At 34.2% G+C, this 71784-nt stretch overlaps 6 protein-coding genes across 6 annotated transcripts in view; 1 reads left to right on the top strand and 5 right to left on the bottom strand.

Annotated features, from left to right (window-relative positions):
- Positions 1 to 9799: 9799 nt before the first annotated feature.
- Positions 9800 to 13062, bottom strand: LOC142628677 (uncharacterized). The gene is made up of 2 exons (XM_075802724.1): positions 12852 to 13062; positions 9800 to 10191 (listed from the first exon to the last, which is right to left on the bottom strand). Exons 1-2 carry the CDS (start codon positions 13060 to 13062, stop codon positions 9800 to 9802), a joined length of 603 nt encoding a protein of 200 aa, XP_075658839.1.
- A 6321-nt stretch (positions 13063 to 19383) lies between these two features.
- LOC142629596 (myosin-binding protein 2) lies at positions 19384 to 23568 on the bottom strand. The gene is made up of 4 exons (XM_075803605.1): positions 21886 to 23568; positions 21612 to 21794; positions 20125 to 21531; positions 19384 to 20035 (listed from the first exon to the last, which is right to left on the bottom strand). The coding sequence occupies exons 1-3, from the start codon at positions 23264 to 23266 to the stop codon at positions 20159 to 20161; spliced, it is 2937 nt and encodes a 978-aa protein (XP_075659720.1). The 5' UTR covers positions 23267 to 23568; the 3' UTR covers positions 19384 to 20035; positions 20125 to 20158.
- A 12469-nt stretch (positions 23569 to 36037) lies between these two features.
- LOC142627817 (putative clathrin assembly protein At2g01600) lies at positions 36038 to 46724 on the bottom strand. Its single transcript, XM_075801714.1, has 15 exons — positions 46396 to 46724; positions 46195 to 46264; positions 46016 to 46113; positions 41790 to 41928; positions 41508 to 41635; positions 39579 to 39671; positions 39399 to 39449; positions 38669 to 38734; positions 38483 to 38548; positions 38241 to 38321; positions 38058 to 38138; positions 37662 to 37835; positions 37472 to 37553; positions 37250 to 37371; positions 36038 to 36650 (listed from the first exon to the last, which is right to left on the bottom strand). Exons 1-15 carry the CDS (start codon positions 46483 to 46485, stop codon positions 36273 to 36275), a joined length of 1719 nt encoding a protein of 572 aa, XP_075657829.1. The 5' UTR covers positions 46486 to 46724; the 3' UTR covers positions 36038 to 36272.
- An 8068-nt stretch (positions 46725 to 54792) lies between these two features.
- Positions 54793 to 58503, bottom strand: LOC142627573 (putative NAD(P)H dehydrogenase subunit CRR3, chloroplastic). Its single transcript, XM_075801448.1, has 4 exons — positions 58337 to 58503; positions 57585 to 57949; positions 57277 to 57419; positions 54793 to 55299 (listed from the first exon to the last, which is right to left on the bottom strand). The coding sequence occupies exons 2-4, from the start codon at positions 57848 to 57850 to the stop codon at positions 55175 to 55177; spliced, it is 534 nt and encodes a 177-aa protein (XP_075657563.1). The 5' UTR covers positions 57851 to 57949; positions 58337 to 58503; the 3' UTR covers positions 54793 to 55174.
- Positions 58504 to 59064: 561 nt separating this feature from the next.
- LOC142628262 (uncharacterized) lies at positions 59065 to 69781 on the bottom strand. Its single transcript, XM_075802327.1, has 9 exons — positions 69389 to 69781; positions 67310 to 67660; positions 66881 to 67096; positions 65978 to 66627; positions 63826 to 63922; positions 63683 to 63736; positions 63484 to 63602; positions 61507 to 61697; positions 59065 to 59864 (listed from the first exon to the last, which is right to left on the bottom strand). The coding sequence occupies exons 1-9, from the start codon at positions 69698 to 69700 to the stop codon at positions 59227 to 59229; spliced, it is 2628 nt and encodes an 875-aa protein (XP_075658442.1). The 5' UTR covers positions 69701 to 69781; the 3' UTR covers positions 59065 to 59226.
- Positions 69782 to 71211: 1430 nt separating this feature from the next.
- The window catches only part of LOC142627594 (NAD(P)H-quinone oxidoreductase subunit L, chloroplastic), a 1580-nt gene continuing 1007 nt past the window's right edge, over positions 71212 to 71784 (top strand). Inside the window, exons 1-3 of the mRNA XM_075801471.1 lie at positions 71212 to 71421; positions 71549 to 71638; positions 71724 to 71784. The exon at positions 71724 to 71784 is cut by the window's right edge and continues 47 nt beyond it. Of these exons, the coding sequence (XP_075657586.1) occupies positions 71278 to 71421; positions 71549 to 71638; positions 71724 to 71784 (295 nt within the window). The 5' untranslated portion in view covers positions 71212 to 71277. The remainder of the gene's footprint in view (positions 71422 to 71548; positions 71639 to 71723) is intronic.

The following is a 71784-nucleotide window of genomic DNA, read 5'->3' as shown; positions in this document are numbered from 1 at the left end:
TTCTTAATACTTTATACCCGTGTTGCCCCCAACTCCTCCCTTAGTATAGATATTTCTTTTCTTAGTGCCTTTGAACAGTAACTAGAAGTTTCCCTTCCACTGTTTAAGTGTCACCTCCCCATTAATGCGGCCAGGGTGGTAGGTGCAGGGTCTTTAATGTGGAGGTAGCAGCCTTTGTCTTTGACATTTCTTCAACACTGGTGCTTCTGGGGCATTCAAGGGTTCACCCCTTTTAACCATTGGTCTTGACCGTGTCATTCCCTAACCTGTACCATGAAGTCCCGGGTTCTCTGGTGTCAGTCCGAGGGTAAGTTCACCCTCGGCTGGGTCCTCGGACCCTCGGCGCATGGGCCGACCCATAGTATTAACAATTTCCAAACCCAGGGTCAGGTCGGCCCTCCTTAACACGGCCCAAAAGGCCCATGTTCCCATCAGGATCTTTTTACCCCCCACAAGTAGGATGTATTGAATTTTAAGTAAAATGTTGATGTGACGATTTCTTATTAGATAGTGTCAAAGGTTGCCTTATTTTCCACCTCCACTTCAAAATGCCTATAAAGAAGAGAAATTTGAAATCTTAATGGTGTATTTGGATGACAAGATTTTGGTATTTAGATTTGGATTTGGGTGATTAAAACAAATAAATTGTTTGGGAAGTTTAAAAAGGTTGAGGATTTGGATTTGACAAATTCATCAATAATTTTAAACCTTTAAAATGCTTGAATTTGAAATAACTCCTAAAATATATGAATTTGGAATACCTTGATTTCAAATCTTTTAATTTAAAATTTAAATTCAGGTCCTAAACGCAACTTATATATTTTAATTGTGTTTGGTACAATGGAAAGAAAAGAAAGGGGAAGAAAAGGAAAGGGAAGAAGATAAACACAACTTATATATTTTATTTGTGTTTGGTACAATGGAAAGAAAAGAAAGGGGAAGAAGATAAATAAGGTTATTTGATGTATCAAATAGAAATTGATATGAATATATTCCACACTCTACACTCTACACTCTACACTCTACACTCTACAGTGGATACTTCACCTAATGAGCTCGGCAAGACAACATCTAATTGGCAAAGCAATGTGACACATCCTCGGCCTGCCTACTTGACTGTATTATTTTAACCAACTAGTAATCACGATCTCCACATAAAGCACCAATAATGATGCATGCGAACTAAAATAATATGCCAATTGTAGCCAAACTCTTTCAACTGATAACAATAGAGGAACGTTCTCAATGTATTATTGGAAGTTAACCATAACACCATACAAGCGACTAAAATATGCTGGATGTTAGGCATAATAGACCAAAGGCTAACCTTAAATAATTAAGAAACTCACTTACAAAAGAAGGGATCAGAAAATGAAGCTCAACCTACTCGGCCGAGTCAAGGTGCATTGAGGACTTGGTTTAACTTGGTTTTGACTGGTTTTGGGACATTTTACTGGACCAGAATAATACCCAATTTTCAGATGACTAGTCAATTTGGTCTGGTTTTTAAAACCGTGTATAAAATGACATTCTTTATGATGTCTCATATTTGTGTTTGAATCTCACCTTTTGATCATTCTCCATTATCTATTTATCTTAAAAATATTCATGTTCATCTTTAATTTTTAATTTGTAACACGATCTATTGTGGTTTTTTTTTTAATTATAAAAAAGTTCATAAATTAACACTATTAAAATAATTAATTTTCAATGAAACACTATTACAAAATTACAACATTTTTTTTAATAAATTGAATATGAAACTGTATTACTAACTTCAAGAATATAACAGAAGGTTCATTACGTATTTCTATTTTAAAATATTTCAATAATTGATTCTTAAAAAAAAAAAAAACTTTCAATAATTGACGTGACCATCTTCCCATTTATTTGTTTATTACTCCAATACACAAAATATTTCTAAAACATTACTACTTTTTTCTAAATAAATTATATTTTAATTTATTTTCAGTAAATAAACATATAAGTAATTTAAAAAAAAAAATTTCCACCAAAGACGGATAAGCTTGAACTTTAGAAATGAGAATTAAAGCAAGACTATCTTCCGTACGCCAGCACGAAACATTGACTTTTGGATCTGTTTACCAATGCTTTATTATCAGATTAGAAATTTGGGCATTGTATTTAATTCTATTTGGTTTACTTGGAAGAAAGTCGGAAATGCCTTCTGCGTGTTCTGATTGGTTTGCCAAAAGTTATAGCATATGCGTGAAAGATGGGGGAAATGTGAATGCATCTTCGAAACTTCCTTTTCTAATGAACAAACAAGCTCCACTTAAGAAAGTTGGTCTTCTTCCTTTTTTATTTTATAATTTTTTATTGAGAAGTATTAATGGATCCTATTTAGGAAATATTTTGAAAGATTTTTTACGGAAAAAAGTAATTTATATATATATATATATATATGTATATTTACAATATTTTTAATATTTTTCATAAATATTATTTAATATTTTTTAAATGTCAATTTTTAAATGTTGGAAGGACACTCATAATTTAATACTAACCTTATGCCCTTATCACATGTGCTTCATAAGATTTTTTTTTTTTAAATTTTTAGTTTACACATTTTATCCATGGTAGTTTTATTTTATTTTTTATTTTAAGAAGAAGTTGTATTAATATTTGACTATTAATGTTATAGAGAGAAATGTAAAGGTGAAAAAAAAATAGTTTAATGAAAAAAAATATTGTAATATAGATATAAAGTAAGAAATTTAAACTATTTAAAAAAAAGTAAGAAATTTAAACTGTAAATTTTTTAATTATAACCATTAAGAAGTACTTAGTTAAATTATAAGATTCTTAGCAATAATAAAATCAATACTTCCATAATTCCATGTATTATAAGAGGTGGTATATGATATAACCGGCATATATGCCGGTACAACATATCATTTTCGGTATTAATCACTCACAAATAGTTTACCAAAAAAAAAAAAAACACTCACAAATCCCATGCGCACGCAAATTTGATCGTTTTCGTTGACTTAAGACTTTGGGTTGCTCTCATAGAATCAATTACGTCACCTAACAGTTGCCCTCAATCCCAAGGCAAGCTGAGCACCCATTTTGAGGTGATCGTTACAAACCTGTCAATCCACGTATTGTGACAATAAATCATAATTTTCACATATTTTGAAAAGCGGTGCTTGATAATTTTTTTTTTTTTGGTCACACTAAAAAAAAAGGAAAAAAATTGTTGTTAAAAAAATTATCAAAAGAAATAAAAAATTATCAAAGTAAGGTGCTCGTTAATACAATATTTTTAAAAAAGTAATACATACGGTGAAGGAGCCATTGGTGTGCAATTAATGGTCAGTGCTTGATGAGAATACATATGGATGAGAAACATATATTCAAGCAAAATTACAAGATTGTGAATTTGTGATGATAAACTTTGGGGTTGTTTGGTAATGTTATTTTAATAACGTTGTTTGTATTTTTTGAAATTAATGTGAGTGAAAAAGTGTATGAAAATACTTGTAATATTGTTTAAAACTTAAAAAATGTGTTTAAACACATATACCAAATGAGTCATTTGTTTTCATAATTTCGGAACAAGGAAAAGATGTCCTAATTTTCTACAACTCTAACTCATTTTTTGAGATATAACTTATGTGTGTGTTTAGATATAATTTATTTTGCTAAAAATTAAAAATTTAATCCTGAAAATAATAAAAAAATAATTTCTAAATTCCTGTTCACGAAAAAAAAATACTGTTTACTTATCTAATGCACTGTCTCATAAACAATAGACAATGCAAGAAGGGCTGGTCAAAAAAAAAAAAACGCATCCAATGCAGACGCCAACGTGATCCAAACGCATACAACTTATAAATTATCGAAACCAAACAGTTGAGATGGATGTGAGCCCCACAAAAACTGAGTTACGACTCTAACCAAACATGGCCTCATTATCTAGAAAACACCCCAGTGAAGTTCATAGAATAATTTGAGAAATATAAATATATGAACCGGGGTGAAATTGGATTCGAATTTATTAATATGCATGAATACACAAAAGATTGGACCCAAAATGTTTGGGCTTGGTCTGTTTTGGGACTTGGGGGGATGGACTTCAACAATAGGTTAACTCGAGCGTAGTATACAGGATGGCCATGTGATGCAAACAAGTGGTCGGGCTCCTAGTAGCTAGGAAAGGCAACATGGAGGATAAAAATTAGGAAGCATTTTAGAGCCTAGTATAAATTGGGCTCCATACATCAAATGAGGTAAGAGAACTTAAAGGGTGAATGCTTTCAAAAAATTTGTGGAGCTTATCCTAAAAGCAATCACTTAACTATTGGAGGGGTTTTGGTTGACACTAAATCGATGTCACTCTGATAAACGTGATTCATTGCAGATGTTCATAATTCACATTATTTGTACAATCACCTATGTAGTTAATTAACTTAATTTAGAACAAGTTTTCAAACATCAACATAATCAACAATTTACCTATGCTGACTGATACAAACTCCACTATTCAAAGATAATTTTTGCTGTTTGGCTATTGCAATAGCATTAAATCAAGATGAAACTACACTATTAGTCCCTAAAGTTTACATCTTGTGCACTATTATTAACTGAAGTTTGAAATGAGCACCGCTGATCCCTAAAGTTTTAATATTGGTTCATTTGTTAACTTCTGTTAGTTTTGTTTCCTAATAGATCTGAGCTGTAATCTCCAGTCTCCTCCTCCCTCCGGAATTTAGATAGAGCTACGACTATGTAATTGATCCACTTGAGCACTTGCCAAGAGACCCTTTTGGTAGGTTCGTTGGCTGAGAACTTGGATAATACCTTGAGAAAGCAATTTGTCTTGAGCTTTTAAGTTTTTCCATAGCTAGCCTAAGAATCATGGCATATTTGGGAATGGATTTTTTTGTGCCAAACAAGTTTCTGCCGATCTTTTGGGTTCGGCCCCTGTGACAAATACATTCCCAAGCACCCTTGGTGGAGAAATTGCATTTAGAAGGAACTTTGTCACGGACTAGAGGCCTAGCTATGTCCTAAGTTTACCAAGCTTTCTCTAGGCCCAAGAACATTCACCCGAAATTATCACTTCCATACGTTTCTACCTTTTATGAAATAAATTTGATCCAACCAGACCATACCAAGCTACAATCGTCGGTGCAAAGGTGTCAAAGATGCTTAAAGGATTTTTACATGCTCTTCAATCAATTGTGACATGGTGTTTTGTTTGTAGGAACTCAAAACACTTTTGGCCAGAGGTGTGTTTTAATTTAGGTGGGTTTGGGTCAAAACTTTTACTATTTTTTTTCATTTTTTTAAAATATAAAATAAGATTAATAGTCATTTAAAAAGTGACATCTCATTATTTCGTTAAACACATAATTAAGAACTAACAGAAGTTAATAGAAAGATTAATAGCACTTGATGATGCATAGAAAATCAGTAGGTTGAATGCTCCGGGCTTCAATGGGCTAGTGGTCGCTTGAAAGGCCTGAAAAGAAAAGACATAAGGTCAAAGGTGACCGAGGTGAACTGACCAAGAACCCTCCGATGCTTAAGTTAGTTTTTCTCTCTAGAACTCGAGAATTCCAACTTTAGGAATAGTGGGAACTTACTTTCATTTGATGTGGATGAGTTTTTATATAGTGAGTTTTGAAGTGGTTACTTGTGTAGTAACTTCTCCAATATTTGTGGAAGTTAGAAGGTTCAGACTTAACTTCTACAACTGCTATAGAAGTTAGAATGTTCAATCTTATCTTCTACAACTGCCACTGAAAGTTAAGTACTTAGTAGGAAGTTATAGCAATGAACAAGGATTTTGCTCATGTTTCAAAATAGTAGCACATGGTTTGAATTACAAGCTTTTGTAGATAAATCCATTTCTGAAAATTTCCTAAGTGTTGGGGGGTCGTCTAGGTGCTTTCTTGATGGATGACCCTTATGTCCATGGACGACCTTCTTATGTTGGGCTAACCTTTAGCTCTGGACGAACTAGAGATGGTTCGATTTTCAGTTCCCCATCAGTTGCCCCCTTGTCCAAGGGTCGTCCAAAGTACTGTTGACTTTTGACACGTGTCATTATTTTAGTGGTTAAATGTTATGCCACATGTCATCATTACCTTGGTCGAATTTGACTGTTCCAGATTGTGCCACATGTCATAATCTCGTTGGTTGAACTGTCATGTTGATTTAACTTTTCGAGAAATTGCCGCGTGGCATCCTCTAATTGGTCGCGTCGTTTCAGATGCCAAATTCCACTGCCCATAAATAGTAGAATTCCTTTTCTACCCTTTCAGATTTCCTAAATTTTCTCCTTTGACATTTGTCATCCAACACCTCGTCTAGAAGTCTTTCCGCGTCTTTAGGCCTTTTTCATCTAGAGCCAGGTATTCTCTTCATCCTCGTCTTTAGGTTTCAAGTTTCTTCAAGATGTTTGAGATTGTCGTTTCTTCGTCTAGTAACAGTGTTAATAAGGAGATAGACAAATACCATGATAGTGCTAGTTATAATAGTTGCAGTAGTGGTAGTAGTAGTGGAGAGAATACCACGGATGAGCAATACACGTCCGGAATTCCTGGGGTTTCTTTGGAGGTTCTTCAGGAACAGCTTAGAACGAGGGCAACTTCTGGGTTGCAAGTTGGCACCTCGACAAGTGTTCGTTCATCCACTGATTTAGACGAGGTAGAGACCGTGTACAGTTGTGCTATAGGCGTCCATTCCAAGACGGATGAAAAAAGACTTACTTCCCTTAGGAGTTAGTATCATCAAATTCCAGACGACCTTAACCTTAGGTTAGCCGTCCAAAGGGAATGGTGTTGTGACCCTCGTCTTAGAATAGGTGTTTGTGAAGCTTACCTTCTAGGGGGACTTATGTTACCTTTCAATGCCTTTGCTAGGGAGTTACTTACTAGGTTAGGTTTAGGAGTATGTCAATTTAATCCCAATGCATGGAGCCTGGTCATCTCTAAGCAAGTTTTGTGGAGGGAAGTGTTTGAAGGGGATTTTCCTCTCATTGTGGATGAGTTCCACTATTGCTACAAGCTCTCAAAGATTAGTCAGTCCCTTGGTTTTTACCAGTTTACAGCCAGGGGCAAAGACTGTAGATTAATAAAGGCCTATCTAACGTAGATTAATAAAGTCCCTTCTAACGTTTGATAGAAACTAAAAGACAGAGTTTTCTTCGTCTTTGATTTTTAGGCTGGACACCCTGTTGAGGTTGGTAGGGATCCATTTGCCCCCTATACTGGAGAGATAGGAACCCTTTATCTAGAAGGTATGTTTCTTTCCTATTCAATATTTTTTATCTTTCTTTATAATCGTCTAACCCTCTTTTTTAATAGCTGTTAGACGACTGTCTTTGAATAGATTCTATCTTGAACGCATCCAGAGAGCTCTTCTATACGCTTACAGGAGTTTCCATTCATTAGTCAACTTGAGGACTTGGTCCTGAACCATCTCTTGAAGCTCTAACCCACAAACTTACTATTCATAGACGTAAGAAATTATTTGAATATTATCTTTTAATTAATTCTAACATTTTTCTTTTCAGGGTTGACAATCATGAAAGAAAACAAGGGAAAGGGGGTAGTAAATGAGGAGACCTTACCAGAGACATAGTCCCAACCTTATCCTTTTGTTGGAGAGAAAAGAAAAAATTTATCCAAGACGGTTGACTTGGAAAATCTTCCTAATCGTCGAAAGGACAAGAAGGTGAAGTATAGGTCGTCCAAACCTGGGGTTGTCAAGCCAGGCCTTACTGTCCATCCTACCTCTCAACAACTATCCATCCTACCTCTCAACAACTATCCATCCAAATTCATGATGTAGACTTGTTTGAACCTGTTGGAGTTACTCCATCTATAACTACTGTACCTACCTCATCTCAGCCTCCTCAAAGAGTTCCTATGAACCTTGTTGAAAATGAGGATTTGGCTTGGGAAAGGTTTAAGAAGGCTGTGACTGATGAGGACATGGCTGCGTGCTATGAGATGTCCTTGAAAGAGTTTGAACATTCTACTATTCATAATCTTTTAAAGGTATGTAATTTCACTTTTACCTCGTCTTGTCATTTCACATTTTTTCTCGTTTAACAGAATTTTTAACCACTTATATAGGCAATGTCAAAGTTCATTGCAGCGTTCAGACAGGCCACATAGATGGACAAGGAAAGGATCAAGCTTGAGACGAGGATCCAGAAGGTTAAAGACGACTGTAGGGGTTGGGCTAAAGTGGCAGCCAAGGCTAAAGACAAGGTCAAAGGACTGAAAAACCTCGTCGAGGAGCTTAAGGCTGACATCGTCGAAAATGATACCTATCTTGACCATCTTCAGAAAAGGAATGACGAGCTGAATACCTTTCTTGAGAATGCCAAAAAGGACAATGTTGAGGAGTTCAGAGCTTCCAGCCAGTTCACTGACCTTCTGGACACGAACTATGCTGCTGGCTTTGAAGATTTCTGTATGGATGCTGTAGAACGTTTTTTTGAAGTTGACTTCAGCTCCATCAAACTCCACCTTGGTGCTGTAAGCTCTCTCCTCTAGAAAAGTTTTGAAGATGTTAACAGTGAGGACAATGCTACCACCTAGCCTGCCCAGGATGAGCCTAAAACTAGAGATAACCCCCCACAGTAAAAATGTAAAATTTTAACATCTTAGTTTTGTTTTTTCTTTTATTTATTTATTTATAGTATGAGGTTTGTTGTTTTGGACCATTTGAATTTATCTAAGTACATTTTACTCGTATATAATCTTTAGGACAAGCTTCCAAACAATTGCCTTTTAGACTTTACTTTGTAAGGGTTTTTGGATAGTGGCCGTCTACCCTTTTCTAAACTTTTATGAATGAATGTTTTTTTCCATCACTTTTTATTTACTATTGAACATGTTATTATATGGAAATTTTTTTTATTTATTTACATCATCCATATTATACTGGTTTTTAAGTGTGGTCTGTCCACTCATGAAGGCATTTAGCTCATCTATGTCAAGAATTTCCTCATGTTCAACTTTTTTACCATTCTTTAAATTTCACAAGTATAACTCGTCTTACGAATGAGATTGCTTTTACCAGCTTTATTCGTCTAGAGATTTGACAGTTGGTTCTATTTTTCATCCATAGGCTGGGCAATTTACAATCATCTTTATGCAAGACGTTTTTAGCTTTTACTTGTCCAAAGATTGGATCGTTTTGGCTAGTTATATTTATCCATGGATTTGAATATTCTTATGTGCACGTATCTTTTCGCCCATTGGTTAGACGGATAAGCTTTAGGTTTTTACCTAGTCCATTGGTCAGACGAATATGCCTTAAGCTTATTTTTCTTTGCTTTATCCTTAGTTTAAGGAAAGCTTATAGACATTACATCCATGCGTCTAGAGATTTTATTTGTCTTGGGCCTTTAGCTTTTTTGTGGATGAAATCATGTAAATTAGAAATTCATACACCATATACATTAGGAATCTAAACTGTATATACATAACATAAACATCGTCCACAAGCATGACATATACTTAGAAGCTAGTGCCTTTTAGGGAATTATAAATACTCAATACAAACAGATAGACCAAGTCCATGACTTCATCCATAGTCCATAAACAGCACAGTTTAGAAATTGATGCACCTTTAGGGAATTGAAACACAACATATATTACTAATAACAAACACAAGTAAATGCAAGTAATAGAAAGCAACACCTAACTTCGGCTCGTCTAGGGTGACAACGTCTAGGATGATCTCATCCAGGATTGTGCTCGTCCAGGCTGATAACTTACTGATAATATCTTCTTAAATGCTCAACGTTCTAGGGGTGCTCTAGCTTTCTCCCATCTAGGGCTTCTAAGTAATATGATCCTTGTCTCTTGCAATTAATAACCCTGTAGGGTCCTTCCCAATTAGGTCCCAGTTTCCCATGGACTGAGTTTTTGTTTGCCAATGAAACCTTTTTTAGGACGAGGTCCCCAATGTTGAAGCACCTAGGTTTCACCATTGCATCATAGTGTCTGGTCATGAGGTTTTTATACCTTATTGTCCTTTGCTTCGTGTCTATCCTTATCTCGTTTATTAGATCAAAGTTGAGATGAAGTTGCTCTTCGTTATCCTTGTCCTTATGCTTCATCACCCTGTGTTTTGCCATGTACACTTCTGCAGGTATCACTGCTTCACTTCCATAGGCTAGTTTGAAAGGAGTTTCCCCTGTGGGGGTCCTCACAATCATCTTGTAAACCCATAGAACACTTGGTAACTCGTTTGATCATATTCCCTTTACCCCCTCAAGCTGAGTCTTGATGACTTTCAACAAGGATCTGTTTGCAACTTCTGCTTATCCATTTGCTTGCAGGTGGGAGGGTGAGGAATAATGATTCTTGATTCCAAATTGCTTGCAAAAGTCTCTGAAAGGTGTGTTGTCAAATTGCCATCTATTATCAGAAACTAGTACCCTAGGTACCCTGAATCTACATACAATACTCTTCCAAATGAAGTTTTTGATATTCTGTTGTGTGATCTTTGGTAAGGGTTCGGCTTCCATCCATTTAGTAAAGTAATCGATCTCTACTACCAAAAACTTCATTTGCCTCGTTCCAAGTGAGAAGGGACCTAAGATATCCAGTCCTTATTGCTCAAAAGGACATGAGGCCATCATCAAAGTGAGATATTGCCACGGTTGTCTAGGGACATTGCCAAAGCGTTGACATTGGTCACACACCTTGACATAAGCCTTAGCATCTGCTTGAATAGTTGGCCAGTAGTAACCTGCATCGACGACTTTATGGACTAGTGCTCTTGCTTTTGAGTGGTTTCCACATGCTACTTCATGAACCTCCCTCAATACATAATTTGACTCGTCCGGAGCTAAGCACCTTAAGTAGGGTTGAAAGAAGCCTCTTTTATATGATACCTCGTCTACGAGGACATACTTAGCAACTTTGATCCTTAACTTTCTAGCCTTGTCCTTGTCCTCTAGAAGCCTTCTATCTTTGAGGTAAACTACTATTGGAGTCATCCAATTTTCTTCTCCTTTAATTTGCTATACCTCTAGAAGGTCTATGCTTGGCATGTACTAGACTTTGTCATACTTGTCCATAGCCCCCTTTGCTGAAGCTATTTTCGCCAAAATATCTGCTTCCATACTTGTCCCAAGGGAGCAAAATATGGAAGCAGATATTTTGCTCCCTTGGGACTTGAACAAAACTGGTTTCTTTAAATTTTTTGACAAACCACTTCACCTTACTAAGATACTTCTTCATTTGGTCTTCCTTAGCTTCACACATTCCATTCACTTGATTTATGATCAACTAAGAATCTCCTTAGACGACTACTGACTCTGCTTCTAAGGACTTAGCCAATTCTAACCCTTTAAGGAGAGCTTTATATTCAGCTTCATTATTGGTTGTCTAATATTGTAGACGAGTTGCATATTTCAACTTGTCCCCTTAGGGGATTTAAGTACAGCTCCAATTCCTCTTGCATATAATGTGAACGAACCATCCATATAGATAACCCACTTCTGAGCTGCATCGATCTCGTGTAACCCACCTTGGTTGAGAGTGAACTTTGCAATGAAATCTGCTAATATTTAAGCTTTTATAGTGCTTCTTGGTTGGTACTTGACATCAAACTGACTAAGTTCTATGAACCATTGGATTAGTCGTCCTGTGGCTTCTAACTTATTCATCACCTTCTTGAGTGGATGATCTGTTAAGATATTGATAACATGAGCCTGAAAATAATGTCGTAACTTCCTAGAAGCTATGACCAAAGCAAATGCTAGCTTTTCCATCATGGGATATCGTCCTTCCGTTTCTCTTAGTGCTTGGCTCGTATAATAAACCGGCTTCCGTATCTTTCCTTCTTCTCTAATTAATGCTGAGCTCATTGCATGTGGAGATATTGCCAGATACAAATATAATTCTTCACCTAATATAGATGGGCTTAGTAGACGAGCTGTTGTGAGGTAGGTCTTGAGGTCTTGAGGTCTTGGAAGGCCTTTAGACACTTGTCGGTCCATTCAAATGCTTTCTTGAGAACTTTAAAAAATGATAAACACTTATCAGTAACTTTGGAGACGAATTTGTTAAGGGCGGCAACTCGTCTAGTGAGAGACTAGACTTTGTTGATATTCCTTGGTGGCTCCATATTCAGTATCGCTTGAATTTTATTAGGATTTGCTTCAATTCCCTTATGTGAAACCATGAACCTAAGAAATTTTCCTAACGAAACTCCAAAAGCACACTTGCTTGAATTCAACTTCATGTTATATCGTCTAAGCATATCGAAGGTCTCTTGAAGGTCGTCCAGATGCTTTTCTTTGTCCAAGTTCTTAACCAACATATCATCTACATAATCTTCCACATTCCGTCCAACCTGTGGACAAAACATATGGTTAACCAACCTTTGATAAGTTGCCCTCGCGTTTTTCAAACCGAAGGGTATCACCTTGTAATAAAATAAACCTTGACTGGTAATGAAGGATGTCTTCTCTTAATCCACCTCGTCCATCCTTATTTGATTATAACCTGAGAAGGTGTCCATGAAACTTAGCAATTGATGACCCGTAGTTGAGTCCATCAGCTGGTCAATGCATGGCAATGGATAGCTATCTTTGGGGCAAGCCTTGTTCAAATCGATGACGTCCACCCACATCCTCCATTTGCCATTAGCCTTCTTGACCATCACTACATTAGCCAACCAGTTTGGGTAATAAACTTCTTGGATAAATTTTGTCATGGTCAACTTCTAGACTTTTTCTTTAATGACATTATCTCGTTCAAGAGAAAAAACTCTTTTCTTTTGACGTATAGGCTTGGAGGAAGGATACACGTTTAAACGATGGGTAATGATACTTAGATCAATACCTGGCATGTCCTCATGACTCCATGTGAACACATCAATGCTTTTCTTTAAGAACTGGACAAGGTCTTGCTTCGTCTTCTTCTCCATGTTTGCTCCAACCATTGTATACTTTTTAGGGTTATTCTCGTCCAGAGGAACGTCTTCCAGCATTTCAATGGGCTCCGTAGTAACCTTTCTCTTCTCTATATTCGTCTTTTGCACATGCTCGTCCATAGTCAACATGGGTAGGTATTCTCTAGCAACTAACTGATCTCCTTGCACTTATCCTACTCCATAATCCGTTTGGAATTTGACAGATAGGTGGTAGGTGGATGTTATTGCCTTCCAACAGTATAAAGTCGGTCTTCCAATGATGTCATTGTACAAAGACGAATAGTCTACCAACACCCTTCTAGTTGTATAATCAGCAATGAGCAAAGTGATAACGATCTCATCGTCATGTGGGTGGTGAACTCTTTTAGCGTCCTCGTCCGTGAATGTAATGACTTACTCATTTGCCCCCTTCATCCTTGGGGGTTGTCCTAAGAGTTGGACATTTTATACCATCTTTAGGTACGTCTTCCTTGACTTGGAATATTGCTCTGCAGAGGTCCCTCCTATAATGACTCTTATTTCTCCAAGTGGGGGCCGTGACAACTCTTCTACCTTTCCCTTCAACTTCTCGTCCTTGTGATCTCGTTCAAGAAAGTTTCTTAATTTTCCTTGCCTAATGAGATTCTCTATCTGCTGCTTCAAGTCAAAACTTGTGTCATGCCCATGATCTCTGTGGAAGTGGCAATACTTGCTCCTGTTGCACTTGTTGGGATTTTCCTTCATTTTTTCTGGTTACTTCAAGGATAGGTCATCCTTGATTTGCATAAGCACTTGTTTAAGTGGAGTATTCAAAGGTGTAAAGTGCTGACTCCTTGCTAAAGATGAACTTGCCTTCTTATTGTCTCGATCTTTCTTCTCTCCCGTCCGGGCCTTCTTTGAATGAGGACCCTGTTCAGGATGGCGTGGGAGATTTGCTTTGATTTGTTCGACTCTTTTCCTTTTCTTAGTAATGATTGCATCCTTTGCATTTATGAAACTTTGGGCTGAATGGACAAGTTCAACCATGGTTTGTGGCTCTTGATCATAGAGTTTGTGAATGAACAAATCGGAACGAACTCCATTGTGGAAGGCTGCCAATAACCACTTGACGTCCATCTCATCTACCGTTAGAGTTTCCTTGTTTAAGCGAGTAATGAAGGACCGCAAGCTTTCATTTTCCCTTTGCTCTATGGTCAATAGGCTAGACGAGGAGTGCTTATGCCTTTGTCATCTGATAACGTTGTTGACAAACAACTTACTCAAGTCTTTAAAAGAATCCACAGTGTTTGGAGGTATCTTACTATACCACACTCGTGTTGGCCTTTTAAGGGTGGTAGGGAAGGGCCTACACATAATCTCGTCTGGAACCCCTTAAAGGTGCATTAAAGTCTTAAAGGTAGTGATATGATCACACGGGTCGTGCGTTCCATCATATGAGTCTAAGGAAGACATCTTGAACTTAAAAGGCAAGAGATGACTGTTGATGGAAGCCATGAAAGGAGAATCAATTCAATGAACTAAATCATCTACAGGATTTGTCCTTCTCATGTTCTCCCTCATCTCGTCCATGACCTTCCTCATTTGATCTATCTCCCTTTCCAAGTGTGGCACCCTTTGTGAAGCGGTACCCCTTGACTGGTTTTCGTGCTCAGCATTTTCTCATTCTCTAACTTCTTGACTCTAGGCTTGCCCTTCCATACATCTTTCATGGCGTTGTCTCCTTAGATTAATCTCCCTAGTCAACTCTTGATTCTGTTAGGTTAATTCTGCCATGACAGCTGCCATGGATTGCACTTGTTGTATGGAAGACGGTTGCATAGTAGGTGCTGACTAGTGATTGTGGTTAGGATGATTGAAAGCGTTCCCACTCTCCTGGTGGCTTGGACTAGTAGCCATTGATCTTGTCCGAACCATGTAGTCTTTTGTTAAAGAAAGATAAATTGCAAAACGCAAGTTTAATCTTTCCCATAGACGGCGCCAACTGATGATGCATAGAAAGTTAGTAGGTTGAATGCTCTGAGCTTTAATGGGCTAATGGTTGCTTGGAAGACCTAAAAAGAAAAAAGACACAAGATCAAAGGCGACTGAGGTGAACCGGCCAAGAATCCTTTGATACTTAAGTTAGTTTTTCTCTTTAGAACTCAAGAATTCCAACTTTAGGAATAGTGGGAATTTACTTTCATTTTATGTGGATGAGTCCTTATATAGTGAGTTTTGAAGTGGTTACTTGTTTAGTAATTTTCACATTATTTGTGGAAGTTAGAAGGTTCAGACTTAACTTCTACAACTGCTATAGAAGTTAGAATGTTCAATCTTATCTTCTACAACTGCCATTGGAAGTTAAGTACTTAGTAGGAAGTTATAGCGATGAACAAGAATTTTGCTCATGTTTCAAAATAGTAGCATGTTGTCTGAATTACAAGCTTTTGTAGATAAATTCATTTTTGGAAATTTCCTAGGTGTTGGGGAGTTGTCTAGGCGCTTTCCTGATGGACGACCCTTATGTCCATGGACAACCTTCTTATGTTGGGCTGACCTTTGGCTCTGGACAACTCTTATGGACGAATTGGAGATAGTTCAATTTTCAGTTCTCCATCAGCACTTATTTTTTAGACTTTAGGGACCAATAGTGCTCATTTCAAACTTCAGGGACTAATAGCACTTAACTTGTAAACTTTAGGGAGCACACCTTAAATCAAATTCTTCTATATGAATCATAATGTTTCCCAAGTAAAGAATTAATAATGATATTGGGATTCAAGTGATGGCCCAAAGATAATGACATTTTTTATGGTACTCTATGTCTGTGGCTCAAATCCCACCTCTCTTATTATTTATCTAACAAAAAAATATTAAAGTAACAAGACAAAAATTGTTAGTCTTATAAATAAAGGGACCATTAGTTTCATTGTAAAATACTTTCCAATGTAAATTTTTTTGAGGGAAATGTTTTCTTTTCTAGTGTTTTGGTTGTATTACTAAAGATATTAAAATAAAAAAAAGGAGAACATATGAGCACAAATTTGACTAGATCAACCCACAAAACTATCCTGTCGGCACAAATATAGCTAGGTCCACACACAAGACGATTGGATTAGTGCAAACCTAACCAAATCTACCCACAAAACCACTGAATCGCTACTAATTTGAACCAATCATGAACCCTGCAACCCCATTGCACTGATTTCGAACTAATGCTGCCTCGCCTCCTAACTCGTCACCAACAAGCATTGCTTGCCTCATGCCATCGCATTAACAACCTTGTGCCCCAATACCGACATCCTCTCCCAGAGAGAGAGGATTAATATTACATTTTACAACTTTTACACACAAGTTTTCTAATTAACAGACCAAGGTTTTACAATGAAACAAATATTGAAAAATACTGAATATGTTTTTTGAAAAACATTAACCGCAAAATATATGGACTTTAAGTTGGATTGCATGATTGCATCATAATTTACATCATTATAGCATTAAAAAAATCATGAATATCAACAAATAAGTTTTTACATATTTTCTTTCTCAAAAAAAAGTTTTTACATATTTTTAGGCCTCAAAGTCAAACCAAGTGCACTATAGGCATCTAAACTCTATAGTGTAAATACTTAAAACCCTATAAAATTGATTGGTGTCTTAATTTGATGATAAAAAGTTATTATCAAGAGCGGATGCTATAGGTTAAAATTCTCTTTCTCAAAAAAAAAAAAAAAAAAAACCCTATAGAACAACTCTCCCTATCCCATTATATATCAATCTTTTAAAAAAAAAAAAACAAAACAAGGAAACCCTACAAGAATCCACTAATTCATCCTAAGACATCCAAAAATTCAAGAAAGAAAGCTTTGGCACAAGAACATGGGGACAATGCATCACAGGTCTTAAAAAAAGCACATCTTTGAGTCACAACTCTATTTTATTCGAAAGATCAAAATGAAAGGTACCGAACCTTAACTTAATCATCATTAATCTTTCAAAGAACGCCGAAAGTCAGTGATATTAATAATTAGATTATAGCTACCCTCTTCTACCAAAAGGGGAGGAAGAATATTCTTCATTGAAATAGAGGCTGCCTCCTTCTTATTAAAAAAAAGGCTGCCTCCTCATGTCGTTTACATTAAGTTAGGTATTAGTCACATGGGTTAATCAAAACTATATTAGTACTTCCCTAGCTTGTAGTTTTGTAACAACAAGACTACTGGTCCGTTTGGATAGAGGGGAGAAGGAAGGAGAGTGGAGGAGAGTAGAATAGAGTTGTTTAAAATAGACTAATTTTAGGTTAAATCTACTCTACTTTATCCTCGCACTACGAGAAGCCGCCTAATTTCCACACTCTCTAGAAGAAGTACATATGCTGTTGAAAGTAAAACCTATTTATAAGCTTCTTTTTTCAATTTTTTTTTGGGGGATAAACACATAAAAGATGGCAATAGTTAAGCTTTTAGTTTGGGGCAAATCCTAACACTAATTGTCATTTTACATTACTTGGATTTACACTACTTTGCACAATATTCACATTTTCTAAAAATGTCCACACTTTAAAGCACTCGCATAATTGCTTGTATAATAGAAAAGATGATCATATTTTAGCCAATCAAGCTCAAAATTCACCCATATCAAGCCATATAAAGTTGTGTACATATACATGCTTGTTACAGTAATTGTGTAAAATTACACTAATATCATTCATCTTGCATTTAGTTTTTTATTCTTTCTTTACTTGTCCATGAAGGAAGAAAATGAACAGTAGTAGTTGTTGTGTATGAAGAAAGGAAAACGATTAAAAAAAATATGAAAAATTGATATTTTAATAAAATGTAGTGATAATTTGATTTGAGGTGTTTTGAAATCGAGTATGTAAAATAGAAAAAGTAGGTTTTTATAAAATAGAAAAAAGTAGGTTTTTATGTTGAAATAAAAAAAAATTTACCCGAGTTGATGTGAATGCGCTTGGGGGTGTATAAGTTTTTTTTTAATTATTATTATTATTATTATTGTTATTATTATTATTTATTTATTTATTTAAAATTTTATGGGAGGTAGTTTGTATTAAGAAGTGTGCAGTAATTATTGCTCAAATCCAAAAGTGGCATGTGCCTACAAATTAATATGTAAAATGGTACATATTTTTCATGTTTTTCCCCAATCTTTTCCACATTTATTACACATATCAGCACTTTTAAAATTGTCTTTATGTACCTAATTAGGACTAGGTTCTGCTAATTCACATCCTAAACAGAGTTTACTCTTGTGGTTGCAATAATTACACAAAGTTGGCATCTTCATGTGATTGTATTACGTGTACTCTTGTCTGGTTTTTTTTTTTTTTTTTTAGAGTTTCAACTTATGGTGTTCGCTCCTGATGATAGTTTTTATCATCAGACTAATACATTAATCGGTTTTTGGTGTAAGTGAGGATTGAACCCCTGAATAGATATTTTATTCAATCATTAAAGAGTTTACCAATTGAGTTAACTAAAACCCACTACTCTTGTCTGGTTAATTAATTATTTATTAGCAAAAGAGCTACAAATTAAGTTCAATGTTTCTAATAGACCGTGGCTGTAATATGATTACTACAAGACCAACTTAGTTCAAGTATTGTGGACAGTGGAGGATTGCTAAAGGCAATTTTATTCTTTCTTCATAATTTGAATCTTAGACGTGTTTATTAAGAACACCAGAAAGTGATAATTGAGTTACAAGACAATAAATAGTGTGCATGCTAATCCGCTATAAAGAACAAAGTTTCTCTCCAAACTAATTTAGAGAGAAACTCTTCAGACTTTTCATATATTTCTTTTTGGGGTGTGAATTTTGAAAATCTAACTATTGAATTTCATGTTTCTTATATTTTTAACACACATATCAAATTTCGTTCAAATCGGATATTATTTATTATTTGATCGATTAACTTATTTTTTATATACAATTTTAGATTACAAAAACTTGAAATTATAACATTTATTTGATAACATACCAATTGATCTTTGATTTTTTTGAAGTTTTGTAAGTATTATGGATGTAATAAGAACATGCAATCTAACAGTTAGATTTTCAAAATTCAAACTCAATATAAATATATATAATGAGTTTATAGGGTTCCTCTCCAAACTAATTTGAGGAGAAACTTTGTTCCGCTATAAATTATATGCAACACTCAAGATCCAAGACATGCAGCCTCACTTCCACAAAAAAAATATAATTACTCATATCACTCCGCAGTCCTAGACTCCTAGTGAGACCAATCACCTTTTGTTTTTAATATCTGTCTTAATTTTACCTTACTTTTTGTTGGTTTCTACCAACCAGGAATTGTTTATGCTTAAAGCAAAATCAACTGTGAAAGCAATCTTTGCTTCGTGTATTTCTCATTATATTGTCTTATGGTCTGTCTTCTTTTGTACATCCATCTCACTCATACACCTAAAAACAAACAATAAATACAAGTCCAAAGCAATATAAACAAACTCTCACTTTATATACTTACAAATGAATACATGTAGTATACAAGTAACTCAGCTTTGCCCTTCGATAATAAACAAACCTCATATGATGAAATGATGCAAAGATGAGAAAAAAAGAAGGGGTTTTTTACCCCTTCTTTTCCTTCCCCAAAAAATTTAAAAAAAGAAAAAAAAGACAAAAAGAGTGGCCTAAATCTCTAAGTGTCTAAATAAACTAATGCTATGTACCTGGCACTGGAATTTTTGTTGGATCTCTCCAGCTTTGCAAGCCAGGCCTTTCCTCACAACATACAAAGGAAATGACAGGGTGGTTCAATATCACTAGACTACACACTTGTATGCTCATCATCTACCTTTCCCTCAAAAGGTAGTGAAGGGCACAACCCACCAAAATTTGGGCTTACTAGGACACAAAAATCACAAAAAGGAAAAGCAAAGAAAAAAAAAAAAGGCAGACTTCAGTTTTGTAGTCCACCAATATGACCAAATAGCCTCCCTCTCCATAAAGAGACTTCCACTGATTTTTGATGAAAATGCAGAGGTGCATTGATGCATTGTTGCATTGATGCCATGCTATATTTGAACGCAGCAAGGATGGTGCCTTCTTGTCCTAATTTGCAGTTGTCATTCAACTCCAATAGAGAAATCTGCATGGTGCCAAGTGCACAAAATTAATCAACAAATGACATTCCAATTCAATTCTAGGAGAGAATGAGTAAAAGGAACAGATTAATACCTGTAATTTTGCTGTTGGGTATAGACATTTAAGCTTAAAGTGAATATATAGCACCATTCCCCATCTTCTTGACACGAACTTCAACACTCCTAAGATCACGAAGATGTTGTAAAATCTCTTGGAGAAGATCTAAACCCTTATCTCCTTTCCTCAAGGAGCTTATACAATGCTTTAGAAACTCCCTATCTGCCTCGAGTACTTCTAACCTCTCATACACATGATCTACCTCCTCTTCAATGGCAAGCTTCTTCTCCATTTCAAATTTGGCTTCCAAGGATGTCAGCAATGCAACATGATCAAACCCTTCTTCATGTCCATTCACCAAACCATCTTCACAGTCTTCACCAATTGCATCAAAAAGGGGAAGAAGTCTCTTTGCCTTTGACCCTTTGAATCTCAACTCCTGATGATGCTTTCCATTCATTTCCTTGGAATGACCATTTTGATCAACACCATTTACTTCAGTGTCTGAATCTGAATTCTTATGGTATCCATTTCCGTTCTCATGGAAGGAATAGCCAACCGGTTTGACATCCTCAAAATGTTGTACCTCGTCATCACTCAATGTAAAAAGCTTCTCTTCCAACTCCTTGAGCTGCTCTAGAATTGATAGCCTCTCTTCTTCAAAGTTTGCCAATGATTCCTCCAAGTATACAACTGCATCAGGAGGAGTGTTTTGGCTGCTACTTTCTTGATTGCCATAGAAGCTATCTTCTTCCTTTACATCATGATTCAGATCAATAGATATTCCATCACTATCCTCAGTGTTACTACAAGAAGCAGTGCTTCTTGTGCTACTCTCTCTTCTTCTTGACATCATTATTTTCTCTTTGGCCTCATAATCCTGGACCTTCTTACGATATATTTCCAGCTCCTTTTCTAGCTCATGATTCTCTTTTTCCCTCTTCACCATAAGCTCATTCAATAGCTGCAAAGCTTCTTGATCATACTCTGATTGCTCTTCCATCATTCTTTGATACTGCAAAGCTTCCATTTGCATTGCTGCCTTCTCTTCCTGAAGCCTATTTATCATTGCCATTGTCTGATTGGCTGCCACTGCAGAAGCACTTCTCTCTTCTTCTAATTCTGCATATAGAGCATTCAAAGCCTTCCTTTCGGCTCTAAATGCTGATATTAACTTCTCTGTGGTCAGCTCACCACCTTCTATCTCGCTAATGATACTTCCATCCAAGGATTCTTCTGTTCCTGATTCTCTCCTCTCAAGCAGTAACAATTTCTTGTGCAAGTGACGTAAACTATCCACAGAAGTTGGTGTATCAGGAACTTTTTCTTCCTCAATTTCATTTAGTTCCAGACTGAAGGATATATGACTGTTTATTTCTTGCGTACTTGTTTTTATTGACATTGTTTTAAACTCTAAAAATTCTTCCTCAGCTTGCTTAGAACCTAACATAAGAATATAATATTAACATATGCCAAAGGGTTTCCAATTTCTAAAGTTGGTTAAATAAAAACCCAAAGCTTACCATTATCATCATCAACATGCAAAATGACAGAGCTTGTGGAAGGATCTTCCTGTCTATGTTCATAAGAAGGAAGAGCCTCTAGGGTTTGAGCCTCATCAAGTGGCTCCTGATCAGGAATCTCTGTCCCTATTGAAATTTCCACATCCAAATCATTGCTTTGCATTTGAATTGCTTCTTCTGATGCTGCATGTAATGGAAAAAAATAAGACCCGTGTATATACACTCAAAATAGAGAATAAAATATAATTTAAATGAAATTAAACAAAACTAATACCTTGATGAGCATCGGAATCCATTTCTCTTGCTTGATCCTCATCCTCATCATCATCATTAGATGATGTTTGAGTGGCTTGATTTATAGAAACCTGTTCAAATTCTTCCTTCACTAAATCTTCAACTTCTTTATGCAAAATAGAGGTGTTCTCAGTCTCAACCAGAACCACGGATTCAAGCACTGAAACCTTAGGCTCCTCCTCACTCTCATAGGCTGAAAGTAATGCCACCATCTCTTCTGAACTATGCCAATTCTCTACAACCGGTTGTGCTTGTGCCTCAATATGCATATCAAAATCCAAAATAACATCTTGATTCTCACAATATCCTTGATCTTCCAGCTTATATATAGGTTGACCTTGGTCTTCCGTGGTAGCAGAGCCGCTCAATTCAACTGGAATCAACCTACAATCTTCTTGATCAATGTAAAACTCAAGATGCTGAGGCTGAATTTCGTGGAAGGTGTCTTTACTCAAATTGACATGAACCACGGTCTGATCACAAGACTGATCATCCGTGGATAAATTCATATTACTCTCTTCCTTAACGGGTTCTAGCTCTTTTTCTATAACCATGTTCAATTTATCGTCTTCGTCAACGACCAGTTCCTTGCAGCCGAAGTCATATACAGAACAGTTCTCCTCTTCTCTTGTTGCAGACTCACCATCCATGACAACATCAGAAACTATCTGAATTCCCCTGTTTTCTCCAATACTCTGTTCATCTTCACATAGATTAGTAACAAAATCTGATTTGCTTTGATCAGATTGATCACCTTCGTCAGTTTGAGCAACAACATCAGCCTCTGCAATCAAATTCTGTTTCTGGGTGTCATCAAAATCCTCCCAAGAAGGCTTAATAAGAATACAAGGAGGGTAGAACATGTTGTCCAGGTTCACACTCACACTGCAGCAAGAGCACTTCAAATTCCCTTCCGCATTTTCACTGAAATTTTCATCCCCACTCTGAATCACACCAATCTTGTTCATCCATGGAAAGAAAGCATACCTCTTTGAGAATTCCGGACTATCAGCTGGTTGCGATGAGGACGAGCAATCCTCGCACATATCTTGCAATTCAGCTAGTTTCTGGTGATTCAAACAGTATCCCAGTTTGGAAATCTCAGATGCATGAGCTTCACAAACAAGATCTCTATAGGAATTCTTGTTCTTTCCAGGCTCTAGGATATGATCAATCCTAGAACACCATAAGCAGGGCCTTTTAAGACCAAAGTAATCTGCAAATTTAATGATCAGATAAGAAAACAGAGAATTTAGGAGGAGGAGAATGATCAGAATCCATTCTAGGATGGCATAGATGAGAATAAGAGTGATTTTGTTGGTGTTTCTATGCAACATGGTGGCAAACTTGTTTGCAGCCATTGACGCTGCTATGTTTTTAAGATATACAGAGATGTAACTCAAGGCAATATTAAAAGAGAAAGTTTGTAGGCTAGTTTAGTGTTGATGCTGAGAGAGACAGAAAGAGAGATTGAACAACATCAAAAGAGAAAGATAGAACAAGATTTGGGACTGTTTAAGAGAGAGAGAGAGAGAGAGAGAGAGAGAGAACCAATGTAGATGAGGAAGTGGTTTTATTTCGAATGAGAAGACTGTTTAATGGAATGACAACCAAAGGTGAAAGAATACTAAAGAGGCTGAGCAAATAGACAAAATGTGTGTTTGAGTCAAATGTAATTAAAGAATGTTTATATTGAGGCATCATCAATATTACTTTTGACAAAATAAATTAACATTTAATATTCAACAACTTGTAGATTACATTAGATTGCTGTGGACAAAATAGTGGATTTTGATTTTCTGTTAGAAAATGGAGCATTCTTTTTTGAAAATTTGAGAGCTTGATTAAAGCAAGAAACTAAAGTACTGAAATATTCAAATCAATAGGTAGGACTTAAAAGAGACCATGGAATCACCTACGCATACTGGTGCAAATTGTTTTCAACAATGGTATGTGAATGTCATTAAAGAAGATACAAAATGTGGATACCATATATAGAATACATATTTCTTACAAGTTACAAGAGTAGGTCATGTGTAGGTGTAGCTAGGGTCTTCTTCTAGTTGCTGCCATCCTAACTTGTTATGTAATTTACCAAATACATATACTCTCTGCATCAGTCAATGTCAACCAAAATTTATAAACATAGTCTATAATAAAACTTTGGTGAAAGTGGATCTGTATGGATTATGGCTATTGTTTTTTTTTCCTCCAATTTTTTTGGCTGAATAAATACCATTTTGATAATAGGGTTTACTTCTAATTTTTTGGGGTTGACAATAAATCTGACTAGGGGGATAGATTTAACTTCTGATCAAACAGACAAACACACTCTCTCTCTCTCTTGGCTACTCCTGCCAGCTCCAGCCCATATTTTCTTTTTAGGCCAACAAAATGGGTGGCCCACCAACCCAAAAAATGAGTTGGAGGGGACCACTCTCAAAGTAACTTGTAGGTCCCGTCTAGGATGCAGATGCTTGAGTTCATCATGCAAGTCTATTTTTAATTAAGCTTTTTATTTATTTATTTATTTTATTTTAATTTTTAATATGAAAATGATTTATTTCAGATTTCACTTGATTGAATGAAAACTATTCTTAATGGCTTAAAGGGTACTTTAATTTGTGGGCGTTCTCTCATTATTAAATCATTTCATTTTGTTTATATAACAGCCTATGGTATGAATTATGAAGTAGTTGCCCCAATGGGGCAATCCATAAAGAACTATATCAGACATTAAAAATATATTAGTTTATGTTAAAATATATATATAAAAAAATGATAAGAATGAAAAAGTGAAAATAAGAGATTAACATGATTTAGTCTAATAGCTTGCAATTCTATATCTACAATGGAAAGCTTTAAATGATTACATCTTTATTAGGGGTGTCCAAGATCAACCGAACCCGACGAAACTAGCCAAACAACATTCAACTAACTCGAACTTTGATCGATTCAATGGACATGGTAGGTGAGCGAGGTTGAAACTCGAAGAACCCAACCAGTCCGATATTCCACAATTTCCGGCGAGTTTTCTAGCACCAATCATTAATTCAGTCAAATTCCGATAAGATCTAATTCTCTCTCTGTTGATATAAGGAGAGATCTCGACTGGATTTGGCCAAACCCGACAAAATCTTAGCCAGATTTAATTGAATCTACTCCCTTGCCACAGACCCAGCCTTCAGTCGACACCCAATGAGGCCCGATCTGGCGTTCCTCCACAGTCAACGATGAGCCTTGATCTCCCCAACCCAAAGTGGTAGGGTCGAGTCTAGATTGGGCACAAACCCTACCTACCTGTGGTATAATATGGAACTTTAAAACCACATTGATACATGGTATTACAAAAGCACACTAACCTATAATATTTTCAAAAATAATGGTCTACATATTTATAGTAATATTTTAAATATATTCTAACAATTAGTAAAATTTTAATATATTCTAACAATTAGTAATATTTTAATATATTCTAACAATTTATGCTATCGAGTTGAGTTCTGTTTCAAAGAAAAAGAAAATGAAAGCATACTATCAGAGTTGTCCCGAGTAGTGATAACAGCATGCTAAATGATGACCTGAAGTAAAATTCAACTCTCACTGGTAATTTTACGAAAAGAGATTTTTGTGCCCATCCTTGCACCACTGAGGAATTAAAAATTGATTCAACAGATGCTAGATGTACATTACAATTATATATATGGATATGCACCAGTTTGTAATTCATAGAAACCGTGGACCATATACAATTGAAGGAAATTCACTCAATTCATGAAAATTATATATATACATACATATACAAACCTTTCTGATCAGCATAGAAACTAAGTAACCAAATTATGGAATTTTATAATGTCATCGTTGAAAATTCATTGAGATTATTTCATTTTATGTGGTCATTTTTTTGGGCAGAAAAAGGATGGCTTGAGAAACTGTAATGCCTAGCTAGTCTGGCTGTTTGGGTATAATTGGGTGGAAATTTGGCCAGGGCTGCACCGCCAAGCACCGACCCATTGCCCCTTCCTCTTTTTGTTTTTCAAATTTCATAATTATTATATTTTGATCTTCTCTACCCACTGCTTTATCAAATCAAGTCTCACTCTCAACCCTATGTACTAACCATTATATTTTTATTTAAAGCAAAAATAAATAATAATAAAACCCATTATATTGCTAGGAAGCATAGATACTTTATTTGGAGTGTCGTACTCGTGACACACCAGTGTAATACCTGCCGTGTCATGTAATAATTTTTCAAAACTTACTCGTGTCGTCGTGTTGTACTCATACTTGTATCCTTGCTTCATAGAGTGTATGCTTATTTACATCACACCATATTTTATTTCTCCGGGTCCTTTTTAGAGGAATCTTACTTTTATGCTTGCTTTTGCTTTTGTCAATTTTACAACATGAATTCTATATGCTTGATATTTGTCCCACCAGTTCCTAACTCTGATTCCATTCTAAGTTAATTTCATATATAAAAAAAAGATTCCATTCTAAGTTAATTTATTTTATATCAAAAATATTAATTAATTTAACTGGAAAGAAAAAACAAATAAACTGACTTTGCTGTCTCTCCTTCTCTTCTACTTTTGCTGATAATAGATAAATTTAAAGCTACTAGCCTACAAGTAGACAGCACAGAGAAATCCTTAAAAAAAAAAAAAAAAAATTAATGGACCTTTTATTGTAATTTTGTAATTAACCAAAGTATACTTTTTTAAAATATAGGGAACCTTTTAAGGGTGAGATAAAAGTTATTAAGGGTTAAAACCAAGAATTTGAAACAAGATTATCTTTATTGGAGGACAAATTAAAAGCTTAACCTTCTTTCAAAAGTTTATTTAGAATTTATGTCGTGTTTTCCTTTTACTTTATTTCTCTTTAAGCTTTTAATTCTTTGACCTAAAGTATAACTTGTTCCCACAAAAGGCAAATTTAAAATTGAAATGAAAAGGGTCCGAAGGCCCTGATGAACATTACTAATTTCTCTCTTGCTTTAATTTTGCGATACAAAATGCAATAAAGGGATGCAAATCAATGTCCAAAAGAGCCAATACGAGCCATTGTTTTGGGATTTTGTCATTTTGAGCACTTATATAAAGATTAACCCTGACAAGATATATTTACTAAGAGTTTTGTAGTTTAACTTGTTAGCATATCTTGACGTTTTCACTAAAGACAGCAATCAAAGTTCAAATCCTCATTTCTCAACTATCGAATTATTAAAAAAAAAAAAAAAGCATTTAATACATCCTAAAATTGTTTTGTTTTATTATAGGCTAAAATGCAAAAAACTGACTCTCTAAGTTTTTTCAGATTTCATTTCAGTCCTCTAACTTTGCTTTAATTTATTTTAGTCCTCAAAGTTTCAGATTTATTCAATTAAGGCATATCTATTAACTTTTGTTAAAATTTTTTGAAAAAAAAAATCTGGAAAATATTTTTCAATCATTAATTGAATTTTTTTAATTAAACAAATTTGAAGAAAAATTTATAAAATTGAAAAATTAACCACAATATATAACAAAATTTTATGGAAACCTTAATTAAATAAATTTGAAAGTTAGATGACTGAAATGAACAAAAGCAAAGTTAGAGGACTGAAATGAAATTTGAAGAAACTTAGAGGGTCAGTTTTGCATTTTACCCTTTATTATATATATATATATATATTATATTGTTCCACTCTCTGAATGGTCGTCTAGAGGTTTTTCCACATGGCTTCTAATTTCTTGCTTGAGAATTTCAAATTTGACGCCTAAGAACACACTATAAATTGACTTTTATTAAAAGAAAAGAAAAGAAAAGAAAAAATTATATATATTGGTGGTACCCTTACTCAATTGGAGAGGGACCCGTGGGCATCATCTACACAGTTAGCGTGGTTACAAAGACATCGTCCAAGAAAAAACTAATTATAAATCATAAAGTATTTTGCTTAATCGTGTACAATAATCATACAATGGACCCTATTTTCATTTTCAATGATAACCCTTAAACCTTGATTTTAAGCATCCATATGATATGAGGTTGTCAAGCTGAGGGGCCATATTTATGTCAATGCCCCAAAAAATGGCTTTTTATTTTATTTATTTTTTTCTTTCAAACTTACAGTTTCGTTTTCAAATTGTGGCTTAAGGCCCTTGTGAAAGAGTCATAATTTGATGGCTATGCCCATTGAAAATTTAAAAGATATTATATAGGAGTATATTTTCTTTTTCAAAATAGTTTTTAGGCTAAATAAAGCATCGAATCAGATTCTATTTCACATTGGATAAGCTCGATAGTTATAGTGTCCACATCTACAGAAACTAACCATCCTGACCCCAGATAAAGGGGAAAAAAAGAGAGTATCCAAATCTACAAGACTTTGTCCAACATTGCTTATCTAACTCCAAGAAGACAAATTTGGATATATTGCAATTTTTAATTAGATGAGTGATAAGCTTTCATTCAGTGCACTAGTGTATTAAACTTTAAACGAGATATGATCCTAACACTTGTCACTTGGTCATTTTTAAACATGTGGCATGTTCGAATCCTGTGTTATGCAAACCAAACCCTTTGCAGACAACCAATACTTATAGGTGGTGGACATAAACTTTAGTAAGCATGATGGTGAAAAATGCAGGTGAGGATGGAGAGGTACGTGAGATAGACTTTTGGTATTATGGTCCCACAAAAGATGGCCGCAATTTGACCATGTGCAGTGATTTGTTAGTCGTAACACCGGTGGTAAAACATCTTATATGTCTCTCAAACAGTGACACCTGTTCTTTCTTTCGTACCAGTATATATGTTACTCACCTTTCCAAATACTTAACATGCACTTCACTTCAATTATGAGTATTATGCATTGCACTGCTATTGAAATATATAAATATATACTCGATTTTCCCTGAATATATATATATATATATATATATATATTGTTTCTAGGAGCTACTATTGTTAGATGTTTCTAAAGACGTCTTATTATTTTTATTCTAAATATTTTTATCTATTTAGTTTTCCTTTGTCGGGTTCATGGTAATTGTAATGGATGAAAAACAAAATTTGATAGCTGATTTGGTAAATATGGGTAGGAAATTGGAGCCATAGCTGAAGTTCGATTTCACTAGTTCCTGCACAGACAAAACATGGTACGACACTGAACTACAATGTGCACTCCAACTAAAACTTGGGTTAGTAATGAAAAGAGGGAGTTCTGGCTGTTGAATGTGTACCTCTTGGAGGATGGGAGGGGGGTATTTATATGTTTTTTTTTTTTTTTTTATACAAGATAAAATTTATACTCTAGCCTAATCTAAGTGTATATGTGTGTGAAACTCGCTTTTGGAGACTTGAACCCCGGCTCTTGCCCCCCACACCTCACAAGCACTTGTACCTGTAGAGTGATCATTGCATCAAGGGTGTGCAGTGGTGAGAGGTATTTATATGTTATACCTTCATTGGCACATGCTAGACTGAAAAATCATTTTGATATTTATATGTTACTTTTCATTAGATGTGACATGCACATGCCTGTTTTGCTGGTCTAAGCGCTCTTCTCAATTGATTGAGAATCCTGTTAAGGGACAGATCACATCACAATAAATGCTGAGTAAAAAGCTTGAGTGAAAGTTGATAGAGTAATTAATGCGATTCTGATTGATGTGGCCTTCAATGCAACTTTTGGGACAATGGAGTCCGATCACAGTATGGTAGGCATACCACTCCTATGACAAACAGGTCTTCAAGTACCGACCTCACTAAATTAAGTTACCATAATGCTCTTGCTCATTTATTACCCACCCATAGTGCAATTGAGAGATTTCTTAGCTTAGAATGATCCCATTAAGTTGAAACTGAATGCATATAATAGTTCTTAACTATGTTTGTATTACCTCTCCAAAAAAAAAAAACTACGTTTGTGTTTGTATACTATATACGGTCAATCTGTCATATATTTTGTTTACAATCAATCTCAAGCCCATGAAAAGGAGGGGTAATTACATTTAGGTTTACGTACAACGTAAAATTCTAATCATTTTATTATGAATGAATCCAATATATATAGTTAACTCAAACTAACTCTTGAGAAGAATTTACAACTGACTCCAAAAAAAAAAATTATTGTCAAGCATAAAAACAACATTATCCTTGACCATTTGGGTTGTTGGGTAGTGGGTTTCAGCACTCTTGGCCATATGTCTAGCCTTATGGCTGAGCTCTTTGCAGGACACAAAAAGCCATATCGATGCCTTTGAATAAGGTATCTCGAGCATTGGTCATGTACTTGAAACAAAATGGATTTATTTGTTACTCACTACGAACAGGATTCTCCCTGTTTTATTTACCGTCCTTTATGTGGATTACAAGCATTTGTTATCTAGAGTGATACACAAACCACGATCCATAGATCGTTATGCATTTAAAGAAGTTATAACAGGTGTATGCATCCGTTAATATTGAAGAGTGTAGACCTTTCGGTAAAGGATCACATTTACCTTGAGTACACTTTTTTTTTTTTTTTTGACATCATGCCTCACGTTTGTTAGATGAGCTTTTTTTTTTTTTTTTTTTTAACACACACACATATATAGGGGAATGAGATGAGATAAGGGAATACACTCACACGCTAACATCAAAACTGCATGCGGTAGTTAGCATCGCGGAGCAAGTGATAAATCTCTTCTCAATATCACATCTTACTAATGTAGGACAACTCAACAACATTGAGTATCTTTTTTTTGAGAAACACACACACACATATAGGAGAAGGGGATGAGATAAGAGAATACACTCACACGCCAACACCAAAACTACATGCGGCAGTTAATATCGCAGAGCAAGTGATAAACCTCTTTTCAATATCACACCTTACCTTGTTAGTTGAGCTCTTCAATTATGGTTTGTTATTGTTTTTTGATTTTGTGTTTTTTTCACATTTAACAATGTATTCTTTCATACAAGTAAAATGTGAATATCAGATATAAAAGTATGGATATTGTGTGAAACAGTAAAACTCCATTTTTAACAAGGACTAGTAATACATTTCTTTCACTATCTAGGCACCCTTCTACTCTTCTAGTATTTGTAGTTTGCACGGGCCATAAGAATTTTTTAAAAATAATATTATTATTATTTAAGATAAAGAGAAGAAAGGGAATTTTTTTTCTTATTATAAAAAAAAGAAGAAGAAGAAGAATAAAGATATGAAAAGGCTACACTTGTACGCATGCTAATAGGCTAGTTCGATTGAGGTCTCTAATATAATGAAATCATCATGGTCATCTATATCTAAATTTCTTGATATCAAATGTTTGCTTTATTTATTATTATTTTTCTAAACGCTCCTTCATTTTAAATGTTTACATCAAACATAATCCAATTCCATTAGGCCAAAATAGTATATTCATTTCCCAAAGCCGGTTGCGCTTTAAATAATTGTAATCAAGTTGGAATCTAATACTTAAAATAAAGCTACCCAGACGGCGATTTCGAATTTGTCTCTTTGTTTTTGTTTTGTTTTTCAGTCACTCTTGAGATTACGTAATATTCAGGAATAAAAGTATAAAACTTGACCCAAAAAAAAAAAAAAATCAAATATCTAATTTAAGCTTCTGGTCGACACCGACAGAGAGATACGTAGATCACACAAGCATAAAGTAATAGTACAAGGGAGAAAAAAAAAAGAGGATAAATCATAAAAACTAATTTGGAGAGAGCGAGATTGGGGAGAGCCCTTTCAAGACGTGTTGGAGGACTTAAAAAAAAAAAAAAAAAAAATCCATTGCAATGTGCGTGAGTCAAGTGTTTAAGAAAACGGCTAAAGATATTACAAATATCTTATAACTTCATGTGAGTGATTGGTGCTATCTCAATAAAATAACATAAATAAGTGTTCAAATATTTTTTGTGATTAATAACACATCAATTTGTAAGATCTATATAATTTTTTTTTTTTAAAATGTAAGACCTATATGGCAAAATTGTAGTTTGATGGGAAAGTTTGAGAAGTGACAGAAGTCTAGGTGATAGTTAATTCCTTCTATTCAATGAAATTTCATATTTCTGGTAAAAAAGAAAAAAGTCCAGTAGACTTTTAAATTGTATATGTTTACAATAAAATATAGCACATCAAGATTTTTTTTTTGTTGAAATATATTAGGTTCTACTAATAGCACTTTCAGAGAAGACCCACATTTTTAGGTCTATAAAATAAATCAATGTTTCGTTGTAATAATCATAGTGAGAGTTTTGAACCACATAATTTGACCATGGAAAGTCACAAAAAAAGAGAGTATTATATAACAGTTAAAAAATAATTACAAACAATCTTCATACGTTTACAAATGTTTAAATGCCAAGTGGTGCAACTCCTTGGCCATAAATTCTGTAGAAGCCACTAATATGCACAATTCGCCTAAAATTCGCTTTAGCCAACTTATTAGAATATCTAGATAGAGAGGTTCACTTGAAACTTGCCTAACGTCTCGCCTGAGTCAACTCATCGAAATTTTAGACAAAGAGTTTCGCCTGAAACTCTTCTAGCTAACATATTGCTTGAGCCAACTCATTGACATCAATCTCAATTGATCGAGCCAACTAACAATACTTTTCTTCACTTGTTTACTATTGTTTCTTTTACTCTATCTCTACTAAAGAGAAAATAACACTCTTCCACTTCCAAAGTAAGATAAAATAACATTCTTCCACTACCATAGTCAAATCAAACTTGTATTACAGCATACTTGGATATACAAAATATTTAATAGAAACTTCAGCACAAAAAGAAAATAGATTTATAACCCTTTCTATATCATTGCGTTTTCTCACATTTTCTCATAAGCTAAACATCAAACATATTTGGTAGTTTGTGCATACAGGGACTAGACCTCTTTTGTTGTACATGTAAACATCGCAATGACGCATCAACATTGTTGGGGGTCTTGTAGTTCAATTGGTATTTCTTGTAATTTTTATGGAGACGTTTTAGATTTAAATTCTCTCCCCCAAAACCCCAATTATAGAATTAAAAAAAGGACAAATCAACATTGGGTTAGTGTATGAATAAAATTGGATCATTTACATTATTTAAGACACTATTGTTACTTTTGAAATTTTAATGAAGAAATTGAAAAGTTAGACAAATTTTTATGTCTAATATGATCGTTACCAATTAAATGAGATATATTAAATTTATTAAAGTTTTTTTTTTCTTTTCTCTCCAATTTTTTTTTTCCCTTGGTTCCGCATGTATTCAACTTCAAACTTCGAAGGCGGCTTTGACCAAGTAGTGGATTTCAATTTCTCTGGTTAATAAGTTGTGAAAACAAGAACAATTCATAGTATTTGTAGATCTCAAAATCAAACTTCTTTATTCTTCGTCCTTTGACAACACAAGGTACCTTGAAACTTTGGATTCTAAGATTAACAATACAATATAGAAAATAATAATTAATGAAAAAAAAAAAACAGCTGTGATAACTAATGGGATACCGACTTGGAAGTTCTAGTAATTAAAGAAATGGGAAAAAGAGAGAAAAAGAAGAATGAAGAAAGAGAACAAAACAACTAAAATTGGGGAGGGATGTGGGATTGTAATGATGATGATTTGAGAGCTCTCCAAGAGGTGGGACAGTTACAGTGAACCCCCCTTATTCCTTTCTCTTTTTTGCCTCCCCTTTCATGCTCTTCCATGCATCTCCCATGCCTTTTCTTTTTCCTTCCACCCTATCCCTTCTTGCCTTTAAAATCTCTCTCTCTCTCTCTCTCTCAAATAATATTACAAACACAATATTTCTTACAAACAATTGAATTAACATCACTAATGCTACTTTATTATCTACCATTCACAAGTTGACATTTACAATTTGTGAAATATTTTGTAAAAATTGTAGTTTAGAGTTTGTGACGGCCCTTTCACTCAGCGTCATCAAATCAACAAGACTAGAAGTAAGGACTCATTAAACATTATTAAAAAAAATTCAATTGTTTGAAAATTTTCCTATTTTAATATCATCATTACATTATTTGAATAAGGTTTTACAGTAAAAATCTCATTTTTTTGGGCCCTAAACTTATGCAGTGAGACAAATACACACGCACTCACATTCAAATTTTACTTTTTGGCAAGGACACGTTATAAAGGGTAGTGTTAATTACCCCTGGTCTTATTGCTTTGTAGTTTGTACTAGTAATACTGCTACAAATATCCTATGGTCATTGCTCACCGAGCACATAAAAAAATTTGTTGTAAGCTTAAAGATAAAGTTAAGCAAAAACACGTGTTTATGTGAAGTCCAACCCTAAACCCCTCACATGAAGCACACACACTGCACAAGAATGATGCATGGCATGATAATCACTCTAGTGACAAGTAGGTGGTTATGTGAGTTATTGAACTTTCTTTTTTATATTAGTGATTAATTGAAAGATTAATAGTGGAATTCTATGTTGTGGCTTTGGGGCCTCCTTGGTCCTTGAATTTAGGTGGTATAAAAACTATAGGTTGTACTAAAAGCCATCAAGATGTCTCTCTCGCATGGTTAGAAGTGAAAAAGGTTTCCGCCATCTCTCTTCATAACTAGAAGTATCCTTTATTCCTTTTCCGTATTATTAAAATTTTGAAAAATTTATAGAAATGCATGCTACTTGTACAAAAGCGTAAAACTTGTTTTTTTTTTGGTAGGCAATGATCCTCTCACATTTATTAGTTTATATTGTTAGTACATATTACTCATTTCACATTTTAAATGTGAATATCAATTAAAAGAAATATATATATATATATATATATATATATCGCACATGTAATTATGAATGTTGTGTATATGGAGTGTAAAATAATTAGTGCAAAACAATATTTTTTGTTTTTAGTACCATAGCCCATGTACTTTATTGAAATATGAAAGTGATAGTTCATCAATCACAATTGCATATGTCATCAAAATGTGGCAAATTGTGTAGTCTTAGAAGAATTAATTTTGAAAGAAAAAGTCTATGAACACAACTTTTGTGCCACAATTTTTATCACAACATTAGTCTGTACAACTATGAGTAATGAAGAAAAATTATGGGTCTATGTGAGTAATGGTTCACCAATCATAATTACACATATAATTAAGTTGTGGTCAAAGTTATGGCAAATTCTTTTACTCTTGGATTTAACATGACATGAGTATTGTAACCAAAGAGAAACCAAAGCAACAATAAGTTTTTGTTCATGTATGTTTCCTCATTTCAAGGTGAAGAATAATATTTAAAATTCAACACCAATTGGTTTTGTATATTACATGCTAAAGGAAAAGTGCGTAATGATTTTCGTGTGATCAACATCACTACCAAAGATGAACTTACCACGTTGTAAATATAAATATGTTCAAAAGAACATTAGTTACCTAACCAAAACCAAAAAGCCAAAAGTTCGCAAACGATTACAAATTAAAGCGATATGGTCCTTGCTTAATACTAATTATTAAGATTTTGGGGAACAACATATCACGAGATTCTCTAGTAAGTGCTTTTGTACATTCAAACTAGGCCCATTTTTTTTCTTTTTATTGAAATTCCTTTAGTTCTGTGTTTAATTTTAGCAATTGATTGAGCAAGGGCCAAGGCAGTTTGTTTATGGGATCCACATCCACTTGTCCCCTCCGATCATCACAAAAGGTAGATTTTTTTCTTGATCAATTGGCACGTCTATAGCTTTCTGAAAAGCATTAAATCGAGCTTTAGCAACATTGCATAGATATCTTACACAGGCCACAACACTAGCAAAGATCGAATTTGCTTTATCTTTTGCCATGCTCGTAATAATAAGGCTACATTCTTACCAAAATGAAACTTAATATTTTGCAGAATTCCTTGCCCAGATGATCCTAATCATTCATTGGAATAACCATATTGTCTTCATGGATGGGTAAGATATGAATGGTTGAGATCATTATAATTAAAATGAATGACCAAATCAATTCGGAAATGATACCCAAAAAATACCATACAATTATCCAAAAACTGACATTTTCTGGTGAAAACATCGCAAACCAACCAAGCGTAAACGATTCCAATCCAACCTTACCTGGAAGTAAGGTCAAAAAAGTAATGCAGTTCTATATCTTATTTTTACTCCCGTGAAAAGTAGAAAATTAATATATTTTCAAAATTACTCCAAAAAATCTCAATCATATATAAACTAATTATTAGATATTTGCTATTCACTCGCTGACTTTTACAACCCAAACATACCTTCACATGCCAAAACCCTCTCTCCTGTGGAACAAACCTCCCTAACCCAGACTGCTTCACTCATTTCCAAATACAAACCCAATTTCAATTACTAAATTACATTTTTTCAATGTTCAAACATTGCCTCTACAGTAGGCCTGTGCTTCCAAAAGGATTATTAGTTTGTGGGTGAGCAACGGGGTTTGCAGGAAATGCACCAAATGCTGTATCACCGAAAGGATTTGTCGGGGCCATCATATGTTGTGGCTGCTGCTGGAAGGTAGGTTGGTATGGAACAGTAGCTTGGTAAGGACCTGTAGGTTGATAAGGACCAAAGGGGTTCGCCTGCTGATGAGCCATTACTGGCATCTGAGCAGGAGGTGCAACAACGCCACTTGATAAAGCAAATGGATCATGTAACTCGAATGGATTTGGGGCTGGTGCTCCATAAACAGGCTGCTGTGCAGCTCTATATGCCCCTTCGTCGTACAAACTGTTAAGAGTGAGCGAGTCCAATCCACCAGCCTGACATTCATTGGCAGAAATAAGACAGTTAGATTCTGGAAGATGCATATACATCACCCCATGATTTTGACCACATTCCTAACTTCTTAGGCAAAAAGCATACATTAATGCAAATTATATGTCACAATAAAACTGAAACCAAAACCAATAGAACTTACTGCAAGAAATTTGGGTTTAGACACAAAAAAAAAAAAAAAAAAAAGAAGATTATTATACCATCAGTTGCTTCGAAGCAATTAAGATTATTCATTGTTGAAAATGCATTCTCAAACAAGTGAGCCTCATTAAAAGGCCGCTTCTTCAAAATTTAGGAAAATTTATAAGAGGACTATCAAGACAGCACATTTGGCAAAATATATAAAGGTGGACTAAATAATGACCAATGAGTCTCTCTGTTAATATATGTGCAACTGACTCTAACTGAAAAGCGGACACATTTTGGCCAACAATGTCATTATATGCATGGCTATACTCCTATAACTTCTAATAAACCAGTGAAAGAAAACCATTGCTTCAGCACCTTTATATTAAAATGACCAGAAAAATAAAAAAAGAATATACATGCAGAACAAGGAGGAGGGAATACAATTAGGGCCTACCAGTTGTCTGTCATTAACTGATGAAATGTTGCTACTGGGAGTGGTTACCAGGGCAAGTTCCCATCCGGTAGGATCAAAATCTTTTGCTTGTACACCGTTAGACTCAAATGTTGGGGCAGCACCTGCAATATGAGAGGCAATGCCTAATAGGTAAACAAAAGGCCATGCAAAATTGCTTAAGTAGCAGTATTGGAAAGCAACAAAGAAGTGACAAAATGTTACCAGGTTCTGATGGAACTATGGCAAGAGCCAAAGCATTTCTGTCTTCAATTGCAGATGCATTGGCAGCACTATAATCCAATCCCTGAATTCACCAGAAAAGAGGGGGAGGGGCGTTAAGAGACAAGAAACTGAATAAAAACTTTGCAAAAACATAAACCTAGTTACCAAAACACAAAACCTAAAGATTTACCAGCAAATCTCCTGTCTCCAGGTTGTTTTGAGGAGGAGGAGGAGGAGGAGGAGGAGTAGGAGTAATCTCGACATTAGATACAGCAGCATTATCTGAAGCTGGTGGCTCCAGTTCATCACTGGATACTTTTGTCTCTTCTGAAGGACCATCTTCTTGTCTGTATGTCAATTGAAGCTGTTCATATTGAACACATAGGAGTTCAGTGCCACGTATCTTCTAAAAGCAATGCTCCATCTCAAGGTTTATAATGTTCAATAAAACACTAAAAAGATCCATAGGGAACAAAACAGAGAGTTGTACTACATAAAAATTAAATAAATGACAAATAACATAAACTGGACTTGATTTTAGAGCAATGGACACTTATTGTGCTCATTACAAAATACATTCACTCACCAATGGCTCAGTTGGAACATTAACCACTCGGGGTGCCTCTCTTATATACTCTTCCATGGTTGTAAGGAAGGATTGTGGAGGCTGGAAAGGTAAACATAAGTAGTTAGTTGTTATAAATTGATATGACTGAAATGAATAACCTAAAATTAACTAAAACACTAAACCACAGTAATAGCATCATACCTCTCTAAGAACAGGAAATTGGAAGTTCCTAGCAAGTTCCAATCCTTTGCAAGTATCATAAAATTCAGAAAGGCTCCCAGCCTGCAGCAAAACCAATGTTTGATAAGAGAAACACCATAAAACTGAACTTGTAGACCCTATACCTTTCATGATTAATAAAAGTATAGGAAAAATATATAGCATAAAGCACAAAAAAGCTATCAAAAAAGAATATTAAACTTGAAATCAAAGTAAAATATCACCTGCTGGCCAGCTCGTTTATAGATATCAAGGGCTTTGATAGCTTCATGTCTCGGCATCTCAAAAAACTGCAATGAGATCAGATTATTTACAGCTAGGTTTTGTCAGTGAGTGAGATGGTTTGGCCCCCTTTGGTCCTTTATACTTGTTTTACTAATATATATATATAATATGATCAACAGGTCTACCTTATCAACAAGATTGATGATCCCATCATTAATAGCGCAGTAAATTTTAAAACTCTCTTTCAGTACCTGAAAAGTGTAGATATCAACAAGGTCAAAAACAAATAAGCACTTATGCATATGGTTTTTCCCTTTTTCTTTATCAAGGGAAAGAAATGGGGAGGGGGGCAATGGTAGGCTTTCTAAGATAAGTTTTTGACAAAGTCGCACATGTTCTACATTTTCTTTGAGAAAGAAGTGCACGGGACAGGAAATGAAAAAATAGGTATCAAATTTGTTTCCTTAAGTTAATACCAATTTCTCACACAGATGCTCCTCACTCCCACAAAACATACAAAAAACCAACAGAGATAGAGACAGACAGAAAGGGAGGATGAGTTAAGTATCTTAACATGTAATAAAAAGTTTCAAAAGAACTACTAAATCATTTTTATGAATGTAAAATGAACTACAATTCAAGACCTGGTAAACCATTATTTCTGATCATGCATAAAATCATTCAGTGGACTCTTAAAGATGAAATGGCATTCAAATCTTTTTCAATAAGCTCCATGTTTCTATAGTCATTTTGTATAATTTAAAGACACTGTAAAAGGGAATTCATTTAATAGCTGAAAATAATCTAACCCTTCCATTATATGAAATATTATAAAAAATAAAAGAAATTCTAGTAAATTCAGAAACACAAGTCAAACAAAGAATAACCTACAGCAAAAAGAAGCACCACACATACCAGAGCCAGGGCATATTGTATAACATAATTATTAACAGCTGCTCCTTCTGGCTGTAACAGCAGACAATAACTTAAACGATTATTCCCAAATTATTGATATGATATTGATAATTAAGAAAAATCCAAAAAAAAAGTTCACTAAAAAATGAAAACAGAAGATCAAAAAGTCACATAAAGTACCTTGCAACCAAAAAGACGATAGAGCAGCTGCTGCAAAGATGGTAATTGCTCCAACAGATCTTCACTGTCCAAATCCCTGGTTCTGCTGTATCCCTGCTAGAGAAAGAAGAATGAGAAAGACAAGGAGAGAAAAGGGGAATTCATGAATCTTTAGTAATGAAACTTATCACATCCACACATTAAGCCTGTTCAATATCAATTATGATATTGACATCCAAAAAAAAACTTCCATATCAACAACAAAAAAAGTTCTTATACAAATTTGAACAAGTACAATTTCAGATATGTCATAAACGGTTGATAGACAACACATTCGATTTTGCCAAATACAACTCCCCAGCAACAAGGGACCTACAGTCTACAAAGAATCTTGAGTTCGTTCAAATGATACCATCCATGGTCACCAATAGTTTTGAAAATATAAGAGAAAGAAAATAAATGATAAAAAGTGACAGCAGAAATGATTTTCTCCATAAGAATTAATTGCTTGTAAATTATGTTTAAAAGATAACACAAGCATCTTGAAAATTAAATTTAAAAAGAAAAAGAAAAAGAAAAGGAAATGAAATATACACTAATTATAGCACTTCTGGTTTGCATCCAAAGGTATAGATTATAGCTATGTCAACTGAACATATAGAAAAATACATATACAAAGCAACTGTTTTACAGTGTTGAAACAAGTAATGGTACAATGAGCCAAACTGAGTTGAAAAGTAACTGCCCGAGTTTGGATTGATTTGTAGTAAAGGCTCAAGCTCAACCCAAGCCTTAAGATGGCTAGTGAAACTATTCCGGTAATATGAATCACTAAACTTCACTTCTTTCTTTATAATATATGCACCTTTAGCTTAAGCTACACAAACTACTGGCTACAAACCTGAACAAGGTGCCCCAATGAGAATCCCACTTGTTTTAAGTTCAGATTATTTTATCTGAAAGAATTATAATTAAAAAATTACCAAATATATAACTCCAAAGAGAGAAGAGAAGACAGGGGAGGCAATAGGATGTTTCCTACTTTTTTTTTTTTAATAAGTAATGCAAAATTTCATTAAAGAAAAACACTATTCTCTTAAGACAAAAATAAATAAATAAATATTACAAGAGCTGAGAAATTAACGGAAGAGAAATAAGTCTTCTAAGAAGTCCATGAAAGAATAGGTAAATAAGTCTTCTAAGAAGTCCATGTTGTGCAAGAAACAATTTTTTTTTTGATAGGTGTGCAAGAAAGAGATTTTTGACACTGGTAGATGGCCTTTTATTGAAGGTGTCATCAATTTTGCTTCCAAAATAAAGGAACCATATCATTGAACCTTAAAACAAATTGAAAACACACAAATAAAAAAGAATCAGAGGATTTAAATCCCATAAAATAATTTATAAGACTTAAGAAGTCAATATAAGTACTTTTCCTCTCAAACATTTCAAAGCTTGACACTTTTTTGTCTTTTGGTCCAGTGGCCCTGAGGGAGGGGAGAGGATTGCCAATCCAATAACCTCCCCTTAATGAGGCGGCATATAGAGCTGGAGATGATGTAGTTTAATCAACTTATATGACCAAGAAGACCAGACCAGAAGTACTAGGAGGCTTGTTAGGAAATAAATCCTATAAATTCCATAGGGAAGAGTCCACCAACAAATGGCATTTTTCAAAAAGAAATGAGCATATTATCTTAGAATATATCATCAAATCCTAATAAGTCAAAGGCCATTCAAATAAACTGACAATGATCTAGAGGTACTGACTAGAAAAGAAACTAATTAAGGAGTTAAAACCATGCAAACCCAAAATCAGATGTTTGACTTTATTTGTTTACTGTCCCTCACTTACTCTTTCAAGGCAAGGAGTGTAATTAGAATTAAAATCTATACCAGTAGATTCCCCCATCTTGGTAAAAAGGAATACTCATTGATTTTGTAAAATACCTTCTCCGGTCCTTGGGAAGGTCTTGGTAGACGTTCGGCTTCAATATCATACTTAAGCATCCTAAAACATTCAAGTCGTTCCTCCAAAAACAGTGCATAAGTACGTACCCAGCCAGAGCAATCCCAAGCTGAAGAAAAAGATAAAAGGAATATTAAAAATTCAGAAGTACTGAAATCTCATTGCATAAAGAACTAAAACAACGATAGTTCAAGCACATTAGTTAGAGCCAGTATTAACAACCAAAAGAGAAGGAATGAAAGACAAACGGGTGTAGAACTAACCAATTGGACTTGAATCATCCTTGAAATTAGAAAGCTGGAGAATGCGTCCTCTCTGTGAAAAATTCAGAAGTTCTTCTCTGAAAGTAGGATCGCCCTCCCTCAATAACCTATGGATGACTATCAGTGTTTTTAATGCCACCTAAACAAGAAGAAATGGAGGAAATATAAGAAACTCTATCCATAGGAAAATAATGAGCTAGATACTGAGAAAATTAAGCGACCAAATATAACTTATCGAAAATATAATCTTAGATTTGCAGTGCTGTGTTGAAATATTTGAAATACTCAAAGATTTTAGATAAAGGACACTAGAAGACACGAAATGCACACCATAGAAAGCCATGAAATAGATATTTTACACCATAAAAGAGTCCAAGGTCCATATCAAATGCATGGCCAACAAAGGAAACCCTTTGGATAATAATTATATAGTGGGGCCAAAGAACCATTTGCAACTTCTAATGAATCTATACTTCATTAAAACATAAATAAGAGAATGACTCCATGACAAAACCATAAGTCCACTAGTTTTTAGTATTCTGCAGGGTATCCCCCATAACACCACAGTTGGACATAAAGGAGGAGAATCCATCCCTATCTCTGGAGAAGTGCCAGGAGAGGTATAAGTTAACATCTGAGGCGAAGAAGCTGGCACACTTTGAGGAAGTTAGTTGGCATCAGAATCAAGAGCTTTATGGTTAAGGAAGGAGAAAACAGTAAGAGGTTTCTTCATCATTTGACTAACTCACAAAAGGGCTAATTATATAGACAATGTAGAAGTGGATGGGAATCTACAGACAAAGGATAGAGGGGTGAAGGACGTAGAGATGGTTTCTCTATCAACCATTAATGAAGAAACCTATAGGCAAATGGATACCATTAGATCAAGAGGGGGGGTTGGGGGGTGTTTGGGGCCTCACATCATATGGATGGTGACAAAGCTCTAGGACCAGAAGTATTTTATATGGCTTTCTTCAAACATTACTAGGTATTCTAGAGAATTATATGATGTGGGTGTTTCACAAATTTTATACTAAGTGCAGATTTAAAAATTCATAGGGTGCATCTTTTATTACTTTGATCCTCCAAAAGGAGTAGGGTTGTGAAAAAATCAAAGACTATCTCCATATCAACTAGGGATCATGTATAAATTGGATCTCTGAAGTGTTGGCAAATAGACTGAAAAATTTAGTTGGGAATCTTGTGTATGACTCAGAAAATGCATTCATGGGAGGCAGACATATTATTCACTCAATTCTTATCGCCCATGAGCTTTTGGATAGGAGCCAGGTTGAAGAGCAAAGTTCCTAGAGTAATTTGCAAAGTAGACAGTGAAAAGGCATACAACCATGTTTATTGGGACTGTGTGTGCTGGAGAGATTCAGTTTTAGCATGAAATGGCAGAAATGGATCCATTTTTGTATTTCAATGATTTTTTTTTCCATTTAGATTAATGGTAGCCCAATTGGTTTCTTTAGCAGCCTAGAGGACTGAGACAAGATGATCCTTTATTGACACTTCTTTTTATTTTGGCTGTGGAGATTTTAATCAGAGTAATTCAAAGGGATGTGGAGGGAGGCTATTTATCTAGGTTTAACATGGGAGAAAGAAATAGGGTTGTTGACTACCCGATTATATCTTTTGTGAGTAAATTCCACATCTTTTTGTATACCTATATTATGTTCTTCAGTGTTTTGAAGCAGTTTCAGAGTTGAGGGTAAATCTGGGCAAAAGTGAAATAGAATTAGTTGGGGAGGTACAGAAAATAAGGGAGTTAGTGGCTGTGTTGGGTTGTAAGGGGGTAAATGCCCACAACTTACATGGGTTTACCTCTGGGATCCCTATCTAAGGCTCAAGGGGCATGGTATCACATTATTGAAAAAGTAGAACCACACTTTGTGGGTTTGAAAAAGATGTATCTATCAAAGGGTGAAAGGATTACCTTCACTAAGAGTACATTATCTTCACATTCCATTGATTTCATATGTTTTTTCAAGACGCCAATTCATCTTGTAAATAGATTATAGTATCCTCAAAGGGACTTCTTGAAGGGTGGGATGGGAGATGCAATAAGATTTTATTTAGTTGCTTGGGGGATGGTCTGTTCTCCTTTGAGGAATGGCAGATCAGGTATTCCCAATGAGTGATTAGCTATTGTCACGTCCATTTCCACATCAGATTACATTAGAATCACTAACCAATTCAGTCCACTTATTCATTATAAGCCTTGTCAATGAGGCCTTTCAAACCCAGAAAAGCGCTATACTGAGAGTTTTCACATTACAAAAGATTGTACACATTGATAGTTCCCCATAAAAGCTCTATCCGCTCAAAAACATGGTCATCCAAATGTCTGCCCTATGAATTAAGCCACCCAAACAACTAAATGAGATCCACTTATATGCATGATGGCAAAGCAAATACAGTTTATATAACAGCACAATCAAATCTCCTCTGGTTGATGTTAGTCATTGCATAAGTGGTGTTGAAAACTTTAAAATAAGGGTTATACTAACTGTTAAATATAATTTTTTTTTTTTGATAAGTAATCCGGAAGCTTTTATAAATATAGGAAAAAAATCATACAAGGAGTTCATGATGATGAACAATAAGAAAAATCTACTAGGAAACAAAGTTAAGGGAGGGCAAAAACTCAGCGAGAGAAGAGCAATTAGAAAACCCCCAACAACGAGACCACTCTAAGAGACTACGCTGGCATAATAGATTCAACTAACTGTTAAATATAAATTGGCAATAAGACACCTTCTCAAGCTATCAGAAACTTTCAGGCAGATTACCTGGAGCATAGACCAAGTAAAGACTAGTACAGCAGGCAAAAGTAAAACTAAGTCTATTTTTTTTTTATCTCATTTAAAATCAATATACTTCTCAAGTTCATATGTGAAACATGGATTGAGCTCTTGACGCCAATTTTCATCCTGATGTTTAAAATTTGATAGTCTAGCAAATCTTTTCAATATTTAAAGATCCATGAGTACTTCGAAATCTGGTTATAATATCATCAACAAAACTAAAAAAATTAACTCCACCCGTGATGCCTTTGATCCATCAAAACTACTCTATGATACCATCAAAAGGAAATTTAAGAATAAAATTTAATATTTTTGAACAACCTTATAGTTCTTTCTTCTCTTTTTCTTTTACGTACAACTCTACAAAAGTTGTCACATTTTCCAAAGCCCAAAATGTTTGAAAGGTTTAAAAGGATGCAATCAGTTTTGTAAAACAAAACCATGCAAAAACTAGGGTTAAATAGCATGAAACACATAAAATATCATATATAAAAATCTCCTAATCCTCCACCATCCACTTAACTTGATGAAAAGTGAAAAAAGAAAATCACAGAATTTATAATAAACTTTAGTTCACCGCAGTTCCAAACAGCTAATGCAGGTCAACACAAGCTTTGCAAATAACATTATGACACTAATTTTGAAGTCCTCCATCCACCATGCTAATGTATAGTTGCATAAAGTGGTTGACGACTATTTCAAGAGTTCAACAAGCATTTTTTTTTTTTTTTAATAGGTAAGAGTTCAACAAGAATTTTAACTTCCACTTAAAAAGATTCATTTACATTTAACCTAGTTCCATTGTAAAAACAAGGCCGAAATACAAAATTGGTCCCTACACTTTAGCTCATGAGGATTTTAATCCACGAAGTTTAAAGTGATCGCTAGTAATCTCTAAAAAACTTAAAGCAATTGGTTTTAGTTCTTGAAGTTTAAAGTGATCGCTATTACTTCCTAAAAAACTTAAAGTGATCAGTTTTAGTCCTGAGGTTTAAAGTGATGACTATTAATCCCTAAAAATATGTAAAGTGATCGGTTTTAGTCCCTGAAGTTTAATAAGATCGCTATTAATCCATAAAAATACTTGAAGTGATTGGTTTTAGTCCCTCAAATTTAAAGTTTAAAGCGATCGCTATTAATTTCGAAAATAAACTTAAAGTGATCACTTGAAGTGATCGGTTTTAGTCCCTAACAAACTTAAAGGGACGAGAAATGTATGTAAATTGTAAGGTTCTAATGGTCTTGAAGAAGGCTCCATAAAAAATGCAAATTAATTCGCGAAACGGATGGGAAAGTAATAGATCAATATACAAAGAAATCAGGCACATATGGCAAGTAAAAATTAATAACACTATTGAGATGAAACCCCCAAAATAACTGCCAAAAATCAGTAAACATGAAATTGAAAGATACCGTCCAATTACGGGTCTTGGCCAATCGCCGGGAAAGCGCATGAATGCAGTAAGCAACATCGGCACGGGGCTGAATCGTGGTGGTGGCACTCAGAATCTCTACAAACAACAAATAATAGAATTTGATAAAAACACATAAAAAAAAAATCAGTAGAAACTAATAACAAGTTAGTGAATTACTTCGAAGATGTCTTTCTTTTGGCGGACTCTCGACGTGGTTGGTAGCTTTCACTATGGCCACATCCAATTCCTAAACAAAGCAACAAGCAACCACAAAATTTTTACTATCAATCGAATCGAATCGAATCGATCAAAGATTTATAGTGTATGGTTTGTTTGTTATTGTTCTAGAGAGAGAGAGAGAGAGAGAAGAAATCAAACCGCGTAATCGCTGTTGACATGGGCGAGGCCGACTTTGGTGCTGTCTTTGAGGGCGCCATAGGCTTTTCTCCAAGTCTGTAGCGTCCCCATTTTTAACGCTCACTCAGATCTCTCTCTCCCTCTCAATACCAAACAAAAAAAAAAAAAAAAAAAAATTGGCTGTTGAGAGAGGGATTACGTGGTTTCCACACCTTGTTTCTCTCTCTTTCTCTGGGATCCGTTGAGCGAAAGAGAGAGAAAGAGAGAAATCGATCAAAATGACAGCCTGCAATGAAAGAATGAAAGAAAGCTAGAAGAGAGAGAAATCGTTTTTTTCTTTATTTTTTGGTGAACTCTCTCTGACCACGTTGGCCTTTTCTCTTCTTTTTTTTTTTTTTTTGGAGACTTTTATTTTATTTATTTTAATTATAATAATATCCCAGATTTTTTACCCTCCCTATTACTAACATTTACTACAGTAATTTAAAAAACAGAATTTGCGATTTTTTTTGTGTGTATATTTTAATTGAAAAAATTATAGTCACGTAAAAGATTTCGTGTGAAAGTAATTATGTGTTTCTTCACATAAATAGATAGCAATTTTTGGAATAAATTTTTAACCAATTGCAGAAAACCCAAATTCATGAAAGGAAAGGGGATTAGTTTGAAATAGATAAGTCATAAGAGTAGAAGGTAGGATAAAAAATAGGGTAAATTACGTATTTGGTCCCTATCTTATATATCATATTTTAATTTGATCCCTAACTTTTTAATTGTGTCAATTTGGTCCATAACCTTTCTTTACCGTGTCAATTTAATACTTACAGTTATCTTTTGGTTGAAAATTAATGACATGTCTAATGGCCAAAATAAAAAATTAGCTTTTGTTAATGTGATAATAAACTAAAATTTTATTTTGGTTATTTGCTATGTAAACAATTTTCATCTAGTATATAATGGCAAAGACTAAATTGACACGACATTAAAAAGTTAAGGACCAAATTGACACAATTAAAAAGTTAAAGACCAAATTGAAATATGGTGTAAAGGCTAGGGACTAAATATGTAGTTTACCCTAAAAAAATATATTATACATTGGCAACATAAAAAGGCTAAATTTGTAAACTTAATATATATGTCTCTCTCATCTACCAAATCTGGTATAGTTGATCCAATCAACCCAAAATGATACTATCTTTTATTATTATCTATTAAATTACGTACATGCATTGCCATTTACGCAAAACCTTTCCTTAATGTGATATTGATCATCCATATATTCTCTCTTAAAAAAAAAGATCATCCATATTTTTTTGATGAACAAAAAGATCATCCATATATATCAACAAGAAGCAACGTTCCATCCAAAAAAAAAAAAAAAGCAATGTTTTAGCCTTACAACAAAGCGCCTGACTCTTAACTCTAAGCTATTTTTAGAATCCAATTAATAGTATTAAGGGATTGGCACTGAAAACCTTTCTAGTTATGTCAACAGCACTGATAAGGACATAGTTAACAAACTCATGAATTATGTGAAATTTGAAATTTGGGGTTATATATTATCTCGCCAAAACTAAAAGGTAAAAATTTAAAAAGGTAAATGTTGTTACACACAAACTAATCCACACAGTTTAATTTGCACACAGGCCCAAAAAAAAACATAACTGTAATTACAGGGTCTGTTTGAAATCACTTATTTTGCTGAACTAAAAACTTTTTACTGAAAATATTGTAGATAAATGTAAAAATTAGCTAAAATAGTACAGTAAAATTCATAAATAGTACCAAAAAGTACAGTAGGCCCATAATTAGTAACAAAAATAAACTAAATAGTAAAATAAGTTGGCTTTTCAATTTGGAGTTAAACGCGCTCACAGTGAAAATTTTTGAGCATAAAACGTTTGGATTAGTTGTTTAGCTCAAACTTATAAAATGGCATGAGGCCCCTACATGTCATGTGTTTAGTAGTTGTGCCATGTGTTAGAGCAACAAAGGAATATTTTATGAGGTCGACTTTTTCTAGAGACTGTCATAATATGGCCTAGCGGTGTTTAATTTTGAACCTTTCCAGAAACAGAACTCAAAGAAATGGAGTTGAAATTTTCTAGATTGGGCTTAATTTTTTGGTCAAATATAAACGTACATCCTTACCACCCAAAACAAGTTTAAGAGTAGTTCTAAATTGGGTTTCAAAGGATTTCATTTGTCTGTTTAATTATAGAATGAATTAATCAAGAAGTAATGCAAAAGGTTTAAAAAAAAGGGTTTCTATTCAGCTAAATCAGCATTGTCGGATCTGAATTATTATAGTTCTGACTGAATAATGTAAACATCAATCTTTAAAGGAGAACAACTAAAAACAAAGAATTTCCTTATAGCCCTGGAAATCATGACCACTTGGAAAGTGGTTCAAGAGGTTAAAGAAAGGTATCTTCAAAAGTGTGGACTTTAACAATGCCAGGAAATGATTTCCAATTCCATTGAAAAAGTTGTCACGAGATAAAGGGTGAGTAAAGGAATATAAAATAGTTGTACAGATATGAATTTACACAAAGTCCTGTATCCAAAATGATTATATCAGGGAATAATAAATTATTTTCTTTTTTAATGTTTGCTTAAGAAGGAGGAGAGTGAAGAGAGTGAAATGATAACTCATATCTAATACTCTACCCAATTATTGGTTGTGTTAGAAACATTGACACCAGATCATGCAGTGGATGGAGGGATAATTGAGTCTAAGAATTCTTTTTATTTTTGTTAGGTGGGTAGGTATTGTCACTATAGATGAGTACTTTTCCTTTTAGTTATATCAGGGAATAAAATGATTCAAACCTATCTCGTGCAAATTGCCTAAAGTGACAACTGCAATGCTCTGTTTCACGATGTGAAGCTAGCTGTTTCTTGTTTCAGAAGCTGTGAACCTATAAGTTTTTTATTTATTTTTTATTTTTTATTTTTTTATGCCTATTAATCTTGTAGCTCGAATCTTTTCCCCCTAAACCTTCATGCACAAAGGTGTCAATTCAACTATAAGGTCCTTGGCAAAATATGTAAATATATGTTCCTTAGCAAATTAATTAATTAATTAATATATATATATTTATATTTTTTTTTATATTGTTAAGCATATATCAATTAAAAAGCAATAATGGATACTAAAGTGAATTCATAACCTTTAAATAATATTTAGAATACAAATCAACATTTGAAATATTTAATAAGAGATAACTAGATAAGTGTTTAACATTGAAACCAATATATAAAAAATATAAATAAAAATCTCCACAAATTTGAATTATCTTTATTATTGAGGCGTTAGGTTACAATTGTATCATGGTTGTATCCCAAACATATTGGCATTAAGGTTCTATTTGAGATTCGCTTATTTTGCTGAAACTGAAATTTTTTTGCTCAAAATACTAAAAATGAATGTAAAAATTAGCTGAAATAATATAGTAAGACTCATGAATAGTACCAAAAAGTACAGTGGTGTCCATGAATAGTAGCAAAAATAAGCCGAATAGTAAAATAATTTATTTTTTAAGCTAGAGCCAAACACACACTATAAAAATAAAAAATAAAAACAAAACAAAATACGCATGCAAGAGTATCCCAGAAATATGTATACATATCAAGTAAGAGTACGAAAGCAAAAACTGAATTATCCATATATATATATATATATTAATCGCCAAAGTTTAGAGAAAATCCAATTAGATTCTACAATTGAAGTCCAATTTTATGTTATGTGTCCTGAATTATTTATTTTTAGAGATTTTTATTTCTTTATTTTTGAGTCAAATGTTAGACCATATCATAAATATTCATCCAAGTAAATTATTGAGTACAAAAACCAAAGAGTTTATAATTAATGAACCGTAAAAAAGAAGAAAAAAAAAGTGCTTCATAATATCAAAAATTAAGAATAATAAAAAATTGGACAATTTATATTTTCTACCTAATAATATTTTTATAATATTTTTAAAGAGTTAACAAAATATAAGAATGACTATATATCAATAGTATTAAAATTATATACGCAGGAATTATACTATGTATCTTAATGTTTATCTTTTAAATATATCCATGCACATACATAAGGTTACAAGTTAATGCTAAAAACACACTTAGATTGTGAGTGCAGCTTTGCCTATCATGTATGGAATGGAAGGTTCACATTTAAATCATAGTCTGTTACATTGATTTAAACCTAACTCAAGTCAAGACAATCCTCATTAGTTTCCACACTTATTCTTTTTTTGGACAGTGATTTCTCAACTTTTATGGTGCGCTCTGAATAAGAAAAGCATTGCACATGCATATATTATTACAAATATATCTATTTCCATTTTTTCAAAAAGTAATCCGAGATTATTTTTATTCCTATATAATTCTTATATATGTGAATAAGAATCCATCTTCCTTTGCTTTCGTGTTTCAGCATTGTACACACCCAATACCAAATTTGCATATTTTTTTTTTTGTGATGATTCAGGCATTCTGCATAATTTAAGACCCGGCACACTCATCTTCTTCATCACTTATTTATTGAACCAAAAAAAAAATCGTACAATCTATCTGCCTGCATACACTACCTTCCACATAGGACAAGCTTTAAGGCCAATATTAACCAACCACTTTCAATGGGAAACATTGGAAAGGAATTATATATATACAAAATTGATTTTATTCTCTTTGGAAGGTTTTTTCAGGACAGATCTACCGACATATGATAAGAATAAAATTTGGAACATTTGTGGCCTTAGGCGGTGCTCTCATGTAGCAATTGTCACTCTTTTTTGTCTTTTGCATACAATATTGTTGGCACAATTATTCCTATATGTAATTTCACAATTTGTTATTTTATGCAATTATAAGTGACTGACGAAAAATGTCGGTCGCACAAGTCATTAGTGGGCAAAAAAATATTGATCGCTCATAATCACACAATAGCATAAGTAGTCATGGTGCAGATCTTGGTGGTAGTATCAAAGCACATTGTGAAATTGAGTTGTCCGACTGAATGTGTCTGGAATGATTCCTTTTGCCTATGTTAGCACTTAGCACCACTAATTATGTTTTTTTTCTTTTAATATGCTTTGAGAAGATTCTCCATCTAGAACTCTTAGAAAGAATTAGTTTGACCTGAAAAAAGTTTGACCATGAAATTTTCAATTAGGTCGTCTGCCTACCAAGAAAATATAATACATCATCAATCAACTTGTACTAATCGATCTTCTCCACAAAAAAAAAAAAACTAGTACTAATCAAGGTCAAAGAGAGGTGTATGTATGTTTATAATGTTCAAACATGCGACTGGTTGGGTATCGTAGCTGCAGAGTCTGCAGACATACAGGCTGTGGATTGGTTGGTTCAATTGGCTTCTACCGCTCCCTGTTATACACGCATGCGTATTACACTTAAGCCAACCAAAGTAAATTAATTAAAATTAGGCACACACGTGGTACGAATTGAAGTAACTAGAATGCAACCATGCCCATTATCTGTATTGCACTAAGATCAGCCCAAACTATATTACTAATTAAAATAGACACATATGTGGTAAGAATTGAATAGACTAGACTCAGAAATTGATTTTTTTAAAACAATAATTGTAGGTATAGGATTTGAATTGACATTTGTTCCATGTCCAATAGTATCCATTGCTAATGAACTACAAGATTCTTTATTTTTATTTTTTTAGCAAGTTTTAAAATCCCCCAAACCTACCTCCTAGGCTCAAACTTACGAGCTCAGGGAAAAGTTATTAAAATCGAGATTCTATATAAGATCATGGGAGGTAGGTGCAATCGTGATTTGTAGGACTGAATCATAAATCGTAAAATTCTATATGATTTAAAGCAAAAAATATATAGGTAGTAATTTTATATTTTAAATAATCATATAAATTATGATTTCATCCATAAAATAATAAATAAATAGAACAATTATTTGCATCGGTATGATGTAATTTGTATATCATATATCACTATGTTTATATTAACAAAACAAAGATACTTAAGTGTTAACACAATGTATACAAAAAAGATCAACATATGTTTAATTAGCAATCAATTACCAAAATAACCATCAACACATATGGAAAATGTTTTCGAACTTCTAAGTTTCAAGTTCAAAATCCAAACAAAGTTAGCAAATGGAACTAGCTAACTACAAATTGGTATTATCACAAAAATACCCAAACACAAAAACACTACATAATGTCACAATCCAAGCAAATAATCGGAACTTTAAGCCTAACCAAATACATCAGTTAAATTCCCATTTTTCCTCTAATACGCAAACAACAAAAATTAATATCTAATACAAGCAACTCTAGAAGAATTAGATTTTAAAAAAAAAATTTGTAAACAACTAATACATGAATTATTTCACCAACTGATACATAAAATTGAAGCTTTAAAATGATCAAAGTTCAAATCTCTTATGTTCACAATATATATTCATGCCTATAATGATCAAAATTTAAACAAAACACTTAAAATGATGATAAAATAATATATATAAAAATTTAATTTTTGGTGGGATTAGTAGGATCCTATATGATCCTACTTATGATCTTACCAAAAATACAATCCTAGTACGATGCTAATCATTTTGGTTAGGTGGGATTATAAGATCGTTTGATATGGACTATAATTTTGACAACCATGCATGGAAAACCTCCAAACTTTCATGGCAATGGGAGGTACCACTTCGCCCAACATGGGTAGTGGTGAATTACAAGATTCTTGAGCTAATTGATACCTTTCTTATTTTAATAAATCGATAGTTGGGAAGGGGGCAATTTGAATCCTACACATCTATGTTAAAGGAAGTGTCAATTGAGTTATAAGCATAGATATTAAACCTAGACCAACCTGAATGGTGCAACTACTAACTCGGTAAATCAATGCCTAAGCTGATCCAATCGCTTAAGTGGATCACTTATGCAATTGAACTGGTAAAACCAATGGGTTGTTAACAACCCGTGCAACTTGAATGGGTCATTTTCACCAAAATGGTTTTGTAATTCTAAAGAAAATTACCTTTATAGGTCCATTGTAGTGCCATTTTTTTGAAAGAGGACCATACTGAAAACAGAGGATTTCATAATAAGGTTGATGCTAGACTTTTCAATGAAAATAGAGCTTCATGTTTTAGCTTAGATTGTAATCCACGGAAGCAACTGTAAGATATGTAATATGCATAGAATGTGACTTTAAAATTTGAGATATGTTGTTAATATTATAATTTTAAATAATGTGATAAGATTTTATTTAGCAAATAAATGGTTGCAATTTTATGACATCATTAAAAAAAAATTGGTGTTGCTAATTGTGAAATATGACTAGGTTTTTCAGAATCAATGTTAATTAGTAATTTAGGCAGGCCTATTTTTTAGTTGTAATTTACATATTTATTTTATAATTTACATATGTTTGGTCAGGTTTAATAACAACGGTTATAAAGCTCTTGACGAATCAAACAATATTATTTTAATTTAACCTTTTTTTTTCCTCAGGACTATCCAACCTTGATAGTGGCCGATCGTGAGATAGTTCATGGTCCAGCCGTCCATTTAGGCTTTTAGCGGCCACTGGACTGAAGTCAGTCACTCCCACAGTTCCACTTTGAATTGCTTTCAAAATGCTCTAAGACTAGAATACAAGACAAGGCTGCAGACTCAGTCATGACTTCTGTACCCAAAAGCACTTAACAAGACAAGAGTGCAGACCTTGGGAGCATATATTGTCTGATTTTTGAGAGAACACAGTTACCTCCCAACCAACCGAGTATGTGATGATTCATAGAGCTATGAACATGTAAATTACATGAAATATTTAATGAATCATATAACTTGTTTAAATAATTTAATAAGTCATGTGACTTAGCATTATAAATCGCCACAGAATAGATTGCAAGAAATTTCTCCAAACCAGTTTGGATGTAAACTCTATCCTTTAAAAAAATACTATAGGGTGCAATGCACCTTCAAAGTTGCTAAGCAGACTTTTATGTCTAAATTTATTCATGCTTTTAAAAACAATTATTGTTACTTCACTTCAATATTGATTTAGCATTTTACTAGCAATCCTAAATCCTTATATCTACAGACTAAGGGCTCTCTTTTTTTCAAAACAAATTATGGCACCAAAATTATAGGAGCATCTTAATCTGGGCCCTTGTGCTGTGTAAATAAGTATAACCGCAGGAACAAAGGGTGCCACAAAAAAACTGTTTTGTTGTGAGTAAGGTATTTCTGGTTAACAAAAATTGACACATTAACTTCATATAATAACAACACTTACCATCAACTATTATAGCAACTGTTGTCCTATTACTGCATGATCTTAATAGCAATTTCATAACATAGTTTTCTTGCATGTCAGACTGAGACATTTTGCCAATTACCAATTATAGAAGATGTATTCCCAAGATGCTGCAACTGATTTCTTACTAAGAGCACCATGCTTGGAAATGCATGACTTGTAATTAAATATCAAATGAGAGTTACAGAACTCTCAACAAATATGTCAGAATCCACATGTAAAGCTACCCAACCACATGAGTAGGTAAACAAGACTACAACATATACAAATTCGTAGTGCAATGTCTGTACAATTTTCAAGCAAATTGATCCACCCACTTTTTCTAGAAGTACTGTTCAGGATCAATGATCTTGCTGCCTAGAATCTCAAATTGATACCATGCTGTGAGCTGGATGGGCTTTATAAAACTGAGTACCATTAGACCACAAGGAACAAGTAAATTGGAGCCTAGACTTGATCTGCCATGGTCACATAAGCAGGTCATCAAGAAATGGGGTGCTGAATGGTAGCTTGATGAGCCCAGAGGCCACTAGGATTGACAAAGTCCAAATTGGTATTACCCATTGAAACACAAACATGAGGAACTTTTTTCCTGAAAATAGCAAAAGTATTAAGGCCAATCGCAAGAACTTGTACATTTGCAGAATATATCAGCTTTTTAGGAAGTAGATTTTTTTTTCCTGAATCAATAGCAATTTGTATTCTGAAGAAATATTTGAGACATTCCTATTTAAATTGTTGCATTTTTTATTCTTTGTTTAAGGTGGTTTTCTGTGGTCTATTAGTTGTGTACTTAACTTGCACCTCAGCTAGTGTCCTTCAATGAACTCCAGATCATTACATTGTACAACAGACCAGTCAGGAAACAACATTTATCAAAAATTCAAACATCTTACAAATGTAGCTATATACAATGAGGATGACTGATTTATGAAGTTCCCTTCCCCCTCCCCTTCAGCCAAAACTTAAAAAACAACAAAACCTTAGTCCCTATTTTTTTGGGGTCAGTTATTGATCTTTAACAGATTAGTCAAGATCGGCCAAAACTTACATATGTTGATTTTTTTTTTAAGTATGACTGATTGATATTTTCCTTTCCTTTCAAGGTACAAGGTTTGACCCATAGTGGAAATTTTTTTAAGTTAAAGTGTCTTTCCATCATTTGGGGAAAATTTTCTTATATGCAACATAAAGACATTCCAGGAGACAAAAGCAGTAATAGGTAAATTGCATTAATCATGTTCACCGGGTGTCATCAGCTACTACATACTAGCATCTTAGTCTATTAAAAAAAAAATTTAACGCAAATCCGTTAATAACAATAGGTAATTCTCCTCATGCATTCAAAACTAGAAATCTAAGGATTCAAGTGACAGTTCAATGATAATGGGCCTAATGGCATTCTTTATTTTATATTGTGGTTCGAATGCCCAGTCCCAGCTCCCCCCCTCCCTCCACTATCTACTTTAAAAAAATAAATAAAGTAAAACAAAACTCAGAAACCTCAGAGAAAGCGACCCACTCAAAATTTCAATGAACAAAATATACTCTCTTTATTAGTATAAAGAGTAAAGACATTGCACCAAATCCTCTTGTCTAGTTGTTCTGCTAATCAATTTCACTCTAAGCCAGCATGCCACTGCTCAGCACCTCCTGCTTGCTAACGTCTTCTGAGAATTGAAGTAGACAAACGCAACTGGAAAACCCAAATTATCCAATGATGCATATAGAATACTAGTCTTAAATTAAGAGATGGTCCTTCAAACTCTCGCATCTTCCTCAATTCCTACGAACTATTTTATATTATTGATTTCTGCAGCTCAATTAATTTTACTCTCTCTTCCACCAACCTCAAGTATAAAAATTAAAAATACCTTCACCAGCTCACGAAGACTAAAAGAACGCTTAAATTATTCTTTTTATAACCTAATCGACTATCACAATAAGTAATCAATTACAAATAAAATAAACATCAGACATCCAAAGCTTATAATGCTGTACAAAGATAGGAAGATATGCAAACTTGATTGAGTCTATGATTTCAGCCAAACTACAATTTTGGTCCTTATACATTTAAATGTGTCACACTTTTAGTTTTGACTGTCGATTGTCATTAGAAGTAGACTTGATTGAGGATAAAATTGACTTGAGAGTTGAGATTGAAAGGTGAGCAACAAAATCGACGCAATCATGTAAAGCAATGAAATTAAAATTTCCCTAATTTTTGGAGGACCCAAAGTGTAGTTTGGCCTGCAACAATACAAAAATATTTTTTACATTTTATGATAAACAAGAGCAACGAATTTTTTACTTCATAGTCTACTTGTGTTTTGGACAAGTGAGTTTAGCCCGAAAAAAGACTCGAATTAGAGACCTCTGTTGATTATGCTATACCTTGGAACTACTTGAGAATTTAGTTCATTTTAGTACTTTAATTTTAGAGAACCTAAATGGTCTTCATCAACAATCACGCCACAAATGGTGAGCATACAAGCAAAACATATTTGACTTCCCAACACTACTGTCTAAAACATAAAATCACAAAGAATTGAATTTGAAAAATGATTACCAGAGTCTCTAAACCTGGTTTGGGTCCAAGTCTCTAGCGACTCTCCGGTCTCACGGAGCTTCTTCTCCACAGGGCTTTCAAACTTGCCACTAAAACTCATCGAAGCCAAGTCGAACTTAGACTTGTCTAACTCGTCCAATTCCCTGAACAAAGTAACCTCAAAACAAACATTCAGAACCAAAATAATAATGTCATTACCTATCTATGAATATGATCAACACCAAAACTTTAAAAAGAAACAAAGAACAACATATATATAATTGAAATATTGTGGAGAAGGAAAGAAGGAAAGAAGAAATGGGACATACTTGGCATCAATGTCACGGTACCTTCCGGCGCTAATGGCACGTTCTATTTCTTCTATTGATGGTTGTTTGCGTTTTTGCCGCTGCTTCTTTGTTGTTGGTAGAGTTGTTTTGGGTTGTGGTATAGTTATGTGCATGGGACTGGGAGGTTTAGTGTTAGTGTGATTGGTTTGGATTAATGGAGGAGAGTGAGAGTGAGAGTCATTATCAGTGGGAAGAGAAGCAAGAGTTAGAGGTTTGGTTGTGGAAAGGCTGGATAAGCAATACATGGTAGTGGTCTGAGTATCTGTGTGACTCTGTCTGCTGCTACTGGATCATGTTGGTGTTGGATTCTTTCTCTTTTAACTGTCCAACGTAAACTTAACTACCTAGCCAAATAAAATAAGCAGTTAACTAAAATGAAAGATTATTGGTACGTACAAAATACAACAGTTGAGTTGACAAGCTCTTATTGGTTTTTATAGGAGTTCACCACTGATATCATTTTTTTCCCCTACTAATAACAACTTACAACCTCTACATATGTGAATTGTTTTGTGAAATTTTTTCTTATCTCTTGACTTAATAAAAATGAAAATATCTTTCATCTTTATTTATTTTTTTTTGATAAAAAAACTAACCAAAAATATCTAGAAATCGAAGTACAACAGATACAACACAAGGTACAAGTGGTTAGATAAGAGGGCAGAAGAAAATGCACAAATTGAAGCTAGCTACCACCTGTCTAACTAGGTTGTCCCGGTTTCAAATCTTACTGTGAAGGATAGATCATAGAGCTCTGGAGGATATCAAGCTGCAATTTCCTTTGTGTAGCACATAACCCCAAGTGACCAATCAATAATACCAAAACTAAGATGAAAAATGAAAGGCTGCCGGTTGGAATCAATAAGATGGACCAATCAACCAGTCCCAATAATTCAAGATAACGTTCAAACTCGCAAGGAGATCCGTGAGATATCTTGAATGTAAAACGAAGTGGGATTTGATTTCCTTATCTGACATGAAAAAGACAAATGATTTTTCTTCATAATAATGGAAAATGCCTGTCCCCTCCCTTTATTTCTTTGTTGTGGACATCATCATTGGTTATTTTGGACATTATCTTCACATAACCCTGAACCTGTTATGAGTAAAATTAGTGTGACATCAAAAAAAAAAAAAAATTTTAAGTGATTCTACATTAAGTTTAGGGGTGGAAAGAAGATCTTTCTTCATCAAGTGATTTCTCATGGTTCATATTAAATATTACAAATATAAAGTCTATATATGTATTTACAAATCTGAAGGTGTATAGACTATTACATCCTTAAAAATAATAAATGATGTAACTGTTTGTAGAGCATTAGATCCATCCAGGAAATAAAATCTAAATCATAAAATATTGTCTCCATTTCAATCACTGCAGGCAACATCATGATATTTTTCGGATAAACTATGTCAACTGGGAAAGGCAAACTATTATGAAGGATGGGCTACAATCAACTTTAAAGGGCTAAACAAGATATTTTATCATGTGTTGCACTAAATCATATCACTGTGATGTACATAAAAACTTCCCAGTGTAGCAAAAAGGATGAACCTACAAAAATACTTTATTTATTTATTACATTTCTCGCTCTAATAATGGCATTTGCATACAGTCACATCAAGTTGGTAAAGTCCTTAACACATGAAGTGCTCGTGGCCACTGTGGTCTTTGCAATTGTACAATTCTCCTTAATGCCGGCACTGCTCCAGCAGCTAGAATTGCCGAATGATTCTCACTGTCCATGCTTAGATTATACAGTATTCCCAAGCTTGCTTCAACAGCCCCCTCACTTCCATCTTCAATCAGCTTAACCAATGGAAATATTCCCCCTTCAGAAGCTATAGCTTGAGTTGAATCCACCATCCCTTCAGCGATTATTCTGTTGAGTTCCATCACAGCAGCTTCCTTTGCTTCTGGAGAGAGAGAGGTTTTCATCTTCTCTATAAGTCTTGGGATGGTCTCATAGAGAGTTACCTCCATGTTGATTGGATTCCCAGAATCAAGCTTACGATCAGAAAGAGAGCTGAGTTTAACTAGGGAAGCAGCAACCCAATCTTTGTAATGAAGGGGGATGTTTGATTTTAGGATTTCACGGAGCAGTTTAGTGAAGTGCGTGGAATTTATACTTTGACAAAATTGCGGAGAGTCAAGCAGCTTTGTTAGCAACCGGGATGCTGCAGATATTGCAAGACCAGCTTCTTCAACTTCAAGGGCATATTTTTCTGGCTGCTGGCCTTCTACATCAGAATCCACATCTGCCAAATAAAGATGAACACAATAAAAAAAATAATAATAATAATAATAAAAAATTCACTCATCTGAATTCAAGTATAGGTTTATTTTCAATTTAGTGTATGCCACGATAAGCTTAAAATCCAACTTATGTTCGCTGCCAGCTTATATACAGCTTTTTAAACAGCTACACCTGTATACTTTTATTTTACCCAACTTATTTTTAAAGTAAAATAAACCAAAGAAAATAAGTTATCCCATGGACACTTAGGATGGAAAAAGAACAAAAAAAAAATTTCTTGCTTAGAGAAAGCAATATTAATCTTCATTTTCTACACATTGTTGCCACTTGCAGTTTCTAACTTAAACAAGACGATTGTCTTAAAATCTATCAAAAGTAAGAGTATCACACTTTCATATAATTGAATTGGCAAACACAACTGCAGGAATTTGTTAATTTTTACAACAGGAAATTAAAATGATCAAGATTCATCTAACGGGTACTGGGTCAATGACTCAAAGCATGGCAATGCAATGTGGGAAACAATGAGAGATTTAAAATTTAAGTAATCCTAACTCTCTTACCCAACAACTCCATGATTTCAGTAAGGATAATCTTATCAAATGTATCATCAAATTAAAGGGGTTTGAGAGCAGGTGAAGTGGCCACCAGAGTAGGTATACCTTTGAGCAGAACTCAGACTTACATTGGTAGGAATTCAATAAAGAATCAGGTCACAGAATATTCAGAAAGATTTCCTACACACAAGATTTTATCAAACACATTGCGAAGAGATGGCAATTTTCTTAGTTTGGTGGTAAGTTACAAGCACCAAGGACTGGACTCCATGAGTTCAACTCCTATCATATGAAAGCAAAACTACAAATTAAAGAACCTAATTGGCAAGAAAATTAGGACGAAATGAAGAATATCCTACAGAAAAACTATAGACACTTGATGCCTAACTTGTTGATTAATGATTACTGCATGTATTATTATGTGAGTCTCAATAAATTTGTCTAAGAATTCAGACTTCAGAAGATTGTAAGGAAATGCCTTCACAATTAATGGACATATACAAGTGATAACTGTTAAATATTAACGGCCTACGACCATGGAGTAAATTTTAAGGGCTACCACTTTATTATAAGAGTGAAGTACAATTGGTAATTTAACAATAACCATAAAGCTTGATTTTACAGGAACCAAGAGAAACTGAGAAGAGAGTTTGAACTTTCTCTAAAGTCAGCTTCTTGACAAACAAAAGAGAAGGCAATTTTAGGGCCTGAATCACAATGGTGACCCATCTTGTTCAGAATTTTTTTTTCCTTTTTTTTTTTTTTTTTTTGTATGCGAATCTTGTTCAGATGATGAATGGACAATCCAATCAAAAAAAGAAACCAACATAGGTAATTGATTTTCATCTCTCATTTCATTCCTCATATTCTACTTGTCTCAGCACCCAAATGCAGGCAGCAGGTTGTTGAAAATACAATGAAGATGCTGATGACAATGATGATTATAATTAGAACTGTATATAACAACAATAAGAACAATATAAAAAAAAAAATCTAAATTAGGTCATAGAGTTGGATGAGATAACATAAAGCCAAACTTTTTCAAGCAATTTAGGTCTTAAAAGTCAAGAAAATTGTTTTCCATACCATTCAAAACTTTTTGTTGGAAAACAGCAGCCAAACCCGATTCAATATCTACCGAAATGATTGAGTCCATGCTTGGGTCATTAATTGTCACAAACTCAAGAACGGAACTTGCTTTTCTTTGTAAATTTGGGGATGAGTTCTTTAGAATATCAACAAGGCGAGCAATGAAAGCAGTGTCTAGCACATTCTCCCTATAATTGGTTTCCAAGTCAAGAAAAGCAGGTCAATAGAACTTCTTTGTGCAGACTGCACAATTATATCTGAAAGTACTCAATCAGATCAATATAATATAGGGGAACAACATTAAAATTGCTTTAATGCAGGCACACACAAAACAAAACTTAAAAAAAGAGAAGAGTATTGATGAAAGTAGGCATCCATCCAGTATATCTGGATTCAATAAATTCAATGAAAGCAATGGATTGAAACCATACCAATAATGCCTAGCAATCCACAGCTTTGGCCTAGGCTCCTTTAAAAAAAAGGGACAAAACTTTAGATTTACCCTAGATCAACAAGTTTCATATTTGAACCGGTCAGCATGCTCAAAACAGATATGTTCCTAGCAGAATTAACTTTATTGGTCCAGCCTTGTTATAAGCAGACACGTCCAGGTTTGCCCGATAGCACTGAATCGTGGTTTAATTTAAATATTACCATTGACCTATTTGATATTGTGAAATCAAAACTATATTTGCAACTGCTTTAATATATAGGTCAATGAGTTGACTAAATGACGAAGGATGTTACATTTGTGTAGGGAAGAAAATGACCCAGATATGGTGGCTCCGATAAAACAGCAAATTGATAACATACACCCAAAAAATGAGAGATTATGAAGATATGGCAAGGTTTATCATTCCCTTCCAACAGCTTGTAGTCTCAGCCTCTACATGGAAGAGAGCTAAATCTATTAAAAGATTTAGCCTTGCATCAAGCACCTCACAAGGTTGTATGTCTAGAAGAGCATAAACTTTTACATAAAAGTTAAAACAAGCATGCTCTGTTTGTTTGCCTAGGTGACAAAGGACAAGAAAATCAAACTTGAATTTTACAATGGTTTGGGGTTGGAAAGATAATGCAGGACAACTAGAACAAAATTAAACAATAGGAAAATAAAGGGATAGGAACTTAGAAGTCAGCACTTAAGCTTGCTTGGAGTTATTACCAAACGAGGAAAACCACTGGGACTCAATTCCTAGGGTTGGCTAGAGTCGACACTAGAGAAAAGAAACCAAAAGGTAACTTTTCATTCATCTCTAAATCTTATCCAAAAGGAGTACAATAGTTTTCTTATATAGGAAACTAAACCCTAGTTCTAATTGGGGTAGAAAACCCTAATTGCCTTATTACAAAAATAACCTTGCTTCCAAATATTAAATCCAAGTTTCCTTTTTTTGTTCCTGAAATATTGTTGCAACCTAAACTTAAGCATCTAGATGAAGCGTTTACTTTTTAGACTGTCACACAAATAATGAAATTTCTTTTCACATATATTTTTTTTTCATAAAGAGGATGTAATGAAGATGAAATCTTTGAGAAATCCTTTTCAATTATACATGCAAGCTTTCATTTTGCTTGCTCCTCCCAATAGAACTATAAAAGTAGTCAATATTGAACCAGATTTTTTTTTCTTGATAGGTGAACCAGATTTTTTTATGATATAAGATATGAAAATGAGAGGTCAACATATGCATTCTGCTCACCCTACTCTATTTGTTTGTCATGAACAATAAGCAAAATATTGTAACAATAAATAAGAATCACCCAACTTTGAATTCCTCTCACGAACACAAAAAACAAAGATATGGAATAGGTATATAGTAACAGAAAAAATAAAGTTTCATGAAAAGGAGAAATAAATGATAATAATGAAAAAGCAGTTTTAAAATTAATAAACAAAATAAAATTAGAAGGGGAGTTTCTTTTTTGGAGGGGGGTGGGGGGGGGGGGGGGGGGGGGAAGTGAGGAAAAGACCTGGCATTCACATTTGATATGGGTTTGTCAACCATATTTCCAGTTAAGACTGCAGAATCTTCAGGGTTTTTTGTTGCATCTGATAACTTTTTTGATCCATTAACTGGTCCATCATAAAACTGGAATGCATCAACATACTCAGTAAGAAAAAAAAACATTATGAGTTTTTCACACATGGTGCAAGAAACTAATGACTAACCTTAGATTTCATCTCTTTACCAGGATCTAATATCCGAGCAAGTAGGTTCAAGCTCTGCATTGCAGCAAGGGTTCATTATCCTCAGGATTGTTTCCTATAATGGGAAATGGGGGATAAAAATAAATATAATAATAATAAAACACCTTTTCAATCAGGCTTTCAAAGGTCTGCGAGTGCTTTAGAGTATTGACCAAAGGATCAATGATGCCTTCAGCTTCAATAATCTGGCAAACATGATTACTGCATCAAGAAAAATATGAGTAACATGAATTATACAATGTAAGGGATGCTTAATGCATAAGAGCCATCCAACAGACCTAATGTCTAAAGAATAAGAAGAAAGATGCATCAGTGAAGTTAGAACTATGTGACATGAACACTAACATGAGTACCACTCCCTAATAAATGACAAGCTTTTCAACGTGCAAACCCAGAACAAATATAGAGTGAAATATGTGTCAATCCCCAAAATGGCATGAGCTTTAAAATTCAATATGAAGAAAAGATAGCAAAAAAGCAGACAGTATATGAAACAAGGCAAATATGGCTAGTAAAGGTTTCGTGTAGACACATACATACATACATACATATCTACATAAATTTATATAAAACAATAATAGAGTGACTACATTTTATGCTAGCCAACAATATGCTGTAACCCTCCTTTTTCTGGGTTTGGGGCCAACTATGAATAATATATAAATATATATATATATATATATATATATGTATGTATTTATATAAAACAAATAAAAAGCATCAATAAGAGGGGCTAGAGGAACAAAATATTTTGGTACCTACGTACCATTTTGGAATTACCACCATAAAAAATATATTTGTATATTTATGGACTTCAAATATGTATATTTATTTATAAATTCATGAGCTTATATATTTGGTTAGAGCCTGCTAATTTGGTAAGAGCCAATAAAAATATAAGCTCATGCCCATCCTAATATGTTGCCAAGGTTTACATTTTTTTCCTCATACAAGCAATCAACAACCTAATCAACCTTGGCCCAAAATGCAAGTCCATGTATATGTGTGTCAGTGTGTGTGTGTGCGTGTGTTACCAAAGATTCATATGGGGTAGGTTAACTTGTTCTGCTAGGCAGACAAACCAAGAAACATAAAAAATGTTTGTGCGGTCAAAACAGAAACACAAAGAAAGTGGTTAGCAAAGAAACCAAGAAGAAGTGACCTATCCAAAAAGAGAAACCAAGAAGAAGTGGGCAACATGGGGCTGTGGACGATGTGGAAGAAGAAAAAGTGGGAGAAGTGAATGATCTTGTCCTTCTAGAAATGCTATTTTGGCAAGCTTAGCATCTGCATACATTGGTGTCTAGTTTTAACAAATTTATAAAAACAACTTTTTATTGTACTGGCCTAAAATAGAATTACCAACTCAAATAGCCAAAATGAGTTGAAGTGCATACCGATACCTTTCCAAGAGGATATTATATCAGTTTGGTATGGTAAAATATTTTTCAGCTATATTGGCAATTATGGAACGAGAAGAAATTGTATCAATTATAGGGTAAATAAGCAAGTAGTAAAAAATGACAAGTTAATCAAAGAAGCAGCAAAGGTATGATTTTGGATATAATGGAATGGCAGAGAAGAATACATGGGACCAACCCCGATTAATGTTAAAGATCCATAACTAACCCCAAATTGTTGGGAGTAAAGCTTTGTTGTTGTTATATAGGGTAAATTAACAAATTGGGGAAGCAATTTCCAACATAGGCTAGCTTCTTCTAGGCCTTCAACTCCTCTCTCACTCTCCCCTGTCATGTAGCAGAGATCTCCCCTGTCTGCCCATGCGAAAGACAAAATCATTTACTTATAAATCTCCATGTCACTCACATAGACCCCAAAAAAAATTCCCTGCACTAATGAGAACTTATTTATTCACTAGTCCAAGGAAAGAACCTTGTCAAATAAGCTTGGGAGACCAAACATTTGACTGTGAAACACTCAAGCACCACTGTTCCGGATAAAAGAGTATTGTCAGCTTAGAGTGGAAGGCAAAGGCAAAGTGACAAAGCCATTAACTGAGAAATTGTAAAATATTTTTTCCATCCCCTCTGCTCTTTTATATATATATATGTATGTATGTATGTGTATATATGTATGTATGTATGTATGTATGTATGTGTATATATATATGTATGTATGTATGTATGTATGTATGTATGTATATAGGATTTTTCATTTAAAGCCAGAGAGGTTAGCTAGGATCACTATTGCTGTACATACATCAAGATACTTAAAACCCAAAGAATGATAAATTACCTGATAGACAACCTTTCCAAAGCTTGAGTAGCAGACAATCTGACAGAATCATTGTTATGGCCTAAAAGCCGAACTAAATGCTTGATTGCTCCAGCTTCCTTGAATGCAACTCGAATATGTTCATTGATAGACGCATCAGCAATTGACTCTGCAGCTCTTGATATGGCAGATTCATCTTCAAGCTCAAGAATCAAAACCAATCGAGCCACACCATCCACCCACGGTAAGAGTGTAAGTCGCTGCTCACTCAAGCATCCAGATTGAGATTTCTCTCCATTCTCTATTTCTATAGCCCCAATACGAGCAAGAAATTGTTGTTGTGAACGTGCAACTATTGCTTTCATCTTGGTCTCCTCTATGCTTACATTCTTGTCATCAATATTTAATCCAACGAGTACTTCGGAGGCACCGTATTTAGAAGGACCTTTAGAAGTTTGTTTAATCTCTGTACCATCTGGTAAACTAGGCCAGGAATACAAACCTGGTGTGAAGGACTTGTATGCAGATGCACCAATCATAGGGACAGGAATCAGGCCTTCCTCTATGACAAGAATTCTGTAATATTCATCCTTAGCAAGCTCCAACAATGCATTTCTTGCTTCCTTTCTAAGGACTTTAGCTCCTTCCAAATCAGCCGTTAGGGCCTTTGCCTGCATTTATAATCCAACTTTATAGAATGCCAAAGAATTTTTTTTTTTAAAAGACATGTAAATAGTGGCAACTCAGAACATGTTGTTATAAACATCCTCTTATGCTTAAGATTTTTTTTTTAATAAATTCATTTGAATATTACTGCATTCCATACAGCTTGACAATGTAAAAAGAGCAAACTTTTCAGCTATTTGATCTAATAATGGACATGAATTCTTTCTATCAATAGAGGAAATGTTAAGGAAGCCTCACCAGTTTTTGTATAACACCTGCTTCAACCATGATGCTGTGGTTAATTTGGTTCAATGCCAAATTTGCCAAAATCCCTCCTGCTGCTTCCTTCAATTTTATGTCATCATCATCGAGGGACTTAATAAGTAATGGCAATATGTCACTGTTTGCAATTTTCACTCCAAGCTTCTCATCCACTGACAAGTTCCACAAAGTACACATACTTTGCTCCTTTACCTGCAAAAATGATTTCAGGATATCTCCATTCTTTTTTACCAAGAAATGTGTTGACAGGATGACAGATATTCCAGAGTATTTTTGAGTTAAGGCTTGAGGCTAACACATATAAACCTCCTGTGTTGCCTCCTCTTCCTCTGAATATCTTGTATATCCCAAGATATATATATGTATATATACACACACACAGATTCCAATGGTGATCCTCTATACCTCAGGAGTCAAGGAAGGTTGGCTCAGCAAGCCAGTTATCTCTTCAATTGCTCCACTTTCTGCTACTAATTCCCTGTATAAATTGACTGAAGAAATTGATCGTAAAAGGCCTGCAGCTGCTTCACAAGGGGAACTAGACTTTGACCTAAGAAGGTTTACAGTGAGGTTTATGCAGCCAGGAAACTGCATGACAGCATCAATACACTTCTTTCCTCCAAGTGAGTATTTCCAGAGAGCTACTATTGCTTGTTCTCTGTCAAGGTCATCATGGTCTAGCCCAAGCATTCGAACAAACAAGGCTACATAACCATCATTAAAACTAGGAGAAGGTTTCTCAATTTCTTCAATATCCTGGAAGTAAAGTTAGAAGATGCCTGGTCATGTAGCTTAAGCAAGTGAACATTTGTCACTCTCAAGGAAAAATTTAAAAGCAGTAGAGAACACAGTCAGAGACGGTTCTAAGACCATGCCCCCCCCCCCCCCCCGCCCTAACATCCCCAAAATTTATTTATATGTGTAAGTGTGTAACATATAGTTTTATATAAATATTCAAAGTTTGACTCCTATAAGTACATTTGGTCCCCAAAAATTCAATTGATCCAAAGAGGCCACAAAAAGAAAAGAAATGACCAGTTTTTCCATGATGCATAGCCTTCCTCTAAAAATAGTATAATTTTTAATATATATATTTTATATGTTCTTGGGGTTTTACGTAGCTAAAATCCTTTAGAAAAAATAAATGTAATCCAAACAAGCTGAAAATTAAGGGCATACTGAGTAATAAGAAGCTAACGGCCTTCAAGCAAGGTTACTCTTTAAGATTTTAGTTACATCCCTGAACATAGCTATATATAAGTAACAGGATATCTAGTTTTCTTTCTTCATTTTTTTGGTAAGTGACAAGATATCTTGGTTTTACTAGCTATAGGTGAGTCCAAAGGGTCTTTAGCAAGGCTCCCTACGTTATTAAAATAAAAAAATAAAATAAAAAAATCTTGGTGTCTAATCAAGCAAACAATATTAAGAGAAAAATGTTCCACAAACATTTATAAAAAAAAGTTACGTGTACACCCAATGGGTCTTGAACTGACAACCTCCCCCCTCTACCCCATTTTTATGCGGGGGAAAGTACCATTTCAGATGTTTATTGGCAAGAACATAATTTGATTTATAGGAGAAAAACATAATCATGTACTTTCAAACTTTTAGTTTGTTAAACCAAATGTCTAAAGAATGTGGATATGGGGTAGGCACTGATAAAAGAGCCCATATCAATAGTATGAGACCTCGGTCTTTGCAAAAAGACAAAGCTAGCATTAAATAAATCTAGCTTGATTGTGATTAGCATAAATTCACCAAGTCCAAGAAAATTTGAAAGAGTCCATCATGATTCACAATGTGTTCAATATGGGTACATTGTGCATATGGCTGCATTTTATTGATTGTATTTTTTTCTTATTTCTTTTCCAAAAAACTAATTTCAAGCATGAGGATTAAATTTTCAAAAAAAATTTCTTTTGTGTTCAATCTTCAAATGGTCAATTTGGGATGACGGCACATTTTTGTCAAAATTCTACAATCTACCAAAAGTATTTTTGTTTTTCAAAAAACAAATTTGGTAATCTAAGATCCATAGGAACTTCATACAAACTTTCATCTGCCATAGGAAGCAACATGAAACCCAATTCTCCAACCAATTTTCCAAAAATTAACACCATTTTCAGTGCCTTTTTGTTTCAATTTAGAAGAACCAAACCCCACCACCCAAAAACAAATAAAGAATTGCCAAATCTCATTTGTCTACTCCATGTACAAAATCCATGGTAACCCATAACATGATTTTAAAAGAAAAGCATTCCACAAATAAATCCAAACTCCTTAACATCAGTAACTTAAACAACAGCTAAGCAACACCAAAACTGGAAAAGAAACACTTGACCAACAAAAATTGTCAATGGCAAATTGGAACTCACCCACATACAAAAACAACATGCAAATATGAAATAGCATGAAGACCCAGATTAAAAAAAAAGAAAAGATAAGAAAAAAAGAAAGAAGCTTGAGCTTAGATGAACATACAGGAGATTTAGAGTGTTGTGGAGTAGCATCAACAGCACCACCACCACCATCACTGCTGACCCTTGTGATGACTGAACGGTTAGAGCAAGAAATGAGGTTGAGGCAGTGGTATTTATGACGTTTGGTTGCATGGGAAAAGACTGGTGTTGGTGTTGGTGTTGGTGTTGGTGTTGGGTTGCTTCGTTCGGTTTTTGTTCTGGTTCTAACTGGAATAACTTCCAGATGGGTGTTGAAGTTGGGAACTAGTGAGTGTTGGGCATTGGGGGGCTTCAAGGAGGAGAAGGGTGTGGGAGTTGCTGCCGAGGCCAACATTTTGGCCTTCAACTTCAACCGATGGAACAAACAAGGGATTGGCCTCTTGGGGTTTTAGATTTTAGAACAATTTTTTTTTCTTTTTTCGGTTTTTGGTTTGGGTTTTTTACTAATGGCTACAGAAAGTAGTTTTTTTTTTGGGTGGGTATCAATGTCATCACCCATCATAGTAATCACTACATAAAGTATATTTTGCACCTTTTCTTTTCTTTCTTTCTTTTCCCTAATACTTTTTTTTTTTTTTTGCACACATTTATTTTCAATGTAATCCTTTTGGACATGGAAGGACTACATTGAAATGAAATGAAAAAAAAAAAAAAAAAAAAACTGGAACTATTAAGATGAAAATATGTGGGAGTTAGGAAATGTAATTTGTAATTTAACTCTCTTTTTTGGCCTTGTATTTTTTTTTTTTTTTTTGGATAAGAAGACAAAAATTGTATTGATTCAAACTAGAAGAAATTATATAATTTGAAAGAACGTGTTATAAAATAAAATAAAAAAACAAGAACTCTATTCAATTCAAGTAGCATACTACTCAACACCTTAGGCATGTTTTGCTAATGTGATAAAAACAATATACAGTAAACTACTAAAGTAATAGAAGAAGGTGATGAAGAGTTTCTAACAATAGCATTTACAACCGCAAGAGAATGAATAACCTTTGGCGCTTGTGATTAAATCAACTATAAGAGATGTGATATAATGATAGTAACCGCAATGGGCATGTGGATCTATGAATGATTTATTAACCTTTTTGGGCAAATTACATTTTATCCCTTATGATTTGGTCATATCATAATTTAGTCTGATCACAACATTTTTACCCTTGTGGAGACTATTTGTAAAATTTGTTTCATTTCATTTTTGTTACGGTGAATGTAGTTTTGGTTTTACAATTCTTTTTTTTTTATTTTATTTTTTTATTTGGTCGCCTAGTAGCTTAAGCACTTATAAAAAACAACAAATAGGCGTAATTACCTTTTTAGTTCTTATGTTTTGTGAGTATTTTAAATTTGGTTTTCAAGTTTTTAAAACTTCATTTTTATCTTAATATTTTTAAATTTGCTATTATTTTGGCCCTCAAGTGAGGGTATGGCATTGCAAGAACTAAAATGACAACAAATTTATAAATATAAGGACCAAAACTAAAATATCAAATTGAAAACATAGCCACAATATAGGGACAAAAAAAGAATTTCCTCAACAAAAAAATAAAAATCCAACTTCCTCTTGTTACCTTTAACAATGTGAGACAAAACGAATACTTAAACAGGAGAACACATGATTCTCCAAAAAAAAAAAAAAGTTGGATGAATTATGGCAAGATAGGCCAAAAAAGGTAACAACTCTTGCCCCTGCTGTGGTCATAATGATGTCTACGAAAGGTCTTAGATGAATTAGTTGCCACGTGGCATTTTATAAATATTTTGAGGAAGTTGCCACATCTGCTTGCTCTCTCTCTCTCTCTCTCTCTCTCTCTCTCTTTGAGAAAGTCCATGCATCCTATGCCATGAAATTTTACACAAAAAGATAAGGAAACACAATCACTCTCACACACAGCGTAAAGCTCTAAAATGAGCTTCTCAATGAGCTTCCAAATTCCCAAAGCTCTGCCTCTGCCTCTGCCTCTGCCTCCTCTCTCCCACTCTGGCTGCAAAATTCCCTCTCTCTTCATTACTTCTAAACTCAAACCATCCCATGATGCCAAGCCCAAGAAGGTGCATTTTCTTTGTTACTATTTGTAATCACTTTTTTCCCCTTCATGTTGAATTTTTATTCAGTGATTCTGTATATATATATATATATATATGTATGGATTTCACAGCCCCTTATGTTCAATATCAGACTCTTGCATGTGTCACCCAGAAGCCACTTCACGAGTTCTTTCTAAAGAAATCAACTTTAGCAATTCAAGTTGGAGCAATTTTGGCCACTGTAAGACACCAATTAATCCTTACATGTTTTACATTTTTTTTCTTGAGCTAAAATATTAATGGTAAATTAATAATCATCATGACAGGTTGATCAGCCAGCTTTGGCTGTAACTGGAGTGAACTACGTGGAAGATCCTATTACAGTTT

The sequence above is a fragment of the Castanea sativa genome, chromosome 3 (assembly GCF_040712315.1).
Source record: "Castanea sativa cultivar Marrone di Chiusa Pesio chromosome 3, ASM4071231v1".
NCBI classification, from domain to species: Eukaryota; Viridiplantae; Streptophyta; class Magnoliopsida; order Fagales; family Fagaceae; genus Castanea; species Castanea sativa.
This window is presented reverse-complemented; position numbering and strand designations above follow the sequence as displayed.

What these genes read in the sequence shown, in the direction of transcription:
- LOC142628677 (XM_075802724.1), bottom strand. Translation starts at nt 13,062, where the DNA reads ATGGACGAGCATGTGCAAAAGACGAATATAGAGAAGAGAAAGGTTACT. An exon ending in GAGTCATGAGGACATGCCAG is followed by an intron (nt 10,192 to 12,851) that starts GTATTGATCTAA and finishes GGACCCCCACAG; the next exon opens with GGGAAACTCCTTTCAAACTA.
- LOC142629596 (XM_075803605.1), bottom strand. Translation starts at nt 23,266, where the DNA reads ATGGCTGCAAACAAGTTTGCCACCATGTTGCATAGAAACACCAACAAA. An exon ending in GGATTCCGATGCTCATCAAG is followed by an intron (nt 21,795 to 21,885) that starts GTATTAGTTTTG and finishes CATTACATGCAG; the next exon opens with CATCAGAAGAAGCAATTCAA. An exon ending in GCATGTTGATGATGATAATG is followed by an intron (nt 21,532 to 21,611) that starts GTAAGCTTTGGG and finishes TTCTTATGTTAG; the next exon opens with GTTCTAAGCAAGCTGAGGAA.
- LOC142627817 (XM_075801714.1), bottom strand. Translation starts at nt 46,485, where the DNA reads ATGGGGACGCTACAGACTTGGAGAAAAGCCTATGGCGCCCTCAAAGAC. An exon ending in CCAAGACCCGTAATTGGACG is followed by an intron (nt 41,929 to 46,015) that starts GTATCTTTCAAT and finishes CTTCTTGTTTAG; the next exon opens with GTGGCATTAAAAACACTGAT. An exon ending in CTTCCCAAGGACCGGAGAAG is followed by an intron (nt 39,672 to 41,507) that starts GTATTTTACAAA and finishes TTTCTCTAGCAG; the next exon opens with GGATACAGCAGAACCAGGGA.
- LOC142627573 (XM_075801448.1), bottom strand. Translation starts at nt 57,850, where the DNA reads ATGTATTGCTTATCCAGCCTTTCCACAACCAAACCTCTAACTCTTGCT. An exon ending in TACCGTGACATTGATGCCAA is followed by an intron (nt 57,420 to 57,584) that starts GTATGTCCCATT and finishes TACTTTGTTCAG; the next exon opens with GGAATTGGACGAGTTAGACA. An exon ending in AACCAGGTTTAGAGACTCTG is followed by an intron (nt 55,300 to 57,276) that starts GTAATCATTTTT and finishes TGCTATTTTCAG; the next exon opens with GAAAAAAGTTCCTCATGTTT.
- LOC142628262 (XM_075802327.1), bottom strand. Translation starts at nt 69,700, where the DNA reads ATGTTGGCCTCGGCAGCAACTCCCACACCCTTCTCCTCCTTGAAGCCC. An exon ending in CACAACACTCTAAATCTCCT is followed by an intron (nt 67,661 to 69,388) that starts GTATGTTCATCT and finishes CTTTACTTCCAG; the next exon opens with GATATTGAAGAAATTGAGAA. An exon ending in CCAACAAAAAGTTTTGAATG is followed by an intron (nt 59,865 to 61,506) that starts GTATGGAAAACA and finishes TTTATTTGGCAG; the next exon opens with ATGTGGATTCTGATGTAGAA.